At 37.5% G+C, this 72089-nt stretch overlaps 1 protein-coding gene across 1 annotated transcript; it reads left to right on the forward strand.

Moving 5' to 3' along the window:
• The first annotated feature begins 3861 nt into the window (after positions 1–3861).
• On the forward strand, positions 3862–52208 carry LOC111146991 (succinate-CoA ligase ADP-forming beta subunit). Its single transcript, XM_022502814.1, has 11 exons — positions 3862–4004; positions 9482–9662; positions 21836–21935; positions 22345–22507; positions 33787–33915; positions 36822–36960; positions 41718–41879; positions 41974–42116; positions 48397–48517; positions 49184–49272; positions 51426–52208. The coding sequence occupies exons 1-11, from the start codon at positions 3915–3917 to the stop codon at positions 51498–51500; spliced, it is 1392 nt and encodes a 463-aa protein (XP_022358522.1). The 5' UTR covers positions 3862–3914; the 3' UTR covers positions 51501–52208.
• Positions 52209–72089: the final 19881 nt, after the last annotated feature.

Below are 72089 nucleotides of genomic sequence, written 5' to 3' on the forward strand. Positions count from 1 at the left end.
TGCTGTAGCCTCCAACAGATCCCCAAAACTCTTTGGGAGTGGAATAACCTTTCATCCGGGACACAATGGCATTGGAAAGTATACAACACAGGGGCCCTCCTCAAGAAACCACCAGAGTGTCTTGCTTTCTCCCAATTTCCTCTCTCCATATTCTCTAGGAGAGAGGAAATTCCAGTTCTATTTCTGAGGCATAAACTTTCCTTGAGTCCTTCTTCGTTCTGGCTTTTGAAACTTGAAGTTCAGTCTTTTGCAGTTCTCAGCCCTCGCATTTACACCTCAGAACCTGTCCTCTGATGGTCTGCAGCATCATTCTTTCCTTTAGGTAGTGAATGGAGTGAAAAGTAAAAGGTTAATGAAAATGAGAAGATGATACGAATCTTAGTTATTTTCTTGAATTCTCCTCTTGCCATACGGAACCAATTCTTGCCATACGGAACCAATTCTTGCCATACAGAGCAAATTCTTGCCATACGGAACCAATTCTTGCCATACGGAACCAATTCTTGCCATATGGAACCAATGCTTGCCATACGGAACCAATTCAGATGCTGTGCTGGAGCAATCAGGTAAAAGCTATTGACTCTGGGCAAGTTACTTACTGTTTCCAAACCTCTGTTTTCCCTTCTGTAAAATGCAGGATTGTGAGGATTACTAAAATGTGTTTATCTCTGTCTTCTGGTACTGCCATTCTAGGGTGGTCTAGATAAATGTTCCTACTATTACTTCTGAGGCTTTAGGAGAACTAAGAGAAATCTTGTGTAAACATTGTATGTCCTCTTCCTTCACCCGTATACCCTGTATAAATCTGGTAGCTGTTTCTTTCTTTGGCACAGATTGGATGGGTAAAATGGAATAAGTTGAAAACCAGAGAATCTGAAAATGTCTCATGACAAAATAAAGGATAGAAAAAAAAATATGTAACTATCTGGCACCAAAAACTAAGTGTTCAGTAAATCGTCATTATTCACTCAGCTATCAATAGAAGTTCAGGGTAAGCAGATATATTGGAAGTTGTTTCTGCAGCACTTGGTAATTCTATTAATTCTATAGTTAACAATAGGACAATTTATTATTTTTTGAGAATTTCAAGTGTTTCATTTCTCTGTAACAAAATTTAGCAAGAGGGGCGCCTGGGTGGCTCAATGGGTTAAGCCTCTGCCTTCAGCTCAGGTCATGATCTCAGGGTCCTGGGATCAAGACCCATATTGGGCTCTCTGCCGGGCAGAGAGGCTGAGCCTGCTTCTCCCTCTCTCTTTAACTGCCTCTCTGCGTACTTGTGATCTCTATCCATCAAATAAATAAAATCTTTAAAAAAATTTAGCAAGAATAATTTGAACTACATTTCAAACTTGCCTCCTTCTTTTTGTATGACCTACAATACAACCCAAACATCTTTTCTGTACCTTAGTGAATTGTCATACTAGTTTCTAAGTTTGAATCAGTCTCCATCATTTTATCCATTGCATTTTCAATGTCATTCATGAAAGCCACTTTTTTCACCTGTGTTGGTAGGTCTGCACGCACTAACTGGCTACATATTTAGTCTCTTGAATCTAGATGGGATTAACACTGATAGGCACTGCTAACATTTCCAAGTCAGCTCTTTCTTCTAAAATTCCATTTATATTTGTTTCAAATACAGCAAAGTTATTTGTTAAGTGAGTTAAAAGATTTTTTAAAGTTTTTATTTTAATTCCAGTTAGTTAACATACAGTGTTATATTAGTTTCAGGTGTACAATATAGTGATTCAGCACTTTCATACATCACCCAGTGCTCATCACAGCAAGTACACTTCTCAATCCCCATCACCTAACCAATAGGACAGTTTAGATAAGTCTTCGCTCTAGGCAGTAAAATTTGGGGGGGTATTATTATACCTTCAATGATTTTGCTACATCAGATGTTATATCCTTTAATGATTTGAAAGGACTGTGAAAAAAATTAAAGTCTCTCCCTAGGAAATTTCTTTTCCTCTTTTTTCCTGTACACCACGCCCATCCTTAATCTCCGGGTAGAGGCAGAGAGACACAAAGTGGGGACTATAGGTCAAGCATAAGAATAGCATTATACATGAAGTACAATTCTTTTTTTCCCCCTTCCTCATATACTCTCCCCTACCCTCCACCTAATACATTCTGCCTACTAGTTTCTGAGATCCTTGTAGAAAAAAAATGATAAAAGTGTTTGTTGTGGAAAAAGTAGTTTCTTAGTAAAGAAGTTTCATTTTTTAAGGCTGATTGCCTGGTGATGAAACAAGGTTAGCAGGTAGGAGTCACATCATTTTACCTCACTGAATTCTTTTAGTGAGGTATCCAGGCATACAGAGCTCTGAACACAGTCAAGGAGTGCTGAAGGAATGCACCTCTGCCTCTTGCTTAGGTTTCCAAAGGAGCCAGTCCCACATAATCTGCATTTTCTCTTTCTCACTTCTTGACTTACTCCATATTTCTGCTGCTGCCTTCCCTATTTTTAAGCTAGGGTTGAAGAGGGTACAACAGGGGAGATGTGTAATGGTTCACCTGTGATGCAGACTTGACAGGTGTGGAGCCACTCAGGCTCCTACCGGGGGTAAAGCCTTACATCTTATTTTAGCACATTGACTTATTCTGAGTTTACCCGTGTACCCTTTAAATAACTGGCCTTGGACTCAGATGGTTTGTTGTACCTGGTTGTTCAACTGCTGTGTTTACTAGCAACTAAAAAAATGGCTTGAAAATAAGTATGTCCTATTCATATCTGATGGGATAGGTGTTTCCAACAGAAGCTGGTAGGTCCCAGACCCAGCTTTTTGGGCAGATTATCTAGATTTTATTTGACTGGCAATGATTGGCAGTGGAAGGGTAGAGCAAGAGACATTTGAACTACCAATGTCTTTTTCCCACTCTCCCTATTTCTAACTGTACATAATATCTTTTAGTGATGAAGCGAGCTTTGAGGACAGTCCCGCATAAGTGCAGTGAAATGAAAAAGTCCCAGAGAAAGTTTTGTCTTTAAGAGCTCAGAGATTTGGGGGACTGCAGAAAGCCCTTTTCCATTCCCTAAGTTGACAGGCTGCTTTAGATTCCTTTTTTTTTTCCTTTATACAGCGCTGTTCTGTGCATTGGGCCACTGTACTTGAGAAGCAGCTACCAGAGCCTGTATAATGCTGGTCAGTCCCTCCAATCTATTCCTGGGTTAACATCTTTTACACTGAAAACTCTTCGACACATTTTAAAACCACATATCCAGAGGAAAATAGGCGCCGTGTGTCCCGTGGTCAAGTCTTGATGGGGCACACGTCTCATCTCAGGGTTTTCAATGCTCAGTGTGTATGTCATTCACCTGACTAAGAAATATAGATTCCTCACTCCATCCTCAGACGGGTCTGGTGAAGGAAGTTTTTCTAAAGCTTCCTAGGCGATTCTGTGTGCCATGTGGATTGGTAACTAGTGGCTGATCGTCTTTTTTTTTTTTTTTAAGGTAGAATCGGTGTTTTATTCACTGCTGTATCAACACAGACTTTGGCACAAAGCAGACACTGAGTGCTTATTTTTTCAATGAACCCCATCTTATGGATAAGGCAACTGAGCCTCAGAGAAGTTGGGATCACACAGATGGCGAGGCTGGTCATCTTTCCAATACCACATCTTACCACTTTACTAAGTGTTCGGGTTGCTTTCTGGTCACGGGTCGCATATTGAGGCTGCGGCGGTTAGCTCTAAAGGTCAAAGTTTGCTCTGTGCCTGTCAAGCCCAACTTTGCTTGAACTGGCAATCTCTGCTAAGGGAATCCGCATTCGCAGAGTTAACCAGAAGTCCCGCCCGCCATGGGTGGGGCCACGGGTTGGAGTGCGCGTCAGGAGCAGCTGGGTCCCCGGGCGCCTCGCGCTTCTGCGCCTGCGCACGGCGCCGAGGGGACGGGGTCGGGCTCAGAAATGGCGGCCTCCATGTTCTACAGCCGGTTATTGGCTACCACCGCCCTTAGGAGCCGCGGGTCCCGGCCTGCGCTGCGGGCCGCCGCCCAGGTATTGCGGCCCAGCCCGCTATCTCTTCGAGGGTCGGCAGGAGGAAGGGCGAGGTGGGAGACGTGGCTTCTGTGGGTGAGGTGTGAGGGGATGTGATGCCCGGCTCGGGGTCACTTCGCTATAGCTGACATTGGGTGACATGGGGTTGCCCAGCCGGGCCCGCGGGCGGCTTGCCCTGGAGGACTGCCCGCTGTGGCTGTGGCTGCGAACGGGCCCATATTTGCGCCGCTCTGCTATCGTCCTCAGCCCGCGAGGAGTCGGGCCTTCGGCTGCGGCTGCCCTCTCAGTTTCTGAGGGCCGGCGGGGAGGCGGGTGAGGGGAGCCTTTCTAAGTGGAGGTGTGGGGGCCTGGGCAGTTTCTGCTGCTTTTACCTCACCCCGAGCAGTGGGCAGAGGCTTCCGCGGCCCTTCTTTGGGGAGGGGGGGAAATGCCCTTCAGATGTACTTTTATGTCCCTGGGGAGCTGTCATAGGTGGGAATGTCTTTATAGGATCAGCTTGCTGACTGGTCTGTTCTGGGAAGAGGCAGGGAAGTTTCCCACCTGTTCTGTTTGTTAAGGGTAGTAATAAGATGATGTTTACCAGCTTACCAGTTGGGGAAGTAAGACAGTTATCTTTTGGATCACTTCGTTTCTGGGTCGAGTATAGCATAATAACCACAAGTGTTTGTTTTGGTTTTTTGTTTTGGAGTGTTTACCGTGGGCCAGGTACTGAGCTGGGCATTTTACTTGTAGTTTCTTGTTACGCTTTTCAGCAGCACTATAATGGCGTCATTAATATCCTCATCATTGATGAGGAAATTGTGGCCTGGAGAGCTAGTAATTCAGGCTCCGTCACAAAGCTAAGGCGTAATTCCAGAACCGTCCGGCTCCAAAGCCTGGGTGCTTGAATCTGCTCTTCAGTTTTTTTCCGGAAGACTTGGCCTGTTCTTTCCAACGTTGATACCAAGAAACTTGTGAAAGGGCACGATTGCTTCATAAGTCAATTCCAGAGTTTTAGATTACGTTCTGAAATTAACTCCTTCGACATGACAAAAATGAATTGATTTTAATACTCTAAATCTGGAGGCAGTGAATTACATGAGTATGCTTCTCAATAGGAGAAGTGATATTTTTTGGCCTTGAACTTCCTTCTTATGAGTCTTAAAGAGTGCTGTCTTGTTTTTAGAAAATGAAGACTTGGTGAACAAATATGTTTTCATCTGTCCTTTTGGAAATTCTTTTAAAAGCTCTTGTCTCTCCATATGGAGGTGCCTAGTTTATTGTCTTACAACATCTCTTCTTTTCCACCCACACATTAAAAAATACAGCTTTAGAATTTGGAAGGCCCTTAATCTAACCCCTTGCTTTTGTAGATGAGGACGCAGAGGTGCAGGATCCTAGGAAACTTGTTCAAGGTCACACATAGAGTTTAGCAAATATTCTTAAACATTATGTTTAGTTCTCTAACCCTAGTCTAGTTTCTCTGTATCTTTTGTCCAGTGTATGTCTGATTAAATAGTTCAGGTTATGAGCAGATGAACTAATTTTAAATATTTTCTCGTCGTGAATCACATTTTTCAGTAACTACATTTTCCCCTTTTGAATTGGTGAATGATTAAATGGGTGGATGATTAAATGGGTGGTAGTATAGGGGTTTGGCCAGGAATTGGTGGCCTTTTGGCAGTAGGACTCTTCTAAGTGATAATGTGGAGAAAGACAAAGACTTAAATGTGGGAATCCTTGTGATTCTGTAGGAATATTTATTACCAGCATAATTTAAAAAACGTATTTCAAGTCATAACTTCTAGGGGTGCAAGGAAAGGATTAGCCACACTTCAGATATTACAAAACCTTTAAAGGGGTATAAAAGCAGCATTACCTTATGAGTACTATTGATTCTTTGTGAATATAGGTATTTGAAAGAAACTGTAAAAATATACTTAGAGCTTTGTGTCATTGGTTTACCCTGAACTTTTTTGGGGAAAATTTCAAACTGATAGAATGTTCCAGCAGTCATACAGTGAGCACATATATTGCTTTCATCTATATTTAACTTTTTTTTTTTTTAAGATTTTATTTATTTATTTGTCAGAGAGAGAGGAGTGAGAGCGAGCACAGGCAGACAGAGGCAGAGGGAGAAGCAGGCTCCCTGCCAAGCAAGAAGCCCAGTGTGGGACTCGATCCCAGAATGCTGGGATCATGATCTGAGCTGAAGGCAGCTGCTTAACCAACTGAGCCACCTAGGCGTCCCTATATTTAACATTTTGCCGCATTTGCTTTATCTTTAAAAAACTACATTCATGTGCATATATATATGTTTATATATGCATGTATGTATAAAATTACATTCATTTCTTTTTGCTCAGCCATTTGAGACTCGCTGGCAGATATCATGGCGCTTTATCCCTAGATATTATTTTAGCACACGCCTGTTATTTATTTTTAAGATATTTATTTGTCAGAGAGAGGGAGGGAGAGAGATCACAAGCAAGGGAAGCTGCAGGCAGAGGGAGGAGCCTGATGGAAGGCTCAGGCTCCATTCCAGGACCCTAGGATCATGACCTGAGCATGAGGCAGATGCTTAACTGACTGAGCCACCCAGGCATCCCATAGTACACGCCTTTTTTTTTTTTTTTTTAAGATTATTTATTTATTTATTTGACAGACAGAGATCACAAGTAGGCAGAGAGGCAGGCAGAGAGAGAGAGGAGGAAACAGGCTCCCTGCTGAGCAGAGAGCCTGATGTGGGACTTGATCCCAGGACTCTGGAATCATGACCTGAGCCAAAGGCAGAGGCTTTAACCCACTGAGCCACCCAGGTGCCCCTAGTACACGCCTTTTAAAGGTGAAGACATTCTCCTAAATAACCACACATAGTTATTTAGGAAATTTGTAGTTATCATACTTTGGAAATTTAGTTTTAGATTTCCCCAGTTGTTCCCAAAGTGGTGTTTTATTTTATTTTTATTTATTTATTGATTTTTTAAAAGATTTATTTATTTGAGAGAGAGAGTGCAACTGTGAGTGGGGGGTGAGGCAGGCGGAGAGGGGACGCCTACTTACAGTTGAGCTTGGAACCTGCTGGGGCCTCCATCTTACCACCATGAGCTCAGGACCTGAGCTGAAGCTAAGAGCCAGGCCCTTAACTGACTGAGCCACTCAGTAGCCCCAAGTTGTTTTATTTTCAAGCTGGGATCAGGCCTCTATAGTATTTTTTCTAGTCTGTCCAGCTAATTAGGTGCCATGTAATGACTCTGAATGCTCGTGTGTGTTGTAGGTGTTCATTTACATGCTCATTTACATTAAATGAATTCTGTGGCTGGACCAAGTCGGTTTTATTCTTTTAACATCCCTTGAGCAGTGTCTGGTATATAGGCATTCAAAAAAGGTTTGAATGTATGACTGTTTTTACCAAGCTCTGCTCGGTACTCCTCTTCCCCCCTTATTTTTATTGTTATTTTGAGGTATAATTTATATAAAGTTTACAACTTTGGGTAGCTAGATTAATTTTTACGTATGTATACATCTGTGTAGCCACCATTCAGATCAAGATATGTAATACTTTCAGCCCTCAGAAGCACCCGTGTCCTCTCCCCTTATCAGTATTCCCCAACAGAAGGTGACCACTAATTCTGACTGACTTCTATCACTAATTTTGACTGGTTTTGAACTATATTAAAAAAATATAAATATGTATTCTTGTATCTGGTTTCTTTTCCTCAAAATTATGTCTTTGAGATGAATCCATTGTTTTGTGAGCAACAGGTACTTTTAAAAAATTGCTCTGTAGGATCCTAGTATGTGAATATGCTGTATTTTTTTCTGCTGATGGGTGATTGAGTCATTTTTATTTTTTAATGAATAAGCCCACTATGGATATTCTTATGAATATGCCTTTTGGTAGACAAAGCACTCATTTCTGTTGGGTATATACCCAGGAGTGGGATTTCAGAAAGTAGATGTATAATGAACGGTTTGGGATGTTGCTGGTTTTTAATATTGAAGTGACAGTAAATCAGGGAGTTGAGTTTCTCTGCTGAAATGTTATTCAGGATTTTAGCTTACCAGGCGAAACAAACAAGTTGTTACTTGGTGTGACTGACTTTTTAGACTAGGATTCTCAAACTGTAGGGTGCTTAAGAATCAGGTGAATGACTTGTTGTGAATGCAGATTACCTGAGGCCCATTCCAGAGATTTTGTAGATTCGAATGGGCCCCAGAATCTGCATTTTTAGACAACATCCCAGGTAATTTTGATGCAGATGGTTCATGAACTTCCTTCAAGAAAGTCTGTTTAATAAAGCAATAGTTGATAGTCTAGAACTGCACATTTCTAATCCTTTTAACTGTCTGTAACATGGACTATCAGTAAATGGTTTCCAATATTTTATACTAAAAAGAAATAGACTGTATATATGATCCCTTTAAATTCAATTCTTATGCTGTTATGTGTTTCATATGAGCTGTGTTTCAGTATTCTGCATTCCTTGTTTAGAGAATGAAAATGTATGGATAATACTTAAATGTGTAATTTCAATTCATTCTTCCAGGGCTTTCATAGCACTTAATTTGTTCTACATATTGTCATATAAAGTTGATAGGATTGAGGAATTTCGATATTTGCAGGCTATGAAATGAAGAGTTTCATTGAGGAAATCAACCTGGAAAGTGGTGTCTGGATCAACACCTGTGGGAGTGAAGGAAGGAGGCTTGAATAGTGGGAGAAGTAGAACTGTGGTGCAGTTGCAGTAGGAACTTTTGCCTCCTCTGGGAGATCTGGAACTAAGATAGTCCTTCAGAATTATCCCAAATTGGGGTGAGGTGCTAGGACTTTATAACCTTACCTTAAATCCCATCAACCAGTCATTGGATGCAGGCTGAGAGTGGGAAGGTGTGACTTTGGGCAAGGAAGCGCCAGTGAGAGGACTCAGTAGAGAGCTGTCAGTAGCCAACAATCCCAGCAGCTGGGCTATGAAAGGGGAATCTGAGTAGCACACCACAGTGATCACTACAGATGAAACCAGCGTTTAGTCTTATGTGTTTGAAAGAGGAATCACTCAACTATCACTCAACTAACTACCATATATCTAGTGCCAAGCAATTTGTTAGGTGCTGGAAGAATGATGGAGAGAAGAAAATGGGAAGGATTTTCGGTTTGTTGGAAAAGATGAGGTTGGTTTTAGATCTGCTGAATTTGGCATTGAGGTAGGAATGCTCTGTAGGTCATTAGGGATATGGTAGTGGAGCTCAATAAAAAGTAGGACTAGACATGATGAGAAAATAGTTAGAACTACAAGGGTAACATTTGATATTTAGCTGGTAGGTTAGCTCTTAGGTTATAATTTAGGTACTCTGAATATTATTCTTTGATGGTTTAATATAACAGTTTTATTACAGTTAGGAAGAACCAAGTACTGTATACAAAAAAGTATTTTGAGAAAGTGTTTTTAATAAGTTCCAAATTACTGTCGTATATAATATGTCCCCAATTTCTTTAGGTTCTGGGAAGTTCTGGATTTTTTAACAACCATGGACTCCAAATACAGCAGCAGCAACAAAGGAATCTCTCACTACATGAATACATGAGTATGGAATTGTTGCAAGAAGCTGGTGTCTCCATTCCCAAAGGACATGTGGCAAAATCACCAGATGAAGCTTATGCAGTTGCCAAAAAATTAGGTACTAACTTAAGAAAAACTTAGGCCACTTTGACATGGGCACTTCTGATAAGATGTAAACTTTACTTACAGTTTATAACAGTTTATAGGTTTTGTTTTATTTTTTAAAAAATAAACTTTATTTATTTAAAAGGGAAGGTGGATCTTTATGATTGTTGACATTCTGAAATTATGAGATTATTTTGAGCTCCCATAGAGCTAGTAATTTAAGAACCAATTACATTGGCATTAGGAAGCCTTTAAAGTCCTGTCTTTAGTTGGAGTATAATTATGGGAAGAAAGATTCTAAAGCTTTAAAGACTGGTGTCTGTGATGATTCTTCAAGAAAATAGTGAAGAAAATCTTAGCTGTTTATATGGTTGTAAAGAGGTCTAATAAAACTCCCCCAGCTTTCTCTTGACAGGAAAAGTATGGAACCAGGGTGGTGGGAGGGAGAGGCGAAGCTGAGTGCTAGACTGTAAGCTCCATGAGAGCAGGGTTTCTTTGTCTTATTTTGTCCAGTGATACATCCTAAACTCTTAGAAGACTACCTGACACTTACATAATCAAGAACTATTGATATTTGTTAAATGAATTAAGTACTTGCCCATGTTTATTAGTAAAGTCTTTTATTGTTAACAGAAAACTAAATAGCTTTTGTTAATTTGAATTTTGTTAATTTATATTAATCTTATAATTAAAAAATACTGACTTTAGAAGGTATCCTTCACTTTACATTTTTAATGATTTAAAGATTTTTTTTTTTTTTTTTAAATTTGACAGACAGAGATCACAAGCAGGCAGAGAGGCAGGCAGAGAGAGAGGGGGGAAGCAAGCTCCCTGCTGAGCAGGGAGCCTGATGCGGGGCTCGATCCCAGGACCCTGGGATTATGACCTGAGCCAAAGGCAGAGCCTTTAACCCACTGAGCCACCCAGGCGCCCCTTACATTTTTAATGATTTAATATGAGGCCATAACAACGAGTAATGTAGTAGCTATACATTGCATTTTATTTTTAGCAATATTTAAAATTCCACCAATTTTACGTAGATTAGCACAATCTCTGTTGTATGTATACTTGATTAATAAGGCTTTGAATGTGCTTTGGTGAAGACTTTGCTTTTATTAGTATTTTAAGAAGACAGTGGAACATTTAAAATGTTTAAAATTTTTAAGTTTTACTCTCGTTTTGTACTTATTTGTCTCTAGAATGAGTTTTTCTTAAAAAGTGAGGGCATGTACAAGTTCAGACATATGTCATATATTTTTGAATGAGATGTTTACTTGGAAATATGATTTTTCATTGACAGTTTAATTTTTTGTTAATCAGAAAAAAGTCCTCTTTATTCAGGTTATAAGCACACTTTTTATTCGTTGAAAGCCTTGTGTAAATTGATATTAATTTGGGGGAAATTTTTGTTAATTAATGGTGACCTGTAGCTGGAACTTGTGCATGGTAAAAGATGTGCCTCGCTTTTACCTTCAAAACACTGTATGGTAGAGGCTCTTAAAGGTCAAGTGTAAAGAAAACTCGTGATTGTATTTCTGTAGTATTTCTTGCAAAGGCTACTTATTAATAATTACTCCCTTGAGATTTGATCTTATCTATATGACCTAAGCTTTAATTTGTAAAGAAGAGTCAGCTAAGTAGGAGGGAAAACTTGGAAATGCAGTTGAGAAAGTATAAGGTTTTCTTATTTTGCCCTTCTGTCCTTAAGAATGAAATTTAGACCCTTGACTTTGTTCTTTTATTTTTATTAGTCTAATCCTTCGTGTTGATGATTTTTTGTTTACCAATTCTTTCCTTTGTTGTAATGCTGAAGCTTAAAATGTTTTTCATGCCAGTGTCAGTAAGGCCTGATTTATATATAATGAAGTTGGTAAAAACTGTTGTTTTCTATTTCCGAATCACTATAATTCGCTTTTCTATTTCCGAATCACTGTAATTCGTTTTTCTGTATTTTCCATATATTTGCTCATTTAGTCAAAATTCACTGTTTGTCAAAAAAAAATCTGTGTAGGAACTTTTTCATAAAACAAGTAGGATTTATTTGGCTACCAGTTTCTTGGTTTCCTTACTCCTTATAAGCTTTAATGATGCTTGAATGATCAAAGGAAGAAAGAATAGTTAACATGCGCAGGGTATACTCTAATTATGAGTATTTCTGGGAAGGTCTCTGGGACCAGGACTTAATGTGAAGTAAGGAGCAAGTAGGCAGCTCTGATTTTGAGCCCCTTGGAACAGAAGGTATCTTGTTCATCTAGAAAGTATGTTTTTGTCAAGTAACACTGCAGATGATGATTATAGTATGGAAGTGGGATTAGTGATTAAGGAGGTCTTTTAAATTCAGAGACTCCGAAATGCTACTTTTTTATTTTTTAAATATTTTTTAATTTATTTGACAGACAGAGATCACACGTAGGCAGAGAGCTCAATGTGGGGCTTGATCCCAGGATCCTGGGATCATGACCTGAGCTGAAGGTAGAGCCTTTAACCCACTGAGCCACCCAGGTGCCCCAGAAATGCTACTTTTAAAAGATATATTTAGTAACTACTATGAAGATGTTGAGGACAGTTTTGTCTTTTGTTGGGAGTCATTAATGTCAGAAAATGTTGCTTATAGGATCTAATAAGGTATGGTATAAGGTGCCTTAGAAATACAACTGGCTCTGTCCATCTAGCTAGCAATTCCTAATTTTGATTTTGGCTACTTTGCTTCTTGAATTTTTGAACAACTCACAAAGTATTAATTCCCATTTGTTAGACCTCTTACATCACCAACTGAAACAGTGAGATATAAATGCATTACAGGTGGGCCAAACTTGCTTCCCCTCAGTTCTGTGAGTTAGCATGGGGTCTGGGGCCACTGAACCTACAACTGGTGACTCCTCCTGAAATAGCCCTGGCCTCTTTCCCCAGTATTCCCTACAAATTCTATAATTTTCTGTGTATATCGTGATGTGAAAAAAGTTGGATACACTGGCCTGGAGGCTAGTTTTGCCTGTTACGAATAATTGAAGTTAGGGATGGAAGAATGGTTGGGAAGAAATCTAGTTTCTTTTCTTTTCCTCTTTGTGTGTGTGTGTGTGTGTGTGTGTGTGTGTGTGTGTGTATGTGTGTGTGTTTTAATAGACTGGTTTTCTCATATCCATTTTTTTTTTTCTCATATCCATTTTTTAAAAGATTTATTTATCTTAAGAGAGAGAGAGATTGAGAGCATGCACAGAGGTAGGGGCAGAGGAAGAGAGAGAATCTCAAGCAGACTCCCGGCTGAGCATGGAGCCTGACACAGAGCTTGATCCCAGGACCCTGAGATAATGATCTGAGCCAAAATCAAGAATCAAAGGTGTAAACAGCTGAGCCACCGAGGCTCCCCTTCTCATATCCATTTTTATTTTATTTTTTTACTTACTTATTTATTATTTGGAAAGATTTATTTGTCAGAGAGAGTGCTCTTGTGTGCGCACAGGTTGGGGAACAGCAGGCAGAGGAAGAAGAAGTCTTCTTGCTGAGCAAGGGGCCCAATGCAGGACTATCCCAGGACCCTGGAATCAGCTTGAGCTCAAGGCAGACAGTTAACCAACTGAGCTACCCAGGCGTCCCCTCATAACCACTTTTTTAAAAAAGATTTTATTTATTTATTTATTTGAGAGAGAGAGAGAGAGCACAAGCAGGGGGGAGCGTCAGGCAGAGGGAGAAGCCGACTCCCTTCTGAGCAAGGAGCCTGATGGGGGACTTGATCCCAGGACCCTGAGATCCTGACCCGAGCTGAAGGCAGTCTTAACCAACTGAGCTACTCAGGTTCCCCCCTCATATCCATTTTTAATAAGTCTGTAGTAGACATCTCATTGATTTCATGATTCTGTATTGCCAAGAATAGTATCTTTTAGGCTTTGGAAGTTTCTCCCATTTTTGTTCTAATTTTCAGAGGAACTATTAAAAGCTGTGCTTCATAGAATTTTAAAAGGGGGAAACCGTAATACATAGTTCAGCTACAAATACATCTTAGTTTCTCTGTTACCCTAAATAGAATTGCAACTGAATTGATTTTCCATGTTTGAAATTAGACACAATGTAATCATTTTGTTTTTTGAAAATTGCTCAACCTAGTGAAATTTATGTTCCCAGACTAGTCTTGTCTTTTTTGCATATTTTGTTGATCCTTAGAGTAGACTTTAATTGCCAAATTCTAAATTTCATGAATAATAGTACTTATATCTGCTACATATTTTTTAATTGCTTAAAACATAAACTTATTCTTATGTCTTACGAGGTTAGAAGTTTGAAATGGGTCTTAAGTCCCATCTTTTTCTTTTTTTCTTTAATTTTGACTGCCTTCATCCATTTTTCCTATCCCCTATCCCCTCCCTCTGGCAGCTACCAATCTGTTCTCTGTATCTATGAGCTTAGTTGTTTTGTTTTGTTTTCCAATTCATTTATAAGATTCCATTCATATGGAATATGTCTTTCTCTGGCTTTCTTAGCCATCAGATCCACATCCATGTTGTTGCAAATGGCAAAGTGTTACTCTTTTTTTGTGGCTGAATACACACACACACACACACACACACACCATGTGCATATACCATAATTTCTTTACCCATTCATCCATCAAGGGATGTTGTTTCCATATCTTGGTTATTGTAAATAGTGCTGCAGTGAACATGGGGTACATGTATTTTTTCAAGTTAGTGTTTTCTTCAGATAAATATCCAGAAGTGAAATTGCTGTATCATATAGTAGTTCTATTTTTAATTTTTTTGAGGAACCTCTTTACTGTTTTCCACAAGGCTGCACCAATTTATATTCCCATCAACAGTGCATGAATGTTCCCTTTGCTTCAGATCCTCATCAACACTTGTTATTCCTTGTCTTTTTTCTATAATAGCCATTGTAGCAGGTATGAGATATATCTTTTTCTGGTTTTGATTTGGATTTCCCTGATATATAGTGATTTTGAGCATCTTTTTTATATGTCTGCTGGCCATTTGTAGGTCTTTGGAAAAATGTCTTCACATCTTCTGCCTGTTGTTTAATCACTTTTTTCCCCTATAATTGAGTTGTTTGAGTTCTCTATATGTTTTGGATATTGTCAGAGTTATGATTATGGTATGATTTGCAAATATTTTCTCTCAGTAGGTTGCTGTTTTATTTTGTTGATGATTTCCTTTGGTATGCAGATGTGTTTTAATTTGACATATCCCACTTATTTTTGCTTTTGTTGCTTTTACTTTCGGTGTCAGATTGGAAACATCATCACCAAGACCTAATGTCAGAGAGCTTGCCACGTCTATTTTCTTCGAATTTTATGGGGTATTTTTAGGTCTTACGTTCAAGTCTTTAATGCACTTCAAGTTAATTTTTCTGTATGGTGTAAGATGGTGGTTGACTTTCATGCTTTTGCATATGGCTGTCTAGTTTTCCCAACATCATTTCTTTTAGTTATTTATTTAAAAACTTTTTAAGATTTATTTATTTTTAGACAGAAAGCGAGCAAGTGTGGGGGTGAGGGAGAGAGGAAGGGAGAATTCCAAGTAGACTCCCTGCTGAGTGCGGAGCCTAACACAGGGCTTGATCCCAGGACCCTGAGATTATGACCTGAGCCAAAATCAAGGGTCGGACGCTTAACCAACTGAGCCATCCAGGCGCCCCTTCCCAACACCATTTATTGAAGAGACTATCTTTTTTACATTTTATATTCTTGGCTCCTTTTTGATAAATTAATTGACCATGTATATATGGATTTATTTCTGGGCTCTCTACTTTGTTTTGTTATGTCAGAAGTATACTGTTTTGATTATTGTAGCTTTGTAATATAGTTTGAAATCCAGGAGTGTGGTATCTCCAGCTTTTTTTCTGTTTTTGCAAGATTGCATTGGCTGCTTGGGGTTGTTTTTTTGGTTCCATACTAATTTTAGGATTGTTTGTTCTATTTTGTGAAAAATGCCATTGGAATTGTGATAGGGATTGAATTGAATCTGTGGATTGCTATGGGTAGTATGGACATTTTAACTGTATTATTTCGATTTTTCAGTATGGAATATCTTTCCATTTATTTTTGTCTTCTTCAATTTCTTTAATCAATGCCTACAGTTCAGTACACAGGTCTTTTACCTCCTTGGTTAAATTTATCCATAGGTATTTTATTCTTTTGCTGCAGTTGTAGATGAGACTTTTTAAAAAAAAATTCTCTGATAGTTCATGATTAATGTATAGAAATGCAATTGACTTTTGTTTATTGACTTTGTGTCCTGCAGTATTAGTGAATTCATTTATTCTAATGGTTTTTTGATGGGATCTTTAAGGTTTTCTATATATAATATCATGTCATATGCAAATAGTGAACAGTTTTACTTCTTCCTTTCCAGTTTGGATGCCTTTTATTTCTTTTTCTTGCCTAATTGCTATAGCTAGGACTCCCAGCTCTGTGTTAAAGTGGCAGGAGTGGACCTCCTTCTCCTGTTGCTGATCTTAGAGGCAAAGCTGTCAACTTTTCACTGTTGAGTTGGATATTTAGCTGTGGGCTTGCCATATATGGCCTTTATTATGTTGAAGTATGTTCCTTCTATACTGCCTTGTTGAGGTTTTTACATAAATGGATGTTGAATTTTGCCAAATGCTTTTTTTTTTTTGCATCTGTTGAGATGATCATATATTTTTTACCCTTCATTTTATTAGTAAAGTGTATCACAGTGAATGATTTGTAGATGTTAAATCAGTCTTCATCCCTGGAATAAATCCCAGTTGATGATGGTTATGGTTCTTTTAATGTATTGTTGTATTCAGTTTGCTAATATTTTGTCGACGATTTTTACGTCTATGTTCATCAGGGATATTGGTCTGTAGTTTTCTTTGCTTCTGGCATCCTTGTCTGGTTTTGGTATCAGTAATTCTGGCTTTGTAAAACAAATTGCAGATGTTCCTACCTCTTTTATTTTTTGGAAGAGTTTGAGAAGGATTGATATTCATTTTTTAATGTTGATAGTATTCACCAGTGAGCCATCTGGATCTGGACCTTCATTTGTTGGGAGGATTTTTACTACTGATTCAATCTCCTTACTGGTAATCTGTTAAGATTTTATGTTTCTTCATAACCCAGTCTTGGTAGGTTGTATGTTTCAGGGAATTTATTTCTTCTTGGTTGTCCAATTTGTTGTCGTGTAATTGATCATAATAGTCTCTTATCCTTTGTATTTCTGAGTGTTCAGTTGTAATATCTCATCTTTTTGTGTCTGGTTTTATGAATCCACTCTTTTTTTGTTGTTGTTGGTGAGTCTAGCTAAAGGTTTGTCATATTGTTCATCTTTTTGAAGAAGCAGCTCTTAACTTTCATTGATCTTTTCCATTGTCTGTTTAATCTCTATTTTATTTATGTTCTAACCTTGGTTATTTCCTTCCTTCTACTAACTTTGGGCTTCATCTGTTCTTCTTTCTTAGTTCCTTGAGGTGCAGAGTTAATTTGTTTGAGATGTTTCTTGTTTCTTGAGATAGGCTTTTATTACTGTGAATTCTTAGACTGCTTTTGCTGATTCCATAAATTTTGTATATTTCCATTTTGTTTGTCTCAGTGTATTTTTTAATTTCTTTTTTGATTTTTTCCTTGACCCATTGACAGCATGCAGTTTAGTCTTCATGTATTTGTGAATTTTCCAGGTTTCTTTCTTTAATTGATTTCTGGTTTCATACCATCGTGGTTGGAAAAAACGCTTGATGGGATTTCAGTCCTCTTAAATTTATTAAGACTTGTTCTGTGGTTTACCATGTGATCTCTCCTGGAGTATGTTCCATGTACACTTGAGAAGAATATGTATTGTTGCTTTTGGATGCAACATTGTATATATATATTAAGACCATGGTTGAATATGTTGTTTAAGGCCTGTGTTTGCTTATTGATTTCTGTCTGGGTGATCTATTGATTGATGTATGTGGGTATTGAAATCCCCTACTATTAATTGTATTGCTTGTCTCTTTCCCCCTTTATGTCTGTTAACATTTGCTTTATATATTTAGGAGCTCTTAGGTGCATAAATATTTACCAGTGATACGTCCCATTGTTGGATTGACCCTTTTATCATTATGGAACACCCTTCTTTGTCTCTTGTTATAGTCTTTGTTACAAAGTTGATTTTGTCTGATATAAGTATAGCTACCCCAGCTTTCTTTTGGTTTCCATTTGCATGCAATATCTTTGTTCATCCTTTCACTTTCAGTCTGTTTGTGTCCTTATATCTAAAGTGAGTCTCTTACAGTCAGCATAGATTAGTCTGTTTTTTTATTTACTCAGCCGTTCTGTGTCTTAGTCCTAATGTATAGGATTCTAGTATAATTAAGGTGGAATTTTTGTCTGACTGAATAAACATATGCAAAGGTTGCCAATTAATGAATAACAGCCTGGAGGGAGATTCTAAAGGCATAAAATAGGACTTTGCCTTCTTTTTTTTCTCCTCAGTGCTTTATTAATGACTATATATATGAAGAATGTTTAAGACATTTATGACTAACTAAAGCTAGGAGGGGTATGACTATATTTTAAAGACAACCTTGGAATCCATTAAAGGTCTTGTCTGACTACAGCAAAGGGCCAAATCTAGTAAGACTGTAAGCTCTCTAAGGGCAGGTAGGTCTCTCTTGCTCTTTGGTAGATCTATGGCTCCAGCAAGTAACTGGTATATAGATGTAATTGTTGAATGAATTAATGGAATTGAATAAAATCTTTGTTTCAATCAGTTGTCCTCAGATTTCTCTTGTAATCCCTCTTGTCTTGATGAAACTGTATTCATTAAATTTTTTTTGGTGTTTCTTTTGTTGTAAAGGGCTTTTTTAGAAGGAACTTTTGAGGAATCTTCTCTGCCCTTAAGGAATTTATATTCCTAAAGAAAGGAAATTGACACTTTGTGGAGGAAGAGACTTCTTGTCTTGTAAAATGTATTTTGAAAAAGTAGAGCTTTATTACTCTAATAGGTCAGTTTTTTAAGTTCTCAGTTTAATGTTAGGAATGTTTGAATTTAGCCCAGCAAATCACCAGTTTATTGCCCATTTTTATGTTATATCTACACTGTTGGGATTACATTTATTCTCTTTGGATATAAATGAATATTTCTAAAGTACTGGAAAAGCCAGGTAACCAGAAACAGGTAAAATGACTAGTGGCTGCTCCTTTTAGTTTGGGCATGAACTCTGTAATTTGCCGTTGTCCCAGAGGCTACCTGTTTTCTTTCCAATAAGAAAATTGTTCATTTTAAGGACATTTTTTAAGTTTTCTCTATTCTTCATCTAATATTAGTTGTTTTTACCTGGGAATGGTGGGGACTGTGGCAGATAGAAAAGGGTCTGTCTTGTGTAAACCAGGCATTTCTAATCAGCTTTAGTTGCAGGTCCCAGTATTTCCAGTTCTGAGTTTTTAAAAGAGCAGTGGAAAATCAAGGTATGCAACAATTCTTTCCATTTTTAAATGTTCTTTTATTCAACATTCAGAAAATATATGCTAGGAACGCTCCCAGGAGCTTGAGAACATCCGTGAACACAACGAAGATTCTGCCCTTTTGGAGTCTATATTCTAGTGGGGGAGCAAAACAATAAATGGTAAACATGAGAAAATTATATATTATGTTTGAAGGTGATGAATTCTATGGAAAATAAATAAGCAGGGTAAAGAGGCTTGGTTCCTGGTGGGCAGGTTGTACTATTAAATAAAATGATCAGGGTAAGTCTAATGGATAATGAGATGTAAGAAGAAAAACTTGAAAGGAATGTGGACCTTTCTCAAGTGGTTACAGGTGTCTTCTGGTATCTGAAAGTAGAGCATTCTTGTGAAACCTTTTGTAGGCCAAAATGGCATAAAGTGAAAGAAGTTAGCATTAATTATGAGGAAAAAATTTCAGGCGTTCTCAGACCCAGTAAATGACCCTTCCTAGGCTAAAGCACAGATGCTCACAGGCACAGTTCAAAGCTTTGGTGCTGGATGCTGAGTATAGTTCCTGGGTAAAGAGCTTGGCCACTTTTGTGGTTTGGGGTACATGCTACCTCTGTAATGGCTCTCTGCAAAATCAACACTGATATTTTTGCAGAAGTAAAGATCACTTTCAGATTTCTTTTGGTTAGTGAAAACAGGTAACTGATGTAGGTCTTCTGTAAAAGTGAAGTGGTGTAATGCCAACTTTTGAAAAGCAGAGGATTCCTGTACCTGATGAAGAGTATTCCGGGCGGAGGGAGCATTAGAGCCAATTCCCGAAGGCGTAAGTATGCCTGGGAACAGTGGAGACTAGTGTAGCTGGAGTGGAGTGAACGATGAGGAGGTGATAGGGGATACAAATAGTAATGGTACTGGGGGATTATATAGATCCTTGTAGGTCATTGTAAGGAGTGTGACTTTCACTTTGAGTAAAATGGGCATTCACTGTAAGGTTTTTTTTTTTTAAAGATTTTATTTATTTATTTGACAGAGAGAGAGAGATCACAAGTAGGCAGAGAGGCAGACAGAGAGAGGGGGAAGCAGGCTCCCCGCCGAGCAGAGAGCCCAACGCGGGGCTCCATCCCAGGACCCCGGGATCATGACCCGAGCTGAAGGCAGAGGCTTTAACCCACTGAGCCACCCAGGCGCCCCCACTGTAAGGTTTTAAATAGAGGAGCGATGTGCTCTCTTCGCTGCTTTGAGAATACTGTCAGGACGGGGGTAATCTAGGTGAGATAGAATGGTGATTGGGACTAGGGTTCAAACTAGGTGATGAGGAGTGGTCAAGATTCTGGATAAATTTTAAAGATGGGTATGGGGTGTAAGAAAGATGGCTTTTTATTTATTTTTTTATTTTTTTAAAGATTTTATTTATTTATTTGTCAGAGAGAGAGAGGGAGAGAGAGCAAGCACACGCAGACAGAATGGCAGTCAGAGGGAGAAGCAGGCTCCCTGATGAGCAAGGAGCCCGATGCGGGACTCGATCCCAGGATGCCAGGATCATGACCTGAGCCGAAGGCAGCTGCTTAACCAACTGAGCCACCCAGGCGTCCCGAAAGATGGCTTTTTAAAAAAACATCCTTAACTGACTTAAGGGCCATCTTCTAATTTCTAAATGTAGACTCATTTACATCATAAATTTTCTAAACATTCTTTTTAAATAATTGTTTAGGTGTAAACTTTAGGTCCGTTCTTACTGGTTTTATCAGAAATTGTGTTTGTTATCTCTTTGATTTTGTTGGTTTATCTGATTAGGTGAGAGTCCCCACATTCTGCATGGTGTGTGCATGGATTGGTAGTTACATACGAGGGACTGCTTTGGGATTGTGACCAATTAGAATAAGGTTATTATTTTGCCATAATGTAATATAAGTGTTGCACTGCTAGTATAGGCACAATGCTGTGAGAGGCAAAATGAGGAGATTCTGAAATTCTCCATGTCTGGGGAGACAGAGAATGCCCCTCGAAGAGGAGTAACCTTAGACCATGAATGATGAGGGGTACCCAGGTTAACCAGCTGGTTTGCTGCTTTCCTTCAGCACATTAGAAAGAGGAAGATAGAAGAGAGATCAGTCTACCTGTTAAAGAAGAAAAATTCAGGGTATTTATTTTAAAAATTTCATTTAAAATTTTTTTAAAGTATTATAAAAAATAAAAAATTTAAGACTTATAAATGTAACATCCCTGAATCTTCTGCTAAATATAGTTTAACTTCTGATAATACTCCTCATAACAGTGTAGCTCAAGAATGTGTATTAACAAGTCTTTCTGTTACTGGAACAATGTAAGTTGGTACCAGTACTGGCAGTTTTCCCTTAAGTTATAATGTATATTCTGCTCAGAGTAGCATTTTTAACTCAAATTTTCACAGGATAGCAATTTTACATGTGAACAGAAAGGGAAGGAAATGTTGGGAAGTCATTTGAATCTTAATTTTTATACTTTTAATATCTTCCAAAGCATTAGATATTCAGTGTTAAGGAAAAGTAAAAAATTATTTTCAGTCTACTTTAAGAAATGGTATCATATGAGTGGCTAATTTTTTAGCTTGTGGATCTTTAGATGGTGAATGTTTTAATGTTCTAATCTAGAAAAATTATATATGTGGACTACATTTTTTTGACATTGTGGGTAAATGAGTCTTTACTGCATTTAATAACATCATTTAATATATATGCTTAATAACAGTAACATCTTGCATGCTATTCCATGCTGCTTATCTAATGGAAGTGTTTTTCTTCTAGGTTCAAAAGACGTTGTGATAAAGGCACAGGTTTTAGCTGGTGGTAGAGGAAAAGGAACATTTGAGAGTGGCCTCAAAGGAGGAGTGAAGATAGTTTTCTCGTAAGTCCTGCTTTTTAAAGAAAAATCATCACTATTAAAGAAAAAATATATTTTAAAAATTATCCCTATTACTGAATTGATGAAAATACTGAAATTTAAATATTAAATGAGTGGGGTTCCTGGGTATTCTGTCAGTTGAGTGTCCTACTCTTGATTTTGACTCAGGTCATGATCTCAGGGTCTTAAGATTGACCCATGTCGGGCTCCGCACTAAGCACAGAGTCTGTTTGAGTTTCTCTTCCTCTGCCTCTCCCCCTGTTGGTGTATTCTCTCTCTCTCTCTGTCTCTCAAATAAATAAATCTTTAAAAAAAATTAAAACATTAAGTGAGATAAAATTTTGGTTGTCATATGTTTTTGTTTTTCTCAGTTGGAGGAGAAAAAAAATTTGAGTTCTTTTTCTTTTTTCAGTCCAGAAGAAGCAAAAGCTGTTTCCTCACAAATGATTGGGAAAAAGTTGTTTACCAAGCAAACAGGAGAAAAAGGCAGAATATGTAATCAAGTATTGGTTTGTGAGAGAAGATATCCCCGGAGAGAATACTACTTTGCAATAACAATGGAAAGGTCATTTCAAGTGAGTAATTGTAGACATGATACCTTCAGGATGATTTTACTACATTCAATTTCAAAGGTTGATTATTTCTGTTTGTATGGGAAGGATTAAAAAGGTATGATCCATAATCTTATTTGTATATGTCATGAGCACAATATTTTTGTGTCATTTAAAAAAAAACCCCTGCATGGTTAATGATATAAAATTTATTATGTAATATTGTGGTAAAAAAAGCTGTAGGCAAAACCTTGCTGAAATAGAATCCACAGGACTTCTAAATTGTTAATTTACTAAAAGTAGCTTAAATCCTTTGGATTCATCTCTAGATTCCATAGACTGAGAAAATAATTTCTTTTTCTTTTTCTTTTTTTAAAGAATTTATTTATTTATTTGAGGGAGAGAGAGAGAGCATGACAGGGGAGGTCAGAGGGAGAAGCAGACTCCCCATGGAGCTGGGAGCCCGATGCGGGACTTGATCCCGGAACTTCCGGGATCATGACCTGAGCCAAAGGCAGTCGCTTAACCAACTGAATCACCCAGGTGCCCGAGAAAATAATTTCTAGCAGAGTAAAATCTTTTAACAAAGATAGTTTCTGAACCCATTAAAAGAATGTGTTTCCATGGCTTCATCTTCTTCCTTTTCAACCTCTTGGTGTTTTGTTTTTGTTTTTTGTTTTGTTTTGTTTCTTAATGGTTTGGGGTTTATTTCACTAGGCATTTTGGTGTTTGGCAAGTTGAAGGATGACTGACATTCAATAGCAAACCATATGATTCTAAGGAGCATAACGGTACCTTTGCTTTTCTCTCTTTAGGGAACCTAAAATGCTAGCACTTAAGGTGTCAGGTGAGGAGGAAGTCCTTTCATAGACCTCTTGGGATTGAGAGAACGTTGATAATCATTTTATACTATAACTATCTGGCTTTTTGAATGCATTGGCTAGATTTAATGGGCCGAATCTTTGTAGTAGCTACTTTGTCTTTTGAAGCAACTTGAGTATGTATTTGGAAGCCCTAGAAAGGATTTGATGTACATTACACAATTACACAATTAGTAATACAACAAAAATTTTAAGAGTAATGAAAATAGGTTTCTTACATAAGACAGCTTTTTAAAAATAGCTATTTTCAAAAAAAAAATAGCTATTTTCTATACTGTGATTTTTTTTCCTACAGTTAATTAAATCTAGTAATGTTTGAGTAATATTGTAAAGTGTCTTTTGTAACTTAATTTTTGCAAGAAAGTATTTCTTAAGATATAACACTAGATGGTAGTAAAAACCCACTCAGGATATACAGGATAAAAGACATAGTTTTATTTGTAAGTGATGTCTTTACCAATATAGGTTTCTCTATGTGGTAGAATTTAGTTTTGTAAGTTACTTTAGAAGTCTCATGACAATAACCTTATATATTACACACTTTTACAAATTCACTTATTTTCACTGTATTTTCTTTTCTTTTTTTTTTTTTTTTGAGAAGGAGCGCGCTTTATTGGAGACATGTATTTTCTTTTCTATTGATGTTGTCTATCAACATGTTTCATTTTGTAAGTTATGTTTTTACTTTTTGTTTTAGAGTTATGAGTCCTATAATATTAAACATTCAGAGTACCTCATTTTGATTGGAGTAAATATGGCAAACTGAATATGTGTTATTAAAGATACAACTATAACACACTGAAAATATTTTATTAAAAATATAATGACCACTGAGAGAAGAGTCATAACCAAATGCATTAGGGAAAAGGATCAAATTTGAGTTCATTTTAAGGACTTGAATTTTTAGAGAACTCTCTGAGTCTTGTGTGGGAAAAATGTTTTTATTTCACACTGCATAGTTGTAATAACTGAGACTTAAAATTTGATAGTACCAGTGGGGTGCCTGGGTGGTTCAGTCAATTAAGTGTCTAACTTTGACTCAGGTCATGGGATTGAACCCTGTGTTGGGCTCTGTGCTCAGCCAGGAGTCTGCTTTCCCTGCCCTTTCTCTTTCTTCTCCTCCCCCAACTTGTGCTCTCTTTCTCTCTTTCCCTAGCTCCCTCTTTCCCTCCCTCTCATATAAATAAATAAAATCTTTAAAAAAAATTAGAAAAATAAAAATTTGATAGTACCAATAAAACCATTTGGCCAAGTGTTCTTTAATGTTATTGCATTAAACCAATGTAGTGTTGGTTGATGTTAACCTTTTGGGATATTGGCAAGCATTTTGGGAACTCCAAGAAAAAAATCAGTCTATTTAAAAAGAAACGAACATTTTTTATTGAATTAAAGTTCTGTTTATAGAAGTCAGCTGATCATTAAAAATTGTTTTTGTTCCTTATCTCTTTTTAGGAGTATATCATAGGCTCTATTGGTCTTAGTATGTGTTATATCAGGAAGCTTGGGTAGATATTTACCATAGGGATGGTATGTCGAAAAAATCAATTTAAGTACCTACTCTGTATTGGCACTTTTTCAAAATTATATTTCTTAACATTTTCCCAGTACCTATTGGGTACTTTTGGGCTGAACAAATCTAATATAGCAAATTACATTTGCTATTTTAATTTTTTTTTCTAGTAAAACATTGTAATCTGCTATAAATGAATGGTGTATTTAACCATATAGAGTTTTTTACTTTGCCTGGAATAGATAACAAATGCTTCAAGAATTTCAAATTTTATTTTCCATACTTTTATTGTTTTGGGTTTTTTTTTTTTTTTTTTAAGATTTATTTGAGAGAGTGAGGGGACCAGGGACAGAAGGAGAGGGAGAAAGTCTTTTTCTTTTTCTTTTTTTTTTTAATTAAGATTTTATTTATTTATTTGACAGGCAGAGATCACAAGTAGGCAGAGAGGCAGGCAGAGAGAACGAAGCAGGCTTGCTGCTGTGCAGAGAGCCCGATGCGGTGCTCGATCCCAGGACCCTGGGATCATGACCTGAGCCGTAGGCAGAGGCTTTAACCCATTGAGCCACCCAGGTGCCCAAGGGAGAGAAAGTCTTAAGCAGTCTCTGTGCTGAGTGTGGAGCCCATCGTGGGGCTTGATCTCCTGACCCTGAGATCACGACCTGAGCTGAAACCAAGAGCTGGACGCTTAACAAACTGTGCCACCCAGGCACCCCACTTTTATTATTCTCAAAAGACATTTTTATTAAGTGGCTTATTTGTCATATTTAAAATTCAGATCTGTATTAAGGCAAAATTTTTTGTAGGACCAAAGAAAAGAAGAATTTAGGTTAAGAAGGAGAAAATAGCATTATTAATTTATTTGAATTTACAACTATTTGCTAGAACTTAAGTAGTTCTGAAAGTTTATTACTAAAATTTAAACTTAAAACCAGTTGTTTAAACAGAGACAGCATGCATTCAGCAGTCATGACCAAATGCAAAACTATAGTCATTGTTTTAATTGATATATATTTACCTATGTCAGCTTTCTTCTGATCAGCTGCCTATAATTTTGGGGTTTCTTTCTAATCGGTTAGGGAATTAATACACAGAGAGTCTGTTCACTTTCTTTTCTATACTGTTATTTCATATTTTTTTTTTTTTGTCTTTTTTCCCAACTTACAGCTAACTCTTGGAGACTTAATCATTACTTCAGTGAGAATTTAGTATCTTTTCCCCTTTAATAGTGCTGCCTTCTTTGTGGCTCTTAATTGTTCTTATCAATAGATATTTTTAAAAAGGTAAAACTAAAATAAAATGTCCAGGGGTGCCTGGGTGGCTCAAATGGTTAAACATCTGCCTTTGGCTCAGGTCATGATCCCAGGGTCCTGGGATTGAGCCCTGTATTGGGCTCCCTGCTTAGCAGGAGTCTGCTTCTCCCTCTCCCTCTGCTTTTCTCTCTCTCTCAAATAAATAAATAAAATCTTAAATAAAATAAAATAAAAATGTTAAAATATTTTAAAATATTTAAAAATGTTAAAATATTTTGTTGGTTTCTACCTCATTTGTTGTATAAAATTATATTTTGGGGTTATCTGTACATTAATTTACCTATATTCTACTTCAATAGCATGATATTAGTCATACATGGTCTTCTTAAATCTGTATCCCCCCCCCCTTTTAGTTCTTTGTAAAAGCTTATAATTATGAACTGCCTTTCTAGAAAGGAAGTGAAAAATACCTTTTCATTTGAAATTTATAGGGGAACTAAAAATTAGACTATAATTTTGAGCATTTCTCTTTAGGGTAGCTTTCTTTTTTTCTCTTCTTGAGTCTCAGGAGGCACAATGAATTCTTTCATTAAAAATTTTGTCTGTGTTGGGGGCGCCTGGGTGGCTCAGTGGGTTAAGCCGCTGCCTTCGGCTCGGGTCATGATCTCAGAGTCCTGGGATCGAGCCCCACATCGGGATCTCTGCTCAGCAGGGAGCCTGCTTCCCTCTCTCTCTCTCTCTGCCTGCCTCTCTGTCTACTTGTAATCTCTCTCTGTCAAATAAATAAATAAAATCTTGAAAAAAAAAAAAAAATTTTGTCTGTGTGTATTATAGTGAATTCTGATACCATGTACCTAGAATTGGGCCAAACCTTACAGGTTAAGGGTATGGCCTCCACATGCCTGTGCTCACTCACTTCAGACACCAGCCTCAAGTTTGGGGTTCCCTAGGTAACCTGTATGCTTAATAGCTGGTTACAAATTTGGGGTTTCTAGTACCCCTTCAGGTTTCATAATTTGCTAGAGTGAATCACAGAACTTAGGAAATATTATACTTATGATTATAGTTTTACTACAGCCAAAGGACACAAATCAGAACCAGCCAACCAAATGAAAACGCACAGGGCAAGGTCTGGGAGAGTTCCAAGCATAAAGTTTCCATTGTCCTCAGGTACCTGTCATTCTTCTGGAATATTGATATATGACAGTGCACAGAAGGAAAATATTGCCAACCATAGGACCTCATCAAGTTTCTGGTCTAGAGTTGTGTTTTCTTTTTTTAAAATTGTGGTCAAATATATATATTAAAATTACTGTCTTAATCATTTTTAAGTATACAGTACAGTAGTGTTAACTTTATATTGTTGTGCAGCAAATCTCTAGAACTTTTTCATCTTGCAAAACTGGAACTATATCCGTTGAACAGTTCCCCTTCTGCTGCTTTTTTTTAGTGCCTGGCAATCCCATTTTACTTTCTGTTTTTAAGAGTTTGATTGTTTTAGATGTAGTTACACCTCATGTACGTGGAATCATGCAGTATTTGTCTTTTTTGTGACTGGTTCATTTTACTTAGCATAATGGTCTTCAAAGTTCATGCTTAGCATGTGTCAGGATTTCCTTTTTTTAAAGACTGAATATATTCCATTGTATGTATATATGATTTTTCTTATTTTATTTTTCATCTGTTGATGAACATTCAGGTTTCTTCCTCTTGGCTATTTTGAATGATGTTGCAGTTAATGTGGGTGTGCAGATACCTGTTTGGGATATTGTTTTCAGTTCTTTTGGATATACCTAGAAGTGGGATTGCTGGATTATATGATAATACGGTATTTAATTTTTTGAGCAACCTTACACTGTTTTCCACAGTAGCTCCATTATTTTACATTTCTACCAACAGGGTTCAAGAGTTCCAATTTCTCTACATCCACCAATGCCTTTTTTTTTTTTTTTTTTTTAAACAGACGTTATCCTTTATGGGTGTGAGGTAATACCTCACTGTGGTTTTGATTTACATTTCTCTAATGATTAATGATAATGAGCACCCATTCTTTTACTTGTTGGCTCTTGTTATTGACTGAAGTTTATCTCCCATCCCAATTCTTATGTTGAAGCTCTATCCCCTAATGTGATATGTTTGGAGGTGATTCCTTTGGAATTTAGGTTTAGATAAGGTGCTGTTGATACGGTGAAGTGGGGTGCCGCTACAACAAATACATAAAAACACTAAAGTGGCTTTGGAACTCAGTAAAGCGTAGAACCTGGAAGAGTTTTGAGGTATGTGGTAGAAAAAGCTGGGATTATCATGAAGGGACTGTTAAAAGTGATTCTGGTGAGAGCTCAAAGAAAAGAGCTATAGAGAAAACCTCCATTTTATTAGAAAATATATAAATATTCACAAATAGAATATTAGTAGAAATATCCATATGGATAGTAAAGGCCATTTTTTTGAGGTCTCAGCCTGAAATAAAGATGATGGAAGAAAGGTGATCCTTGTTACAAAGTGGCAAAGAACTTGACTGAATTGTGTTTATGTTCTAGTGTTTTGTGGAAGGTAGAACTGGGAGGGATAAATGTTTAGCTGAGGAGATTATAAAGCAAAGTATTGAGGAAGCAGGTTGGTTCCTTCTGACTGCTTATTGGTAAAATGTGAGAAAAGAGAAATGAATTGAAGAAGGAATTGTTCAGCTAAGCAAAAAGAATCAGAGTTTAAAAAGATTTGGAAAATTCTCAGTCTGCCTATACTGCAAAAAGTGAGAAAGCTATTAGGAAAAGAATATGGAGGATGTGGCTGAATAACCATTTGATAAGGAGGTTAGTATGGGTGTGAACCATGAACTGTGAGAAATAAATGTCTGTTGTTTAAACCACCGAATTTACTGCATTTTGTTACACTATCCTAAGCTGATGAAGATCTACATCTTCTTTGGAGAAATGTCTGTTCAAGTCCTTTGCCCATTTTTAAATTGGGCAAAGGAAATTATTGCCAAAGAAATATTGCTAAGAAATTATTGCCAAATCCAAGGTCATGAAGTTTTCCCCTTATGTTTTCTTCTAGAAGTTTTGCAGTTTCAGCTCTTATTTAGGTCTTTAATCCATCTTGAGTTAATTTTTTGCATATGGTGTAAAATAAGGGTCCACCTTCATTATTTTGCATGTGGATATTGTTTCCCCAACACCATTTTCTGAAGAGACTATCCTTTCTTCATTGTATAGCCTGGCACATTTGTCAGAGATCATTTGATCATATGCATGGAGATTTATTCCTGGATTTTCTATTCCGTTATATTGGTCTCGATGTCCTATATTTATGCCAGAACCATACTGTTTTGATTTCTATAGCTTTATAATATGTTTGAAATCAGGAAGTATGATGCTCCTAGCTTTGTTTTGCTTTGTCAGGATTATTTTGGCTCTTCATGGTCCTGTGAGAGTCCATATGAATTTTAAGTTTTTTTTTTCTATTTTTGCAGAAAATGGATGATGGACACAAGATTGTACTGGGAAAATGTGCCAATAAGGAATGCATTTAATCTGTAGATTGCCTTCAGTAGTATTGAACATTTAAACAATATTAAGTCTTCCAATCCATGAACACAGGATGTCTTTCTGTTTGTGTCCAGTTCAGTTTCATTTAGCACTGCTTTATCATTTTCTGTGTACAAGTCTTTTATCTTTCTGGTCAAGCTTATCTTAAGTGTTTTATTCTTTTTGATGCTATTGTAAATGGGATCATTTTCTTAATTTCCTTTTCAGATTGTTCATTGTTAGTATATAGAAATGCAAGACATATTTGTGTGTTGATTTTTGTATCCTGTAACTTTGCTGAATTCATTTAGTAGTTCTTAGTTTTTTGTGGGTTCTTCAGGGTATCTATATACATGATCATGTTATCTGTGAACAGAGGTAGTTTTACTTCTTCCTTCCCTATGTGGATGCCTTTTATTTCTTTTACTTGCTTGATTGTTCTGGCTAGGACTTTCAAATGCTATGTTGAAGAAAGTACCAAGAGTGGGCATCTTTGACTTTTTTCCTGACCTTAGAAGGCAGCTTTCAGTTGTTTGCCATTGAGTGTATGTTGGTTGTGGGTTAGCTTATTATGTTGAGGTAATTCTTTCTATTCCTAGTTGAATGTTTTTATAAAAAGATACTGAATTTTTTTCAAATGCTTTTTCTGCATCAAAAACTTGGTTCTCTTAGTGTGGTGAATTACTTTGATTTTTGAATGTTGAACCAACCATCCTTGCATTCCAGGAATAAATCCCATTTATTTATTTATTTATTTTTTCAAAAGATTTTATTTATTTATTTGACAGAGATCACAAGTAGACAGAGAGGCAGGCAGAGAGAGAGAGGGAAGCAGGCTCCCCGCCGAGCAGAGATTCCCGATGTGGGACTCGATCCCAGGACCCTGAGATCATGACCTGAGCCGAAGGCAGTGGCTTAACCCACTGAGCCACCCAGGCGCCCTAAATCCCATTTATTCTTGATGTATAAACCTTTTAGTGTGTTACTGAAATTGGTTGCTAGTGTTCTGTTGAGAGTTTTTGCATCAATATTCATCAACGATATCGATTAGTAGTTTTCTTGTAGTATCTTTGTCCGATCAATGCTGATCTCTCTTGAGTTTGGAAGTGTTCCCCTCTCCTCAGTTTTTTGGAAAAGTTTGAAGATTGCTGTTAGTTCTTTAAATATTTGGTGGAATTCTTCAGTAATGCCCTTTGGTCATGGGCTTTTCTTTGTTGTGAGGTTTTTTAATTACTGATTTAATCTCCTTGTAATATGTCTATTCAGGTTTTTTTTTTTCCTTTAGGACTCATTTTTGGTTGATTTGTTTCTAGGAATTTTTCCATTTCTTCTAGGTTATCCAGTTGGTTGGCATGTAATTATTAACAGTAGACTTGAATGATCCTTTTTATTTCTGTGGTATCCATTTGTAATATCTTCTCTTCATTTCTAATTTCCATTGTTTTAGTTTTTTCTTATTTTTAATTAGTTTACCTAAGGGTTTGTAAATTTTGTTGATCTTTTTAACAAATCAACTCTTAGTTTTATTAATTTTTTCTATTTTCTATTTTATTTATTTATTCTCTAATCTTAATTATTTCCTTCTTTGTGCTAACTTTGAGTTTAGGTTCTTTTTCTAGTTCCTTGAGTTGTAAAAAAAAAAATCCCTGAGCTGGATGCTTTTTCCCAACTTCTGGGAGCTATGTTGACTTCTTTCTGCAGTATTACAAGTTCTGTGGTGCAGTATTACAAGTTCCACAGCATCCTAAGATGGGGAGCTCTCTTTTGTTCTCGGTTGTGTCGTGTTTCCCCCACCACCAATAAGAGTCTGCTTTTCCCAGTCAGTCTTCCAAGTCAGGTGAGACAGAAACCATTTATTCATGATGTATAATCCTTTTAGTGTGTTACTGAAATTGGTTGCTAGTGTTCTGTTGAGAGTTTTTGCATCAATATTCATCAACAATATTGATTAGTAGTTTTCATAGCCCCCTGAAAAGCAGGAATGTTAGATATGCATTCAACTTTCCCCTTTTCTCCCCAAGGAAGAAATGGCATTGGGCTATTTCTCTTGATCTTTAGTTGTGTCAACCTAGGGGAGGGGGCTGACTTGGATGAAATGAAATGACTTTTCTTACCTGTTTCATTGCATTTCAACTTGAGGTACTACAATTTCCTAATTGGTTTCTGGTATTCTCATAAAGAGATTTCTTCTCATAGAAGGGAATAAAAATTCAGATCATATATTTTTTTTTTTTTTAAGATTTTATTTATTTATTTGACAGAGAGAGATCACAAGTAGACGGAGAGGCAGGCAGAGAGAGAGGAGAGAGAGGGAAGCAGGCTCCCTGCTGAGCCGAGCCCGATGCGGGACTCGATCCCAGGACCCTGAGATCATGACCTGAGCCGAAGGCAGTGGCTTAACCCACTGAGCCACCCAGGCGCCCCCAGATCATATATTGTTAAGTTAGTGTTTCTGTGGGAGAATGAGGTCTAGGGCTTCCTAATCTACCATCTTTCTGATGCTGATGTCCATAGTTTTAGGGGGGTGCTTTATTAAGTAGGCATGATTGATTAAATCATTGGCTGCTTGGTTGTACTTAATATCCAGGCCCCTTTTCCTCCCAAAAGGGTGTGCAGATACCATGTGGCTCAAAGCTCCAAAACCTCTAATCACAGTGTTTGTCTTTCTGTCCTAGCCTGTGGCCTACCTGAGTCATCTCCCTTGTCACCATGAGTCACTTCATTAGCATAAACTGTGAGATGTAGTGGAAGGTTTAAAGGTTGTCCAGACACTGGGGACAAAGGCCAGCCAAACTATTATACATGCATATTGAATTCTAATCCCATAATATAAAATTTAAAGGGTATGAAGATATACAAGGAAATATAAATCTCCCATCCACCCATTTCTCAGCCACCCAGTTTTTCTCCATGGAGACTGGTACTATTTTTTAAGTCATTTTTCACCTAACTAACAGTTAATTCTCTTAAAAAGTAATAGGTTATTTCTTTCCCTCTGGCTATTGCCTTATTTTGAGGATTTGAAGGACTCTTTTGTTCTCCAGACAGTAATGAATACAATACTATTCCTTTATGTCTTAAGATGATTTTGTTACTGAAGCACACTAATTGCTGGGATAGAAAAGTGAAAATAGTCTTCTGTTTTTGTTTTTGCCTTTTTCCCATGAAAATCCCCTTGTCCCCCCCCCCCCCCCCCATTAAGAATACTGTGTTCACTGTTAAAAAAAGGTTGGGAGGGGTATGGAATAGTGACACAAAATAATAAAAGTCTTATCATTTAATGGTTTCCCATCTTTTTTTCAGTTTATGTGATTAGTGAGTGGGGGCACTTTTAGACATACTTTATGTTAAAATAAACCCAAACAATTGAGAATAGAATCTAGAGTTTTACTTAATTTTTTCCCATGAAACACTACTGAGATCGTTTTCCTATATCATTAAATAATCTTCAGTAATACGATTTTATCACTTCCTTGTTTTTGCATGTTAAGGTTATTTCCAGTTTTGTGTGTGAATTAACAAATCTATTAGATTATTTTGCTCCCAAGGTTTTTCTTGACTGGGTTTTAGAGGACTTAAAAGTTAATTTAATTATTTAGTATTTGTATCTTACCTTCTTATATTGTCCATGATAATAGCCAGAATTATTCTTTCAAGGTAGGTAACTTTCTTTTTTATTAACTTGCAGTACGTCTAGAGCTTATAAAATCTTTAATTCATTAGACTTTCCTTTTTAAATATCGGTATCTTTTTTATGATTTTTAAAAAATGTCCTTTAAATAATATTTTAATTGCCCTTCAGTTCTTAAGAAATAATGCACAGATTATATTTTATATATATGTATTTATATTAACTTACTTGGTGTAAGTTTTGTGTATATTTTTAATATTTTTCCTTCACAGGTGAGCTCTTATCTTCCTTTACTTTTTTTTACTTCTTTGCCTTCATTTCAAATGAATACTTATAAAGGGGCACTGTGCAGGAAGTATAAGGAGAAATTCTCTGGGAAATTTAAAAATAGGAGTGGGGACTGATAAATGTGTAAGTCTGGTAGTGTGCATAAATAGGTTTTTAACATTTAATGAAGGGTCCATAATAAAATCTAGATGTTTTGTCTGTTTCCCCTCCTGGTAGGGTCCTGTATTAATAGGAAGTTCTCAAGGTGGTGTCAACATTGAAGATGTTGCTGCTGAGACTCCTGAGGCCATATTTAAAGAACCTATTGATATTGTAGAAGGTATCAAGAAGGAACAAGCTGTCCGGGTATGTTGTATTCTGAAAAATTTCTATCTAGCGTTATTGGATAATTGTAATACTTTAAAGAAAAAAAGAAAGAAAGAGAATTAACTTTGAGTAAGTGAAGTGATTGATGAAGCTTTTAAAAATTTTGAATATTTTGTTTGAAATTGAAACTTTTAGAAGTATCTACAATATTTCCTTTATTTCCATATTTTATTTTAATATTTTATTATTTTATAAATATTTTTTTACTTTTTAAATATTTTTTACTTAAATATTTTTTTACTAAATATTTTATTTTATTACTTATCTTTAAATATTTTATTTTTTTATAAATATTTTATTACTTACCTTTAAAAGGTAAGAATTCTTTTAAAATAGGCACTATACCATTGTTATACCTAGTAAAATTAATAAAATTCCTTAATATCATTACTTAACTTACCCAGTCATTCACATCCCCTTGTCTCAAGTTTTTCATTTTTTTTCTTTTATAATTTGTTTGAATTGGGATCCATATAAGATCTTCCATTGAGTTTTTGGTTATTGTCTCATAGGTCTTTTTCTAATTTATAGGTTTTCTTTCCCTTACTCTCTTGGCTTCTTTCATTTGTTGAAGACACTGGGGTGATTATTGTTTATCACAGTCTGGATTTTACATTCCCATGGTAGCATTTGATATGTTTCAACCTCCCCTTTATTTCCTGTAAAATTGTATGGAATAGTACGGACACTGTCTTATGTATCCCTATGATAGGTCAGTGATTTTATTTTGGGGGGGGTTTATGGATGCTTTTGAGAACCTTATGAAAGGTATGACTTTTAGTGTCTGCACATACAGAATAAATTTTGCCCACAATATAACTAGTATTCTGTATTGTCCTTTTTGTATGCTTCTTCCCTCTACCCCTCCATCAATTCTCCCCATCCCCTGCCAAAAAAAAAAAAAAAAAAAAAGCCCAACCATGAAGTTTAATACCATGGCCTGTGAGAGTTGCTTGGTAAGGTTGGTAATGCTCCTATTGATTTAAATTGTTTAGTTTGGATATGAAAAATAAGTGCCATCTTAAAAAAAAGTCTGAATATTAAAGTTTGAATGAAATTACCATCTATTAGTGGGAAACTATGTATAAAATAAGTTTATGATACTGAAGTATAGGACAGGAATTTTTGACTGGCACAAAGGTTTAAAGGAGTTAGAGAAATTACCTTGATAATGTCATTTAGACAAAAGAATGGTATAAATCTTTAAATGGGACAGAGAGATTCATTAGGTAGTTATGTGAGAGTGATGACTAGATGGCTAAATTTAGATGAGAAAGAATACTTGATTTACAAGAATAGTTGAAGGCATAGTCTATTAAGATTATAGCTCTTTGAGTGATGAATAGAAATAGTACCTAGCACAGCATTTGGTAAATTAATGTCATTCTAGGTTGATCAGATTCTGTCATAATTCTCAGTTGTTTAGCTCTAAAATGTTGGATTATGACCTAGTGAAAATCTTTCTTAATGAAATAAAATTTCATTATTTCTCATTTATTTCTTACTATTCTTTATTTGAAATAAGTCTTTTTTTTTTTTTTAAGATTTTACTTACTTATTTGTCAGAGAGAGAGAGAGCACAAGCAGGGGGAGCAGCAGGCAGAGGGAGAAGCAGGCTTCCTGCTAAACCAGCAGCCGAATATGGGACTCTATCCCAGGACTCTGGGATCATTACCTGAGCTGAAGACAGATGCTTAACCAGCTGAGTCACCCAGGCATTACTGAAATAAGTCTTAATAGAAAATGACATTTCTTAGCTTGATTATCTGCTTTATTGGCATTTGATTTTTTACAGAAACCATATTCACCCTTAAAGAATTTAAGATTTTCTGTAATTAAAATTCAAATGTATTGCAGCCTTGGATAGCAGTTGGAAAAAAGGTGAATGTCCTCCATAGTGTTTTTGAGCAGTGGCAGCAGTTAGAATAAACATACAGACATGTAGCTTCCATACCAGTGGTTCAGAATTGCTTATGGAACTTCAAAAGTTACGGATGGCTTGGTCCATTATAGAACTTGTGAACTGGAACTTCTCAGTTATGACCTTGGGATATGTGTTTTTTTTTTTTTTTAAAGATTTTCCATTTATTTGACAGACCACAAGTAGGCAGAGAGGTAGGCAGACAGAAATGGGGAAGCAGGCTCCCCGCTGAGCAGAGAACCCAACGCGGGGCTTGATCCCAGGACTCTGAGATCGTGATCTGAGCTGAAGGCAAAGGCTTAACCCTCTGAGCCACCCAGGTGCCCTGGGATATATATTTTTAAAAAAGCTCTTCAGGTATATCTAGTTAGGGATTTCTGCTCAGGACTATAAACTCTTCTATTAGATTCAAAGCTAAAGTAGCTGTATCTTTTGGGCTTCACTTGTATTAGGTGCTGAGTAGATTTTTGAATGAATGCAGTTGCACTGATTTTGTGTCCTCATTGCTTGGTAGATATTCTTCATAAATTACCTAAGAGGTAAGATCAGATGATTTAATATTTTTGCTATCATTTGGACTATTGGGATTGTCAGTCCACATTTTATATGTCGTTTTAATAAAATATAAGCCTCTTCTTTCAGTTTAGGTTTACCATAAGGCTTAGAGGCAGTATGGAGGCTATGGAATAAACACTGGAACTGGAATCTAGGCAAATGGCAAGTCACTTGACCTTTCTAAATTTCTTTCTCATTTGTAAAATGGGCATACTACTTGCCTTGTGAGAATTTTGAATAAAAAGTTTTGTTTAACAATTTAGTAGTAGTAGCTGCTATTTCAGTCATTCATGTTTGGGGACTACAAATATTCATGCTTATCATTTTAATGATGAATTATAAGGTTTTTTTATTTACAAGAATTTAATGTTATTGGATATATTATAATAAAGAGACAAATGAATTTCAGCTTGCACAGAAGATGGGATTTCCACCTAATATTGTGGATTCTGCGGCAGAAAATATGATCAAGCTTTACAACCTTTTCCTGAAATATGATGCAACTATGGTAGAAATAAATCCCATGGTAGAGGATTCAGATGGATCTGGTAAGGTATCTTTTTTTTTTAATCAAGCATTAATGATATATTTATTTACCAATGATATGTTTCACTAGGGAAGTTTAACTCATAATGGAGTGAAGGCATTCCTATGTAGAAACTTACTTTAAAATAAATAGAATGAATGAGAACAAATATTAAAGATACCTATTAAAATAAACACACGGGGAGGGTGTTAAAGTTACACTGTACCTTACGGGGGCTATTAGCCACATGTGGCAATTAAAATTAATTAAAATGATATGTGATTAAAATATTCCCCAGTCAAACTAGTCACATTTCAGCTGTTCAGTAGCTGCATGTGCTTACCACATTAGATAGCACGCATATAGAACATTGCCATCATTGCAGAAAGTTCTTTTGGGCAGTGCTGATTAGAGTATCCGGTGTGGTAGTGAGTAAATGGCTGTAGGTATGGAAATTAGCCATCTTAGTCTCTCACAAGTTTCAGACTTTAGAGTCATCATGGATCTTTATTATACAGAGGGTAGACTTTGATACTTGAGTCCTTTTAATATTTTTATCCACTGGAGAAGTAAGATTAGCTTGTCACTTTGATACCTTTTCTTTTGCATGTGTTAAAGATTCTGAATTATCACAATTTCCATGTATAGTTGTTTTATTGTTATAAAAATTATAAAGTTATATATATGTTATATATAAGTTATAAAAATATAAGTTGCATTATTGTAGCTTAAGTTTTTCTTGATTATTTGTTTTTATTTAAATTCAATTAGCCAACATATAGTACATCATTAGTTTCAGATGTAGTGTTCAATAATTCATCAGTTGCGTATGATACCCAGTGCTCATCATATTATGTGCCCTTCCTTTTTTTTTTAATATTTTTATTTATTTATTTGACAGAGATCACAAGTAGGCAGAGAGGCAGGTAGAGAGAGGAAGAAGCAGGCTCCCTGTGGAGCAGAGAGCCCGATGTGGGGTTCGATCCCAGGACCCTGGGATCATGACCTGAGCGGAAGGCAGAGGCTTTAACCACTGAGCCACCCAGGCACCCCTTAAGTGCCCTTCTTAATGCCCATCACCCAGTTACCCCATTCCTCCCTTTTCTTGATCATGTATATGAACAGCCTTTATTATTGTAATTTATTAGATTTGTTTCAAGTCACTTTGGACATTTTAATCTCTTAAGCATTTGTAGATCATCTTTCACTTTTATACTTCTAGTTACATTCTTTATTATAGAAATTGATTTTTGGTTGGTCATTTATATGAGTAAATTCTCTTTTGATCATACGGGTAGTTTATAAAGCTAAAAAATTAAGTTTTTTAGAAAGTAAAGGCACATTTTAAAAATGAATGTTCAGTGAAGGAGAATTATTTGTATAAAACAGGTATTTCTTTTTTTTTCCTCATGGAAACATTCTAACCGTTGAAAGCAAGATTCCTCAATTATTTTCAGCAGTGGAATTCTGCAGCCATATTCTCTTGTTAAGAGAATGTCTTTGTTCTCTTAAAAACCATTTTTTCCCTTTGTATTTAGTTTCTTTTCTTTGTATGTATTTTTATATATTTCGAAGGAGGTGTTTTGTTGTTTGTTTGTTTGTTTTTCCTTTTCTGGTTAAGGGCATTGTATATTTACTTTAGAAAATTTGCACCAATAAAAAATTTATATAGCCTCATTACCTAACACTATTTTAATATTTCAGTAGCTCATTTCAGTCTGTTCGGTAATCGGGATCATGTTGTCTATTCAGTTTGTATCTTTTCTTTTTTAAACTTAAAGCTATATAATAGAATATTGGGCGCCTGCGTGGCTCAGTGGGTTAAGCCACTGCCTTTGGCTCAGGTCATGATCTCAGGGTCCTGGGATGGAGCCCCGCATCAGGCTTTCTGCTTGGTAGGGAGCCTGCTTCCTCCTCTTTCTCTGCCTGCCTCTCGGCCTACTTATGATCTCTCTCTGTCAAATAAATAAAATCTTAAAAAAAAACCAAAACTATGTAATAGAATATTTTGATGTTAAATATTTTTCAGTTTTTAAAGGCTTGTATATTATTTGTATATAAATCTTTGCAGTCTTCATTATCTTTCGTATGGATTCTTAGAAGGGGAATTTTTGGGTCAAAGAGGAATAATATTTTCACATATGTTTGACTATTGGGTCAGGATAATAACATTTTGAGATGTATTTTGCCAGATTGTCATCTGGAAAAGGTCTAACATACAGAGTGTCCATTTCATTGCCTACTTGTGACAGAAGTAAGTTTTATATTGGGTTTAAACTCTGTCAAACTAATAATCAGGAAATGTCTTAATTTATTTTTCAGTTCTTTGGTTACTTGTGATGTTGAGAATTTTTCATGTTTATTGGGCATACATTTTCCTTGGTAGACTGCAGATTTTATGTTGATGTCCCTTGGTAACTGTGTTAGTTTCCTGTGGCTTCTGTAACAAATTACTACAAACTAGGTGGCTTAAAACAACAGGTACTTAATCTCTCAGAGTTTTAGAAACCAGAAGTCCAAAATCAATGTCATATGAATTCAAGGTGCTCCCTCTAGAGGCTCCAGAAAGCCTCCATTCCTTACCTTTTGTAACTTCTTGTGTCATTCTGTTGATTGTGGCCACCTCATTCTAGTCTCTGCCTCTTGAGTCACATTGCCTCTTCCTCTTCAGTGTGTATCTAACCTCCCTCTGCCTCTCTCCTATAAAGATACTTGTGATGTAATTTAGGGCCTTTCAAGATAATCCGGGATAATCTTCTAAGACCCTTATTTTAATCACATCTGTAAAAATTTTAACATGTAAGGTAACATTCACATGTATTAGGACCTATTTATCTTTGGGTGGCATTATTCAGCCTATTACAGTACTCAAAAGAAACATGGATAATTTTTCTTATTAATTTGATGAGGTCTTTATTTTTTGAAAATTTATTTACATGATTTGAAGAATATTTTTACTGGGCATAGAAATCTAGCTTGATATATCTTTTTTCATCACTTCAAATATTTTCTCCTGCCCCATTCTCCTTCCTTTCTCTTCCCAGTATCACATGTTGGATAACTTCTTATGTATAGCAGGTCACTTTTTTTTTTCTTTTTTTTTTCCAGATTGGGTAACTTCTGTTTATCTGTCTTCAGGTTCATTGATCCATCTCCAATAAATACATTGTTAAGTACATCCAGAGAACTTTCCATTTTAGGTATTGAACTTTTTAGTTCTAGATTTTTCCACTAGGCTTCTTTTGATAGTTTTATTTTCTGTTGAGGTACCTCTCTGGCCCTTTATTATGGTCATATTTCCCTTTAAGTCCTTAAATGTATTTAAAAGAGCTTTCAGAGTCCTCTGATTCCAAATTTGGGTTGTGTTGGGTTTGGTTCTTCTTGACTGCTTTTTCTTTTTATCGGTGTGTTCATATTTTCCTGTTTTACCTTCACAGATCTAGTCGTATACTGGATATTTTGGGAGATGTGGTGTAGAGACAGAATTCTTTTATCTTCCTCTGAAAGAGTGTCGAGTGTTGGTTTATTGTTGTTATTAGTGTTAACTTAGCTGGATTTCAAACTTTGTCTCTTGTTTGGGGTAGCCTTGTAGGCTTAAGCGGCTCAGTCTTTCAGCCTTTTATCAGGGATAGCAAGGAGAATGTTGTAGTTATATTGGAGTGAGGAAGGAATAAAGCACTGAAAGATGAAGTTGGCAACTGTAACCTTTATATTAGCCATTTTGGTAGAGTGCTGGAGGTAAAACCTGATTCGAGTGGATTTAAGGGAGGATGATGGGAGTTTAGGCAAAGTAGTTGGCAGATGTAAATATTTTCAGTTTTGTGGCCCACTTATGGTTTTCATTCCTGCTGCTTTTCTTCATATCTTGTTTGTCTTCCTTTTCCCCTTCTTTCTTAACAACCCATTCGAAATATGTAAAAATGTGAAATCTATTCTTAGCTCACAGGTAATACAAAATAGGCATAGTCTCAGTCAGGCCCCTGAGCCATACTGGTTTTTTGCTGACCCTTGGTTTATATAGACAAGTCTGTCAAGGACTTTTGCTGTATATGAAGAGAAGAGTAAGAGGGAAGAGGTGGCAAATTATTTTTTTCTTCTTTTTATGGTGGGAGAAATAACAGCGTTTTTGCAGATCATTGGCATTTAGCCAATAGCAAAAAGGGGGCAGTTTATAATGCAAGAAGGATAGAATTGCTAGAACAATGTCCTTCCGTAGGTAAGAGACAGTGGGGTCCAAGGCACATGAGAAGGGGGATAGCTAGGTGCTTGGCTGATTTGTTTTTGGTAACTTTAAAACAAATTTTAAGTGTTTTTGAAGTTTTTGTGTTTTTTTTCCCTTTTATCCGTTACCATCTGGCTAGGATGGATGTATAACTAGTAACTTTGATAGAGCAATTTTAATTCCCAAATACTCTTTTTTTTTTTTTTTAAGATTTTATTCATTTATTTGACAGAGGGAGATCACAAGTAGGCAGAGAGGCAGGCAGAGAGAGAGGAGGAAGCAGGCTCCCTGCTGAGCAGAGAGCCCGGTGCTGTGCTTGATCCCAGGACTCTGGGATCATAACCTGAGCCGAAGGCAGAGGCTTTAACCCACTGAGCCACCCAGGCGCCCCCCAAATATTCTTTTTTAATAAACAGTTTGAATACATTGTGAACATAAATTGAAATATTTTCAATACAAAACCTTTTTCTCCTAAACTAAGAACATTTCACTATTGGATGGTTTATTGTGTTTCTTTTGAAATTCAGATCATTTTCTTTTTTTTTTTTCCTTCATAGTGCTGTGCATGGATGCAAAGATCAATTTTGATTCTAATTCAGCTTATCGCCAGAAGAAAATCTTTGACTTACAGGACTGGACCCAGGAAGATGAAAGGGAGAAAGGTGCAGCTAAGGCAGATCTCAACTACATTGGCCTTGATGGAAATATAGGCTGTCTAGGTACCATGTGTTGTTATGTTAAAGGTGGGTTGGCTGAACTTAATTTATTTTCTTTGTGTTTGTTGTTTATACAAGTCATTTTCCCTCTTGACAGTAAATGGTGCTGGTTTGGCGATGGCCACAATGGATATAATAAAACTTCACGGAGGGACTCCAGCGAACTTTCTTGATGTTGGTGGTGGTGCCACAGTCCATCAAGTAACAGAAGCATTTAAGCTTATCACTTCAGATAAAAAGGTAAGGGCTGGGCTTATGTTTTAGAATTTGAATGACAAGAAGTAACTTGATTAATTAGTAGATGTGGTCATTACAGTAGTAGAGCATTAAATTTCAAAAGACCTAACTAGCTTAGAAGAATTGCTGAAATCAATGCAATAAAAGTTGACTAGAAAAAAAGGTAGTTTTCCTGCTGTAATTTAGAAAACAAGATGAAGATATATTAGATGGTATTAGGTAATACTCTGAATAGTAGTGATCTAGTATGGGAGCCATTCCTATAAAAAACTGCTAGAGATGGTGGTTGACCACAAAAGCCCAGAGATCTGGAAAATCTATAAAGCTACAAAGAAGAAAATTAAAATTACCTTTAATTCTATCCAGAGATTATTTTTGTTACTATTTACTTACCATTTTTTTAATTTGTTAATGCTTGTATATTTCACACACACACACACACACACACACACACACTCACACTCCCTTTCTCTGTTTCTGTTTGCATATATATATATATTTAGAGAAATAGTTTATTAAGATATAATTCACATGCCATCTAGTTCACCCATTCGTAAATATATGTCAAAACAATAGTTTGAGTTTTTTGGCTAGCATATCTTTTTCCCCCTTATTTATTTATTTATTTATTTATTTATTTATTTATTTTTATTAACATGTAATGTATTATCTTTTTCCTATTTATTTATTTATTTATTTATATTAACATATAATGTATTATTTGCCCCAGGGGTACAGGTCTGTGAATCATCAGGCTTACACATTTCACAGCACTCACCATAGCACATACCCTCCCCGATGTCCATAACCCAGCCATCCTATCCCTACCCCTCCTCACCCCCAGCAACCCTTAGTTTGTTTTGTGAGATTAAGGGTACCTTATGGTTTGTTTCCCTTCCAGTCCCATCTTATTTCATTTTTTCCTTTCCTACCCCCCATAACCCCCTGCCCTGCCTCTCAGATGCCTCATATCAAAGAGATCCTATGATAATTGTCTTTCACTGATTGACTTATTTCACTCAGCATAATACCCTCTATTTTCATCCATGTCATTGCAAATGCAAGATTTCATTTCTTTTGATGGCTGCATAGTATTTCATTGTATATGTGTGTGTGTAAACACACACACACACACACACACACACACACACACACACATACCACATCTTCTTTATCCATTCATCTGTTGATGGACATCTAGGTTCTTTCCATAATTTGGCTATCGTGGACATTGCTGCTATAAACATTCAGGTTCACGTGCCCCTTCAGATCATTGCCTTTGTATCTTTAGGGTGAATACCCACTGTGTGATTGCTGGGTCGTAGGGTAGCTCTATTTTCAACTTTGTGAGGAACCTTCATACTGTCTTCCAGAGTGGCTGCACCAGCTTGCATTCCCACCAACAATATAGGAGAGTTCCCCCTTCTCCACATCCTTGCCAACATCTGTCGATTCCTGATTTGTTAATTTTAGCCATTCTTACTGGTGTGAGGTGGTATTCTCACTGCGGTTTTGATTTGTATTTCCCTAATGCCGAGTAATGTGGAACACTTTTTCATATGTTTTTTGGCCATCTGCATGTCTTCTTTGCAGAAATGTCTGTTCCTGTCTTCTTTGGCTAGCATACCTTGAACCACTTTTTACATAAGGTGTTCTTCTAAAACACTCATTTTAATGTTTGTATTAATCTTTCATATGTAGATAGGCCATAAATTAGAACTATGATTTTATAAGTGATTATCAGAATACAAGGGATGTGAAGCATAATGATCCAAAAGATACACAATATTATTAATCATTTTTTAAAGAGGTAGATCTACTGTGTGGCCGTTGTGAGTTTTGTAAGACATGGAAAAATAAGATAGTGGCTTCTGTGGAACTAGTTTTACTGAATTCAGTACCGAGAATTCCTCATTGGTGAGCAGTATTTCTTTTCTTTATTTCTTTTTTTTTTTTTTAAGATTTTATTTATTTATTTGACAGAGAGAGATCACAAGTAGGCAGAGAGGCATGCACAGAGAGAGGGAGGAAGAGAGCTGAGCAGAGAGCCTAACGTGGGGCTCGATCCCAGGACCCCAAGATCATGACCCGAGCCGAAGGCAGAGGCTTTAACCCACTGAGCCACCCAAGTGCCCCGGTGAGGAGTATTTCTTACTCACTGTTGCCTCTTCCTGTGGCTGGCATAGTGCTCAGTGCATAGAGGTCATTAATAAATATTTATTATTGATGCTGCTGACAATGTATCTTTTTACTTATGGTGTTAGACTCTAAAGTAATTAATTACTTTGTTTTTAAAAAATCTTTTTTACCACTCTTTGAGCCTCTGGAATTATTTGCCATATTTTGTTTTACAAAAAGCATTGAACTGAAATGAGAAATAACAGTGCATTTATTTTCCTTGTTTAATAACTGTTCAAAAAATAAATCTTATTGGAACTGTATTTCTATAGCTTCTTTTGGTAAACTCTAAAAGCAGAGCGTTATTTAATTATTTAACTGTTGAGTACTTACTACGGTGAGCTAGAATTTTAACTATTCTTCTAAGTAGAGCTTTTAGGGTCTACGTACAAGAATAGAGAAAAGCGTAAGAATTCCAGTGTTGTGGACTGACAGGAAGGGCATTGGAGTGGGAAACAGGCCAGGAACCCAGGGACACAATGTGGATAGCATTGAAATAGCTGTATACTTATTATGTCTCTTTGTGTTGGACAATGCATGGTTACTTTGCTTAAGGCATTTTTATAGTCTGACTGGGGTGATAAACTGAATGTAGTATTGTGGAAGAATAGAAGTCAGAGCTGGTAACTAGTAGGCGAATCATGATTCCTTGAACTGTCTTGAGAAATTGAATGAGTTAGGCAAGAAGAAGAAAATATCCAAAGATATGTAGAGTCCAAAGATGCCTGGGTGGCACAGTCAGTTAAGTGTCTGCCTTCGGCTCAGGTCATGATCCAAGGTTCTGGGATCAAGACCCTCATCAGGCTCCTTGCTCGGCTGGGACCCTACTTCTCCCTCTGCCTGCTGCTCCCCCTGCTTGTGCGCGCTCCCTTTTTTTCTCTCTGACGAATAAATAAAATCTTAAAAAAAAAAAGGTATATAGAATCCAAAAAAGACCATTTGTGTTTATGGAATGGTAAGGTGTTTATGTGTAAGAATACAGCATTTTTGGAATGAATGATTAAAGTCGGCAAATTGAGACTGCATTGTAGAGATCTCTGTATCTGTATCTAGTTAGGAAGTTTGGATTTTAACTCCCTTACACAGGGATATATATATAAAAATATATCCCTTACCTTTTTGTTTGTTTATTTATTTATTTATTTTACCTTTTTTTTTTTAAGAAGGTAACTGTGGTAGTAGAGGATGAAATGGAGTGGAAGGAGGCACTCGCAGGAGAGAGAGTTAAGTTGTTATATACCTGCTTGTGCAAAACTATGAAGAGGTCCCTGACAGAAGTAGTGTCAGTAAGAATAAAGCAAAGAAACCTAATTTAGAGGCATTTCTGAGACAGAATCATTAAATTCATCTTTTCCTTTTTTGTTGGGAAGCCACAGAGAAGGGTTGGTTAGGTTAACATTAAGGACTTCTGTTTGGGGAGAATCATTCGGTGGCGAGCATTTTGTGTAGTCAGAGGCAAAGTGGAGAAATAGGTGTTTCTGACTGGGTTGAACTTGTCTTGTGATGTCTCTAGCGGGTGATTATAATGATACTGTATAATATAATAATGTTACTATACTTCTTACAGTGGTTGGTTATATATTAAGAAAGTCCTCAGTACTTTGAAAAAAGTTGAAGTGTTAGGAAGTTGGTAAGATGACCCAGGGTGAGAGGCTGAAACCAAGAGTGGGAGCCCCTGCCACCGCTGGAGCTGAAGGACTGAATAGAGAAGGAAGACCCAATAAAATAGAGAAAGAGATAAGGAGAGATCTCCTGGAGATCAGGAGAGAGCAATGACATCTAAGGCCAAGGTGGAGAGGTTTGAGAAGTAAAGTGCAGCAGTGTCCATCTATAGGAATGATCAGGTAGAGTAAGGACTGAATTAGTGATTGGGAACCCTAGCAAGAACAATAGGGAAGAAGGGCAAGAGACCAGGTTGTAATAGGTTAACTCTGATTGGGAATTGAGGGAGTAGAGACTTCCGGCAGAGATTAACCTTTCAGGGTATTTTTTTCTTTCTTTCTTTTATTCTTTTTCTTTTCTTTCTTTCTTTCTCTCTCTCTCTCTCTCTTTTTTTTTTTTTTTTTTTAAGATTTTATATATTAGAACAAGCAAGCATGAGTTGGGGGAGAGGGAGAAGCAAACCCCCTGCTGAGTGTGGAGCCCACCCTATAGGGCTCTATTCCAGGACCCTGAGATCATGAGCTGAGCCAAAGTCAGAGGCTTTACTGACTGAGCCATAGAGGCAACCCTCAGCGGGGTACAGAAGGACATAGTGTTAGCAGTTGAATGGAGGTGGTGTTGAGGAGAACTTTAGTGTGTATGTTTGCTTTCTTGTTTGTTTAGAAGACCAAGAATATGAGCTGTTTCTAGCTAAGGAGAGAAGAGATTTGAGGATAAAGAAGAAAGTGAGTTTAGCTAATGGAATGAAGACCTGGAGGAGATAAAACACACTAATGAGATAGTGAGATTAACTTTAGAGAGGGGGTTAACTCCTTCCTCAAGGTGTCACTGGAGAAAGGAAGATCACATCTAACAATTCGAGAGCTTGAAGGTGGGATAGGAGGCTTATGAAGAAAGTGAGAGGTATGAGGCAGACCACTAAAGAAAGGAAAGGATCGTTAAGGAAGAGTCATTATTGTACTGCTCTTTAGGTTATGCTGATGTTTCGGGTTATTGTTGTTTTAACTTTTTAGGTTTTCCTTGAAGTTGCAATGAGTAAACTGATTGACTAGAATCATCCAAGAGTGCATTATTTGAAGGGATGGCAGAGGCAGACTGGTCTTGAGAGGAATGGGTATGGGGAAGTTAAGCATGCAGGTGACAGCGTCACTGGATCACTGAGCCACAGGATCCAGGCTCTGTAGTGTAGAAAACCAGAGCTGCTGAGAATCTGGGAGATTAGATCAAGGTTGAGAGACTAGAAGCTTTTAAGAGGAAAAGACGGTTTGATGGAGCTGGAGGTGAGAGGCAAAAGGAGAGGAGGTTGAGCAGAGAGTGGGATTTATACACTCAATATTCTAGAAACGTTCATTCTGGTCAAGTCAAGGATTTAGCCTTGGTGATCATTAGTTGGAGAACCGGAGGTAAAAGTGACATGGTAGAGACACTTTAAGGCACGAGTGTTAGGTGATGCCTGTGGTATGTAGAAGCTACCCAGAATGAGGTGGGAGGGAGGATAGGAGGGTGAGTCCAAGGTCACTGTGAATTCTAGTCTATTTCTTCATTTCTTAAAGGTCTAGAAATAATACTGGTAAAAATAAGGAATGCATAGTGTAGTTAAGTGTGTTTCAATCTTTTTAATGTCCTGTCGTTCACAGAAAATGGTATTTCAGTGGGGTATAGAAGATAGATGGAGAAGGTTGCTTATAGACAGAGGCTACTGGCCCAGAGGCGCAGAGGTGCTAGCTGTCCCAGAATCTTCCTAACTGCTCTATGGGTAGAGGGGAACAATATCTTGGTATGTCTGTAACCCATTTGTATTTCGCTAGTTGGAAGCTCTGGTGTAGGTAAATGAACTAAGACTCTTTTTTAAAAAATAGAAAAAGATTTCTTGGGGGGAAATGATAGAAGAACAGTGATTCAGACTATCAGTGATGATGTAAGAATGTTGATCCAAACAGGCCTTGAGATTTGGATGTGAGGTGTAGCTAGGAGTGGGTACTCAGGAGAAGCTGAGTGATTTTGAGGTTCTGTTGTGTGTGAGAATTTGGTTGAGTTGGTGGGGATAAATGAAGAAGGAATGATAGGTGGTAAATATTAAATTGGAGATCTTGCATGTAATGTTATCTTATATCATGATCTGGGGCAGTCATGTTGGCGAATGGCTGTTTAATAGAAAACGAGTAAATGGAATCAGGGAATCTTGTTCATATGGGTTAGGAGAGAAGATGCTGTATAAGCCAGGTGTTGAAATCACCCATGTTGGGGAGAGTAAGTTCTGGTACGTGGTGGACTGCATAAACTTCAGTGGTGGGAGCTGCAGAGAATGTGATGGTCTGGTTGAAAAATATTACCATGAAATTAATTGGTATCGTAAGGCACAGACACTAGTATTTTCTTGAGAAGGAAGGACCCATACTCCTTGCTTTTAAATTTTAATCTACAAAAACCATTTTATTCACAGGTACTGGCTATTCTGGTCAACATTTTTGGAGGAATCATGCGGTGTGATGTTATTGCACAGGGTATAGTTATGGCAGTAAAGGATTTGGAAATTAAAATACCTATTGTGGTACGGTTACAAGGTGAGTGTAAAAGACCTTGCGGTTGTCCCATGAACTCTTGATTGTTTAAAAGTTCCTAATTCCAAGGAGTTCATTTAAAATAGAGTTTTCAAATAGCTTTATCTTTTAAATGAAAATGTTAATATATAATAGAAAATTGAAAAAAAATTTTTTTAAGGTTTATTTATTTATTTATTTGACAGCGCTCACAAGTAGGCAGAGAGGCAGGCAGAGAGAGAGGAGGAAGCAGGCCCCTTGCTGAGCAGAGAGACCAATGCGGGGCTCTATCCCAGGACCCTGGGATCATGACCTGAGCCGAAGGCAGAGTCTTAACCCACTGAGCCACCCAGGCGCCCCTATAATAGGAAATTTTTAAGATGTGGGTTTAGAAAATATTTCTCATATTGGGGGAAAATTGCTTATAGTTTTGGTTGGTATAATTTAGTATGTTATTTATTTGTTGTGCTTTGTTTTAAATTCTGACTTGCCTAAGTTACCATGGACATGGTAAGGCAAGATATTTCCTAAGGTAGCTCCAGAATCTTACAGTATTTTCTTTGGTTTTAGAAGCATTTATTTTAGATGATGAAAGTACTCCTATGTTGAAATTTCATATTGTGACCTGCATTTTAAATGAGTTTAAGCATGTATTTAAAACATCTTTATATTTGTATAAATCATTTCCAGGTACAAGAGTTGATGATGCTAAAGCACTGATAGCAGACAGTGGACTTAAAATTCTTGCTTGTGATGACTTGGATGAAGCTGCTAAAATGGTAAACACGCTACGTTACATATCTAAGGGTAAATTTGCAAAGTGTATAAGATGGGATGATAGGTATAATCAGTTCAGTGCTCCTAATACTTAGCAGAAACACTCATTGTTGGCAGTATTAGCTGGCTCATTTTAGAGTCTAAGTTAATTTCATTTATTTATTTTTATTTTTAATTTTTTAAACGATTTTATTTATTTGAGAGAGAGAGAGAGAGCATGAGGTGGGGGGCAGCAGAGGGACAAGCAGACTCCCTGCTGAGCGGGGAGCCCAGTGTGGGGCTCAGTTCCATGACCCTGAGATCAGGACCTGAACCAAAGTCAGGCACTTAACCTACTGAACCACCCAGGCGCCCCCTCATTTATTTTTAAAGGAATTTTTGTTTTATATAAATAATACGTGGTTCCAAAGTTGAAACTAAACCAAGGTATATTCAGAGAATCTAGCTTTTATACTTTTAAACTTTTTATACTTTTATAATATATCCTGTTTCCTTCTTCCCCACACATAACCAGTTTTTTAAAGAAGTTTTTAGTTCATCCTTTCACTTTTCAAAAATAATAGACAAGTAATGTGTGTGTGTGTGTGTGTGTGTGTGTGTGTGTATACACACGTACATATACACATATATCTGTATCTCCACTTTCTCACATTGTATGATGATAACATACTTTATGTCATTTCTTCTACTTAGTAATCTTCTTGGAACACACTCCATAGTAGACATAGAGGTGTTTTTAAATGAGAACTTTTGGTTCTTCAATCTGTTGTTTATGGTCGTTTCATGGAATCCTCTGGGCTGTCTGGTTTAATCAGCAGTAGACTTTTGAGATTTGCTGAGTTAATGTGATATCATTTCATAAAAATAATAAAGGTCTCGTGTCATTCTTTGGGACATACTTTGGGAAAGTACACACTAGTAAATAAAAATCAGCTGCACTTTAGTGACAGATTTATACTTAATCCTGACTTTATTTTTTAATTTATTTTATTTTTTTTAAGATTTTATTTGTTTATTTGACAGGGAGAGAGAGGGGGAGAATGGGGCCGAGGGGGAGCAGCAGAGGGAGAGGGAGAAGAAAGCTCTCTCCTGAGCAGGGAGCCGGATGCGGGACTCTTATCCCAGGATCCTGGGACCATGACCTAAGCCGAAGGCAGACACTTAACTGACTGAACCACCCAGGTGCCCCTCAATCCTGGGTTTAAAGATTAAGATTTTGAGCAAGGGAATAGTAGAGCACAAGTGTTCCAGAAAACTTTGTGGACATGGGAAAAAAGGAGAAGAATCCATCAAATCTTGATCAAGTAGACCATGAAAGACAAAAGTGAACAGCTGACGATGAGGTTATGGAAGTATGACAATGTTAGTAATTACGATGGTGATGAGAGAAGCAACTGCTGCCGCTTAGGCACTGAGCCCGCAGTGCTAAGCTCTTTCTTGGGGTGTTATCTCATTATGTGTGATGATACAGTTTCTCTTTTTGTAGATATGGAAACAGGCCGAATAAATTAACTTATTCATCAGGATCACATGTCATAAACATCAGAATGGGATTTGGACCCAGGGGGCCTAACTTTGAAACCTCTTCTTAACTACTCACCTGGGGAGGACAGAAGCTGAATTTGTGTTTTATTTTAGACATGTTTAATTTTAATCTTTTGTATGGTACCCGCTGGCTATCCTCACACAGATTATAGACACAACATTGGAATTCAGCTTGGCTCAAATATGACATACTAACTTCTAGACTCAAGCTCCTATCCTGATACTGCAAGTTAGGATTATATACATATTATTAAACAGACTTTGGATTAGATGTGCTTTGCACTGTATGGTGTCCAGTTAAGACAATCACCGTTTCTGTCTTTAAAATAGATAAAATTCAGGCACTAAAAAAGGGTAGGTACACACACACACACACACACATACAGAAAGTATTGAGCTGAGGTGTGAGTTATGAAGAGTCTCAGATTTGACGATCCTTCAAGAGTGGCAAATGCTTGTAAGAGTGTGAAGTGATTTATAAAATGTCAGAATAGCCCAGATGTTTTAAGTGAGAAAGATTGAATGTGCATTAATTTCATATTTACTGGTAGTTCTGATTTTATGGTTTCATGGAAATAGGAAACAAAGATGCTTTGTTTTTTCCTTCCAGGTTGTAAAGCTCTCTGAAATAGTGACCTTAGCCAAGCAAGCCCAGGTGGATGTAAAATTTCAGTTGCCAATCTGATTGGAGAATCCAGTGGATGGCTGAAGGTGTTAAATGTGCGATAATCGTTAAAAATACTGTGTTCTGTATTATTATTGTTCCTTTTCTCTTTAGTGTACGGAGATTGTAATTGCCAGCTAGACACAAAAACTTTTAAAAGCATTTGATCTGCATTTAATTCTACTGTTCAGAGTGGGCCGTTTGTATAAAGAATGTATAATGCAGTGATCTAGTTTCTTTTGTTGCAGCTTTCTTTTTCACTTCTTAGAATGTCACTCGCAATATGCCAGTTTATTGTTAGATTCAACATTCTTCATTGATGAGAGTCCTATGAATAAAATAAATGTGAAGATAAAGCTTTATTCTTTAGTGTTAGAAATATATTATATCTGATAACTAGTCTCATTAGCAGAGCAATGTGTTAAAACATGTTTTATATTAGAAGTGTTTATCTTCAACACCAAATACCTATCTAAATATATCAATTACTATTTATAAAAAGAGCTTTCAAACACTCCCCAAAATACTCTTTTAAGTATGTCAGTGAAATAACTTGTTATTTGAACATTGTTTTAAGCATTATAAAACACTGATTACTCTAAAATCTTCATGATCCTGTGGTATTGATAAGAACGGGTAGGTTTGTATCAAATAAAGGTATATTCAGTAAGGACTTGGCAGACACAATTAACAATGTCAATTTAAGTTAATAAAAATCTCCCAATGTGACTTGGATTAATGTTTTTTCTTTTTTCTTTTCATTTCTTTTCTCAGTAAACATAGTAGAAGGTGATGTGTTCATGATTACACTAAATATCTTCAAGAACTGATTTGTAGATCACGTACTGGGGTATGACATTACGTATTATGGAACTACCTACAAATAATTCCCTTGAATTTTGATGTTTATGTGTGTACCTTCTGGTACCTTCTTTAAAACAGTCATGTTTTCTTTTGTGTCCCTCTGTGTGTGTATATGTATGTGTGTATTAATCTTTTGTTCACTACTCAGAACAGTTGATATTTAACTATTAACAGTGTTAATACCATGGAAGGAAATAACCAGCCAAGTGGTAGGCTCTGTAACCGTACTGATAAATATGAGAACTTGTTACCTATTTTGATGTACTTAACTTGTGATCAGATATATATACTATGATAGGTTGCATAGCATAGTGATTATGAGCACAGAATTTGAAAGTGGTCTCTGTAGTTGAATCTTGGTTCCACTACTTACTATCTATATGAGTTTGGACAAGTTTTTAAATTTCAGTGTATCTGTTTCCTTAGCTCCTTTCTCATCTTGACTAGAATTATTGGGTAGGGAGAGGGAGATAGAGAAGGACAGCCGGGGACAGAGTGGGTTGGGGAAAGGAAGAGACATTCTATAAAGAGAATATATAAAATATATATTTAAACCAACTATACATATATCATTATCTAACTATCAGTCTGCCCTTCCTGCTCATGTATTAAAATACTAAACTGGAGCCATTAAACTATTGAAAATTATGTTAAAATTATAATTAAAAGTCCAAGCCTTTGGCTTTTCATTAAAAAAAAATTCCCAAAAATTGCCAGCCAATGACAAACTCAGAAAAGATTGGCATTTTGTATCAGTTGGGGTGTAGTCAGGAATTTAAAACAATACTTGGTATTATAGGGAGGATATGATATAGGCTATCGGTAATACTAGTGTTTCAGTTACCTATTCTTGCATAATAGATTACCCTAAAACTAAGTGATTTTCAAACATTTATTTTCTCATAGTTACTATGGGTCAGAAATCTGGAAGCAGTTAGGTAGGCGCTGGTTTTGGTGCCACAGTCATTTGCAGGCTTGACTAGGGCCAGAGGACCTACTTCCAAGATGACTCTCTCACATGGCTGTTGTCCAAAGGCCTCAGTTTCTGTCCATGTGGGCCTGTCGACAGGGCTGCTTGAGTATTCTTGTGACACGTCATTTGGCTTCCCCCAGAGTCAGGGATCCAAGGGAATGAGGGAGGAGCGACATTGCCTTTTGTGTTCTCATTTCATTGTCACTTCTGCCACGTTCTTTGTTAGACATGACTCATTGAGTCCAGGCTTACTTATTTTTATTAACATATAATATATTATTTGCCCCAGTTGTACAGGTCTGAATCATCAGGCTTGCACATTTCACAGCACTCACCATAGCACATACCCTCCCCAATGTCCATAACCCAGCCACCCTATTCCCCCACCGCCCCCAGCAATCCTTAGTGTGTTTTGTGAGATTAAAAGTCTCCCTCCCAATCCCATCTTGTTTCATTTTTTTCCTTCCCTATCCCCCCACAACCCCCTGCCCTGCCTCTCAAATTCCTCATATCAGAGAGATCATATGATAATTGTCTTTCTCTGATTGACTTATTTCACTTAGCATAATACCCTTTAGTTCCATCTATGTCATTGAAAATGGCAAGATTTCAGTTTTTTTTGATGGCTGCATAATATCCCTTTGAATATATATACCACAACCTCTTTATCCACTCATATTTTGATGGGCATCTGGGCTCTTTCCATAGTTTGGTTATTGTGGACATTGTCAGTTCCATTCTTGAAGGGAGAAGTATCAGTTTGTTGACATATTTTAAAACATCACAACTCATGTTTGGAAACAAAGAGCATACTGGATGCTGAGTTAACTCAGAGATTAGTAACTGCTAAGACTGAGGTAGTAGGGAGAATCTGGGAGGTGGGAAGACTTCAAATGCTTGCAGCCTTGAGGAGGAGAGTGCCTTGGCTTCTTCAGTGGTGGGCCCAGGAAAACTACAAGAACATTTATCAGGGAAGGTAAGGAAAGAATGTTTCAAGGTTAAAGTGATCAATGGTGTCAAATATAGCTAAGAAGTCAAGAAACATAAGGACCAAAAAGTATTTGGTGGAATTGAAATAAGGCATAACAACTTGGTAAGCGTGATGGTGTAGCTGTGGACAGGAAGTAGAAATTCTGTGGAGAATGGAGAATGGAAACAATGGCCTGGTAGCCACTTACACACCCTCCTACTACAGCCCACAAACACACTTTCACCCTTGAATATTCTTTTTACGGTCTTGATAATTCTGTCCCTACAGCCCTGCCTGCTTCCTGTGGGGGAAAAAAAACAACCCCCCCCCCCAAAAAAAAACCCTATTTAACTACTTAACATCTGAATTCTCTCTGTTACAGTTGAGTAAATCCATCTGAACAACTCTTCTTTCTGCATAGAATATAACCAATTTTGACTATGATAACAGCTTGCAGAACCCAGGACACCAAGTCTGATAGGTAATCATACTTTGCACCAGATGGGATTTTAGAAAACCACACGTTAGGGGGGAAAACATGTAAAAACAAAAACAGAGAGGGAGTGAAAAAAAGAAAAAATAAAGAAGAAAAGAAAGAAGGAAGGAAAGCACGAACGAAGGCAGGCAGGCAGGTTGTACGACTCCAGTAACCCCAGCAGGACACTGAAGCATTCAATATTTTTAAAATATTTTGGTGAGTTGTTTCTGTCTGGCAAATAATTCTATTTAAAGAAATTTTAAGGTAACGGGCATAAATATTAGCAGGTGTGCTACAATTACAGTCACGTTCTTTTGTCCTGTTGAAACGTCAGGAGGTGAGATAGGACCTGTGGAAAAATCAATTTTCAGATTTGTGTGATTTATTGTGCGGTGGTAAAAAATCGAAATAAGATTTAGAGGTTTGCACTATAAAATGAGGAAAGGCAAAAGGTTGGTAAATCAGTTTTTGTCTAAAGTGTGATTTAAAATGAAGAGGTGAAAGTGAAAGGATAAAATAATAATTTTTTAAAAGTTGGTGTCCAAAGTGACAGCCAGAGAGAGGACTGGAGGGAGGGAGGGCTGTGGTGACCCAGAAGGACTTGAGATAATTAAGCTACAGTGTCCTCGGGTGCCAGGGTTTTGCCCCCTGTCTGAATGTTCTCAGCATTGAAGCAATGGCGGTCTTTGTTCTCTTTTTCAAAAATCTAGCTCTGTCAGCTTCTTTTTCCATTTTGAGGAAATTTGAGCATCTTTGTTATTCATGACTTGCCTCACAAGGAGATTAGACTGTGAACAACTTTTATTTCTTCACAAGTAACCAGCTTCTATTTTTCATTTCTTCCAATCTTGTGTGTACATTGTTTTCCTGTACGTTGCCTCCTCTTCATGGTTAGTGGGGTGGGAGCCCCACCATACATGCCACCCCTACTTGACTTCCTTCTCAGGATACTCTCACTGGCTGTGCGGTCAGCAGCAAACTTCATCCGTGAGCAGCCATCCTGGGACATGAAAATGGATGGGCTGGCCCTACCAGGATCCATTTTGTTACTTCCCAGAGGAGTTTGGTTTGCCCTCCACGTCACCTCTGTCATTTCCATCATTACTGTTTTCATGCCTTTGGCTTTAGCCTTAAGGTTCCCGACATGAACAAGCAGATTATGTGAACACTCTTGGACTTCGCCTTACCCTGTTAGGCGGGATAATGGCCCCTTCACAGATACCCACACCTACTACTCCCTGGAAACAATGCATATGTCACATTACATGTCAAAAAGACTTTGCAGATGTGATAAGGCTATGGAGATCTTAAAATAGGAAGATTATTCTGGATTTTCCCCATAGGCCTGTTTTGATCTGCTTGGGCTTCTGTAACAAAATACTGTAGACTGGGTGGCTTATAAGAAACAGAAATTTATTTCACACAGTTCTGGAGGCTGGGAAGTCTTAAGATCTCAAGGCACTGGCGAAAGCCTGCTTCCTGGTTGACAGGCGCTGTGTCCTCACCTGGTAGAAGAGCTAGGGAGCTCCCTGGGGTCTCTTATAAGAGCACTAATCCCATTCGTGAGGGCTCTACCCTCTAGATTTGAGCATCTCCCAAAGGCTCCACTTCCTACTATTATCCACATTGGGCATCAGGTTTCAGTGTACGAATTTTGGAAGGACACTTTGGAAGGACAAATAGTGTTATAGCAAGGCCCAGTCTAATCACATGAATCCTTAAAAGCAGAGAACATTCTCCAAGTGGAGGCAAGAGAAAGGTGGCCAGAGGGGAAGCTGAGAGATTACAACATGAGGAGAATTCAATATACTATTGCTGCTTCTTCTGAGATGCAGAAGTCCATGGGGAAGAACCACAGAGAGGCCTTTAACTGAGGGCAGCCCTCAGCAGACAGGCAGCGAGGAAATGGAGATCTCAGTCTTACAGCCAAAAGGAACTGGGTGTTGCTAACAATTGGATGCATTTGGATTGGCTTCCTTCCAGAGCCTCCTTATGACAGCAAAGCCGGCTGATGCCTTGATTTTGGTTTCACTTGACTCTGAGCAGAGAAACCAGTCAGGCCTATCTGGACTTCTGATCCACAGAACTGTGAGATAATGAATTTGTATTGTTCTAGGCTGCTGAGTTGGTGGTAATTTGTTATGGCGGCAATAGGAAACTTGATATACTAATATATCCACACTACTGTTTATTAGTTACGAAAGCCAACTCATCTCAAACTGAAGTGAAGGGCCATTTTGTAAAGATTAGAAATTTAAAATTTTGTAATCTGTCATGGACTAATCCTTTTATAAAATACAACCAAAACAATGACAAGAAATAGCTTTTTTAAAAAAGTGTACAAAATATGAGCTCCAATTCTTTTGTTTTTATTCAACAGCATGAAGTTTCAAATTGCTATAAAAGTTTCTAAATGCTTACTCTTAAATATCTGCTTATCTCTTGCAGATTTGTGAACTATTTGTGGATCGGATCAGCATCAGTCCACAGATCACATTTTGAGGAGGACTGAGAAAAGCTCCATCACATCCAATTATGAGAATGTGAATATAAAAATTGGAAGTAGGGTATAAACAAACATCCAGCGTTGAGAGGCTCAGCATTGAATAGTTTCTAGTCAATAAGATGGTACTTAGAGCTTTGTAAATTTGTGAACCAGTTGCCATCAGTCAACAAAGCCACAGACCGGTGTGTGTCCCGGAGTCCTGTCAGTGCTAATACAGAAAATCAGTTGAGCAAATTGGGGTATGCAGGAAGAGGGCCAGGCATGGCCTGAGCTTCATGTCTGGTTTGTATGTTGCTAATTTTACACACTGACATCATCAGTGTCTTTGGTAGGAGGTGACTGATCACTAGGTTGAGACCTTGCAGTCCTGCCGTTCAGGATGACAAGTTTCCAGGGTGATGAGATGGACATTTCATAATAAGGGAACTCTAGACAAACCTTGAATGGTTCAGGATTATTCCTATGGTGAGTTCTAAAAGCAGAAAAGCATCTTTTTCTTCTGTTTCTGACATATGTGTTTGATGAAACTAGCCTTTAGAAAAAGAGGCCTTTGTTTCAGTGAAAATGATACATACTCACTGTAAAAATAAAAATCTCATTGATACAGGAAGTACCAAGACAAGGAAGATTCATTTGCAGCCCCACAACCCAGAGATAACAACTGTTAACAGTTTGCTAATATTCTTCCAGTCTTCTGTATGCATGAGCATATATGCGCAGATCTATGAATATCCCTTTAGGTAAGTGGGGTCGAACTCTAGATACTGTGCTATTCTTCAGTAAACACTTAGGCATTCTTCTATCGTGTCCAGTATAGGTGTACATCATTTTTAATGACTGCACACGCAAGAGAATGTATGCACCATTGTTTTACATACCCAGTCTTACACTATTGACATTTGTTGGCTACATTTTTAACATTCTAAATAAAAGAGGTAAATGCCCAGGTGCATAAATTGTCCTTCGGATAAGCACCTTGAAGTGGATTAGCTGTGTCAAAGCATAACTACACTTAACATTTTCATGGCAGTCGCTGAGCAGCTGCTTTGCAGCAAGTCTGTCCTGGTTAGTTTCCCACTCACAGTGTCTGACAGTTTTCTATGCCTTTGAGAACAGTGCATTGATAATTGCAGTGGGCCAAAGACATGTCTTCCCTGTTTAACGCTGATGAGGTTTTATCTGTTTATTAGTCATTTGCACAGGAGCACATGTGTGTAGCTTACATTTCCATGTTCTTTGACTATTTTTCTATTGACTTCATTCTAATTGATACTTAAGAAGTTTTTGCATATTTGAGATTAGCCATTTGTCTATTATACATTACATATTTTATCTTACATGATTTCTAAAAATCATGGTAAGAACATTTAACATGAGATCTAGCCTCTTAACAAATTTTAAATTGCACATACAGTATTGTTTACTATAAGCATAGTGTTGTACAGCAGATGTCTAGAACTTACCCATCTTGCATAACTGACACTTTATACCCATTGAGTAGCAACTCTTTATTTTCCCCTCCCCCAGCCCCTGGTAACCACCATTCTAATCTCTGTTTCTAGGACATTGACTATTTTTTTTTAAAGATTTTGTTTGTTTGACAGAATGAGAGAGAGAGGAAGCACAAGCAGGGAGAGTGCAGGCAGTGGGAGAGGGAGCCATAGGCTTTCCACAGAGCAGGGAGCCCAACACAGGGCTGGATCCCAGGACTCTGGGATCATGACCTGAGCCAAAGGCAGACACTTAACCAACTGAGCCACTGAGACATCCTGTTTATATGAGACATCTAATATTTTAGATGTCTCATATAAATGGAATCATACAGTATTTATCCTTTATAAATGTAATTTTTAATATAATCAAGTGTACCCATATTTATAGTTTCTGGTTTTCATGATATACTTTGAAAGGCTTAATTTTGGTGTTAGTTCGAGCTTGAGTTATGAATGCAGAGCATGTGATCACTGGTTGACCTCTGACCTAGAGCCAGGCAATCAGAAGCTCCTCACCTACTCCCCATCCTTGAAATGCACCTTCTGCCCGCCGGTCCTTCCCACGGCCAGAGCCATTTTCAAGGACGCCGCCTTGAGAGCGCAGCGTGTAGTCGAGACTATCTGGACAACATACTGGGTCCGAAACCAGTGCAGGCCTCTAGGTCAACTTGCAAGATCCTGGCGGGCGGGTGTGGACACCTGCTTGTCTCTCAGCTGCCCAAGATGAGCCTCGGAAGTAAGTTCTCTTGCTTATTGAGGGTCCGGGGTGGCCTGCCCCCTTCTTCCGGCTCTCCTTGTCCCTCTGTGTTTGGGAGTGAATTTGCGAACTAACATTTACTCTGGGAGGGATACTGAAGAGTATAGCCAGAGGAGCAGTTTGAACAAATTGGTCATGGCTTTCTTATAAAGTGTGATTCAGCTGACAAGGACCATTTTTTCAGCTTGTGAGAGCCTTTTCATTATGAGCCAACGTTTTAGAAACCATAGACTTAACTTGCCCAGGTTCTCATGTGTGTGGTATCCTAAGTCCATGAAGTCAGTGTGAAACATTCTGCCTGTGGAGACGGTTGAACAGATAGGGCGCTGTATGTGACTCCTCTCTTGGCAGACCCAGCATTCCTGACCTCTGATGCTTGTTATGGCGCCTTTCCTTGGGGTTCACCCCTGTGGTTAAATTCTCCCCTCGAGGCCTGTGCTGGTGTACTTGACTGTACACTGAGATCAGTTGCTTGGCTGAGTATTAATGCTACCACAGACACATGTTATTTTTATGGTATACAGCATTTGGCCTAGTGCCCATCTTATAGAAATATCATTGTTGATGACACAGTGTAGTGAGAAGATTTAAAAATTGACTTCCCGTTAAACGGTGCCAGGTGACTTAACTTCTAGCTGTGTCACTCAGCCTGCCTACTTGGGCAGAGTTTAGCAAGCCAGTCCTTTAGGGGACCTGTAAAAGAAATCCCGTTTAAAGGAAGTCCATTATTGTGAAATTTCCTCATTGAAAGAAAGGTTGATTGAAATCCAGGTTATTTCTGAGATGAGCAAGTTCTATTAAAAAAAAAAATCAAAAGGATCCATTGTTCCTCAAGTCAACATAACTAAAAAAATTCAGTATTGTAAGGAGAAATGGGCTGCCCCGTGTCAGAAATCCCGTGAGGTTAATGGCAGTTAAACATAGGCCCGGCAATTACCATTGCAGGGGCGAAGGGCAGGCTGCCCCAGAATGTGCTGCCTTGGCATATTATTTTAAATAAAAGTTACTTGAGAAACAGCCAGTGCAAAGACAGACCTTTCTTTGTCCCTCCAAAGCGAAAACTCATTTCCCATGTGAAAGGGACCCTCCCTGAACTAAGAAGTAAAAAGATGCCCTTATCGTGGGAGATAGGAACTTTAAAGCCAAGAAAACTATAGAAATAAACCTTGTTACTTTTTTTTTTTCAACTAATCTACTACCTCAGCCCAAATCCTGCTCAGAATTCCTTACTGATTACACCTCCCAAGTATCCGTTTTCTTTATCCTGTCAATTCCTCACAAATTTATTTTCTCTTTGTATGAAAACTAGTTATTTCTTTAGGACTCAATTTCCTTATTAGAAACATCCTTGATATCACTATTGCATTTACTGTTATTTTATGTAGATTAAATTGCTTCATTTCTTAAATTGTTCAGTCTAAATGGGAATACTTAACAATAAGTAACTGAAAGGATTGTTAAGGTCTCTTTTAACTGAAAGATTCTGTGACTCCAGAATTCTTCACCCACACAATTATTTCAGGGATCTACTTCCAGTATTCATTCGGTTCACTCCACAAATATTAATCAAGGTTCATTCAACAAAGATTAATCGAGCACCTCCTATGTGCCATATAATGTCCTGGGGTACCCTGGTCTATACAGTGATAAAGAAGAGGCACGATCCCTCATGGTATTCACAAGATAGCCGGGGAGCGGGACATGCAATAAAATCAAACTAAGCTATGATATTAGGGAGGGCACGGATTGCATGGAGCACTGGGTGTGGTGCAAAAACAATGAATACTGTTACGCTGAAAAGAAATAAAAAATTAAAAAAAAATAAGCATAGAATGGATGTGAACCTAATGAGAAGAGAGAGGACAGTTTAGTGGTTGTCAGATATAAATTTCAGTTCAACTGAATGCAGCAGATGGTTTTTGAGTACGTACTTTGTACCAGACATTGTGCTGAGTATTAGAGAAATGGGCAGGAGAGCGTTACCGAATGCCGAGCCATTTGGAATTGTACCTGCATAGCATCCACACCCCTCTCCTCAATCCCATTTGATTTTGTTGGTTGACTTGTGTAGGCTTGACTATTTTATCTGCTTTTCGTCCTATATTTTAAGTGTAATGATGAGATAGGTCTTGCTGGTAGCCATTTGAGGATATGGAGCTGCCTTTCTGGGTTTGTGAAATTGACCTGAAGAAAATCTTTACATGATTATGGCTTTTGAAATTCCCAGCTGAACTGCTGAACTGACTTAAACTCAGCAGAGTTGAGAATTATTATTGAACATCTATCAAAAAATTGTAGTCTTTGAGTCAAAGTGATCACAGCATACGCTCATTCCTTTATTCAACACATCTGAGTTTCTTCTGTGTGTCAGGCACTGTTCTGGGCACTGGTGGGGGCAAGAGTGAACAAAGCAATATGAGTCCCTGCCCACTTATGTTCCCTTCAACTTAAGTATTTTCACCAGCTGGGAGATCACTCCCTTCCTGGGAGCCATCCCATTTTCAAATAGTCCTCAATACTTGAAAGATCTCTATTGTACTGATCTGAAATCTGTTTCCCTATAGCTTTTATCTGCTAGTGTGAGGGTCTATCTCTGAGCTGCTCTGGATCTATTTAAACCCTCTTTCACGTGGCTGTCCTTCAAATATTTGAGAAATGCTCATGTTCCTTTTAAGCTCCCCATTTTGTTATTTGGTGTAGAAATATGCAGAGTGTGAAAATGTGTAGAAATATGCAGAGATACATGAGAATGTGGACGTGACTTAACAATATAAATCAGGGGTGCCTGGGTGGCTCAGTGGGTTAAAGCCTCTGCCTTCGGCTCAGGTCATGATCCCAGGGTCCTGGGATCGAGCCCCGCATCGGGCTCTCTGCTCCGCAGGGAGCCTGCTTCCTCCCCTCTCTCTCTCTGCCTGCCTCTCTGCCTACTTGTGATCTCTCTCTCTCTGTCAAATAAATAAAATCTTAAACAAAACAAAACAAAACAAACGATATAAATCAGTGGCATCATGATCTTGCTTGTTGTATTTGTTCTTTAGTTCCCTGAATCCCTGAAATACAGGTATGGTATCCATCCCTCCACCCATGGTTGAAATGAAAACTCAACCGTTGCTCAGTGTATAGTTTCCAGAATACTCTCCTGTGCATAGTCATTTGGGGCTCACTGCAATATCGGTGGCAAGTGTTATCCCCATTTAGCAGATGAGGACAACAGAGATTCTAAGAAGGCTGAGTGGCTTAATAAGGTGTCAGAGTACTGTTCCATGAACTGGGTCTTCAGATATCAAAATCTGTGTTTTTCATACCACTACATAGCTCCTCTCTTCCTTGCTGGCTTTAAAGTCGAAGTGATGCTAGGCTTTAGAATATTCCATCATTTGAAAGTAGTTTCGGGAAGAACCCTAAATTCAGTTAAGAAATATTCCCCACCTGATTATTAGGAGGACTGGAGCAGGGGCAGCTTCTGCGTACGCATGCCCCCTTTCTACTCTTCCCTTCTGGTGGCTTACCTTTCCCCTCTATTCTTTAACTTTCTTTTTGCTCTTCTCTTGCATGGATGAACAGGCATGAATCTTCCAGACTGGAAAGGTCTGTGACTTCAGAGCTAAAGCATCCTCTGACCCTGGCAGAAACTGAGAGCAGATTCTAAGTGTGTCTGAATCTGCAGGGGCCAGGGGGGATGATAAACACATTCCTCAAGCCTCCAAATTGAAATGTATTTGTTCCAGCAATAGATTTTATGCCCAAAGTTAGGAGGCGGTGAGAAAAACTCACACAAAGGAAAATATGATACTTGGTAACCTACAGCAAAGCTGGAGTATTAGTTAAGGACACGGATACCAAATGTATAATTGGATAGTGCTTTTATAATCACATTCCCAAAAAGCTGCTAACACTGCATAGGAGTAGGAAGAACACCAGACCTTGTGAGAAGGAACGAGGCATGAACCCCTTAGAGGTGGCAAAATTAAATGAGCATCTCACGCATTAATTTGCAAGGGTAAGAGATCTTTTCTGTCTTTTGCTAAAAGTGACTCCGGCAGCTCACTCCTGCTGTACATTTAATCAACAAAGAACACAAGTCTGGGTAGTAAATAACTTACAGAGACTATGATTTGTGTTTAAAATCTGCTTTAATATTCCTGTAATCTATCACAATAGGTCAACAGAGCTCACTATACTGCTTTTTCCATTTCTCTGCCAAGAATGTTGTAATTAAGCAGCCAATAATCAGCTGCTTTTTCTCCCATGAAAATCTCAGTCACCCTGAAAGACAGTACCAGCGGTTTGTTTTCAGAAAGTCAAACCAGCTAGTTCATTATGGTGAGAGGTCCCTCCCTTATCTTCTGCTGCGCCACAAAAGGGCATTTGCGAGGATTGTTCCTTTTCCTGAGAGGTAGCATCTACTCCCCACTGAATTTCATATTTCAGATTTATTTATACTCTTCTTCCCACAGAAGGATTTCGGTGGCCTACAGCAAAAGAGGTGCAATTCAGTTTAGTTGAACCAACGTTCGTCAAGTGCTAGATTTTTTTAGTGGGACCTGAGGATACAAATATGACTAAGGTCTCTGCCATTTTTAAGAGCTTAGAGGGGAAAATTGCTACTCTTACTAGGACGTAGTTGTCACAGTGATGAGGCTCTGCTTAGGGAACTGCAGAGAAGTGATGGTATGGTGAGGTTGCCAGTGCCTCCCTGCCCTGGGGGACCTCAGGGAAGGTGTAGGCTTAGATGAAAGCTTTAGATTTTAAAGGCCTAATGACACAATTGACATCAAGTGACTATGAAAAGCACAAGTAGCCCAACAAAATGTGCATCTTCAAGGTGACAACAGAAAGGAATGATTGGTGAGCATTTCGCAGAACCCTTTTATGAATCCATATCAATATTTGCATGTCTCTCCTCACAATGAGGATCCTCTATTTCAACAATATGAACATATTTACTCTTTTGCTGAGTCTAATAATACATCCCAAATCATTCCCCTGTTGTTTTGCCCTTACCATTAAGCAAAGCTACTAGAAAGAGTTTAGGATTTATTTGCACTTCTTTTTCCTTACCTGGTATCCTAACCTACCCCCTACTGAGGGGTTATAGACAAATACTTTATTAGATTGTGTTCATAATCACCTGCATTCCTTGTTTATTTTTTCCCCTTCAGTGTGGCTATAATTTTCATTTGAGATACAATTAGATTCATTTGTTTCAGTTTGCTTTCAATTTTTGGGTTTTTTTCTTCCCATTATTGATTCAGTGTTTTTTTTTGAAGAGATCAATATGCTTTCAAAAATAAAAACTTTCCCAAAAATTTATGCCTGGAAGCATGACTCTTATATTTCTCATCTGCACCTTGCAGGTAACCAATTTCATTATTTATTGGCTTACTAGTTCTGGCTTTTTGCTGATATTAATAGTGAGGGAAAATATGCATTTTTCTTATTTAAAAAATACACAGAAGGTGGCATACTACACATGTGGGGTTTTTTGCATTTTGCTTTTTAAAAAAAAATTTAAATTCCAGTTAGTTAACATACAGTGTACTATTAGTTTCAAGTGAACCCTATAGTGCTTCAGCAGTTCTACCCAATAGCTGGTGCTCATCACAGCAAGCACACTCCTTAATTCACATCACCTACTTTTCCATCCTCCGAACCCACCTCTCCTCTGATAACCATGCTTGTTAACACTCTCTAGTTAAGAGTCTGTTTCTTGGTTTACCTCTTTTCTCTTTTCTTCTTTCCTTTGCTCATTTCTTAAATTCCACATACAAGTGAAATCATTATGGTATTTGTCTTTCTCTGACTGACTTATTTTGCTTAGCATAATACTCTAGCTCCATCCATGTTGTTGTAAATGGTAAGATTTCATTCTTTTTTATGGCTGAGTAATATTTCATTGTGTATGTATACATATATCTATAGACCACATCTTCTTTCTCCATTCATCAGTTGATGGACACTTGGACTAATTCCATATTTTGGTTATGAAAAAAATGTTAGTATAAGCATTGGGGTGCATGTATCCCTCTGAATTGGTATTTTTGTATTCTTTGGGTAAATACCTAGTAGTGTAATTGCCAGATGGGAGGGTAGCTCTGTTTTGAACTTTTTGAGGAAACTCCATACTGTTTTTCAGAGTGGCTGTACCAGTTTGCATTCCCACAAGCAGCCTAAGAGGGCTCCCCTTTCTCTGCATCCTTGCCAACCACTGTTTCTTGTGTTGTTAATTTTGGCTGTTCTGACAGGTGTGAGGTGATATCTCATTGTAGTTTTGATTTGCATCTCTCTGATGATGAGTGATGTTGAATATTTTCATGTGTCCTTTAGCCATCTGGAAGTCTTCTTTGGAGATATGTCTGTATATGTCTTCTACCCATTTCTTGATTGAGTTATTTGATTTTTGGGGTGTTGAGTCTGAAAAGTTCTTTATAGATTTTAGAAACTAGCTCTTTATCTGATATGTCCTTTGCAAATATCTTCTCATCTGCTTGGTTTATTTTATGTAGTTGTATCTACTTCCAGTCTATTCCCTTGATTTGTTTATTTGTGTGCCAATAATACATTAATTATAGAAGCTCTGTAGCATGTTTTAATGTCTGGTTTAAAGTCCTCAGAACTTTTCCTGTCCCTGTTTTCTTAAGCATTCTTGTGTGCTGCTTTTTCCATGTGAATTTTAGGATTGTCTTTATCTGACATTTAATGTTCAATTCTCCTTATTCTTGAAGGTGTTCTAGGACTCATTGTTAGAAGCTATCTCTAAGAATGTCCCTTCTAACGCCCCATAAATAACCGCAGTTGTTTATGTTATACACCACAGCTTGTGGGCATGTGGGAGCAGTAAAATGGTAATTCTTAACCTTGGCTATACGTTAGAGTCATCTGAAAAGCTTTTAAGAATTACTGGTGTCAGTACCCTCCATTAAATTAGAATTCCTGAGATTTAGGTCTTGGCATTCATATTTGCCTTTTTTTAATCTTTAATTTTTTAAATTTTTTATTAAAATTCAATTCAGGGCAGCTGGGTGGCTCAGTGGGTTAAGCCTTTGCCTTTGGCTCAGGTCATGATCTCAGGGTCCTGGGATCGAGTCCCACATCGGGCTCTCTGCTCAGTAGGGAGCCTGCTTCCCCAACTTCTCTCTCTCTGCCTGCCTCTCTGCCTACTTGTGATCTCTCTCTGTCAAATAAATAAATAAAATCTTAAAATTCAATTTAGTTAACATAGCCTATATCACAACTTTTAGGGGTAGAATTTAGGGATTCATCAGTTGTATATAACACCCAGTGCTCATTACATCAAGTGCCCTCCTTAATGCCCACCACCCAATTACTCCTACCTCCACCCACCTCCCCTCCGGCAATCCTTAGTTGATTTCCTATAGTTAAGAGTCCCTTACTGTTAGCCTCCCTCTCCATTTTTATCTTATTTTATAGTTTTCTTTTATTTCTACTATGTTCATCTGGTTTGCTTCTTAAATTCCACATGATTAAATTCCATGTGGTATTTGTCTTTCTCTGATTTATTTTGCTTAGCATAATACCCTCTAGTTCCATCCACATCATCGCAAGTGGCAATATGTCATTCTTTTAGATGGATGAATAATATTCCATTTTATATATTTATATATATAGATACATATATACCTACACACACACACACACACACACACACACACACACACACACACATATGCGTACATACATATGCTATATCTTTATCTATTCATCAGTTGGTGGACATTTGGGCTCTTTCCATATTTTAGCTATTGTGGACATTGCTGCTATAAACATTGGGCTGTATGTACCCCTTCCAATCAGGATTTTTACATCCTTTGGATAAATACCTGGGAGTACAATTGCTGGGTCCTATGGTAGTTCTATTTTTAACTTTCTGAAGAACCTCCATACTGTTTTCCAGAGTGGCCGTACCAGTTTGCATTCCCACCAACAGTGTATTTAGGCTCTGCTTTCTCCATATACTTGCCAACATCTGTTGTTTCTGGACTTGTTCATTTTAGCCATTCTGACTGGTGTGAGGTGGTATCTCATCGTGGTTTTGATTTGTATTGCCATGATGATGAGTGATATTGAGCAATTTTTTGCTGCATCTCTTGGCCATTTGTATGTCTTCTTTGGAGAAATATTTGTTCATGCCTTTTCTCCATTTTTTGACTGGATTTTTTGTTTTTTTTTTGGGGGGGGAGATGTTGATAAGTTCTTTATAGATTTTGGATACTATCCCTTTATCTAATATGTCATTTGCAAATATCTTCTCCTATTCCATAGGTTTTCTTTTAGTTTTGTAGATTGTGTCCTTTGCTGTACAAAACCTTTTTATCCTGATGGAAGTCCCAGTAATTCATTATTACTTTTGTTTCTCTTGCCTTTGGAGGTGTCTCCAAAGCAAGAAGTTGCTGTGACTGAGGTCAAAGACGTTGCTGCCTGTGTTCTTCTCTAGGATTTTGATGGATTCCTGTCTCACATTCAGGTCTTTCATCTATTTTGAGTTCATTTTTTGGTATGGTACAAGAAAGTGGTTCAGTTTTATTTTTCTGCATAGGGCTGTCCAATTTTCCCAACACCATTTGTTGAAGAGACTGTCCCCCACCCCCCCATTAGATATTCTTTCCTGCTGTGTTGAAGATTACTTGACCATAGACTTGAGGGTCCATTTCTGGGATCTCTATTCTGTTCCATTGTTCTGTGTGTTTTTGTGCCAGTACCATACTGTCTTGATGATTACAGCTTTGTAATATAGTTTGAAGTCTGGAATTATGATGCCTACAGTTTTGATTGTTGTTTTCAACATTCTTTTGATTATTAGGGGTCTTCCGTTGTTCCATACAAATTTTAGGATTGTTTGTTCCAGCTCTGTGAAAAATGCTGATGGTATTTTGATAGGGATTGCATTGAATGTGTAGACTACTTTGGGTAGCATGGACATTTCAACAGTATTTATTCTTCCAAAAATCCATGAGCATGCAATGTTTTTCCATTTCTTTGTGTCTTCCTCAATTTCTTTCATTAGTGTTCAATAGTTTTCAGAGTACAGCTCTTTCACCTCTTTAATTAAGTTTATTCCTAGGTATCCTATAGTTTTTGGTGCAATTTTTTTTTGGTAAAGATTTTATTTTTTTATTTGACAGAGAGAGAGAGAGAGAGAGATCACAAGTAGAAGAGAGGCAGGCCGGGGGGTGGGTGGGGGGTGGGGGGAAGCAGGCTCCCCGAAGAGCAGAGAGCCTGATGCAGGGCTCAATCCCAGGACCCTGAGATCATAACTCAAGTTGAAGGCCGAGGCTTAACCCACTGAGCCACCCAGGCACCCCTTTTTGTGCAATTGTAAATGGGATTGATTCCTATATATTTCTGCTGCTTCATTGTTAGTGTATAGAAATGCAACTGACTTCTGTATATTGATTTTATATACTGCCACTTTGTTGAATTCCTGTATCAGTTCTAGCAATTTCTTGGTGGAGTCATTTGGATTTTCTACATAGAGCATCATATTGTCTGTGAGGAGTGAAAGATTGACTTCTTTGCTGATTTGGATGCTTTTATTCCTTCTTTACTTCCCTCCCTCCCTCCCTTCTCTTCCTTCTCTTCCTTGTCTTTCCTGTCCTATCTAATCCTATCCTATCCTATCCATCGCTGAGGCTAGGACTTCTAATACTATTTGACTACTTGAACAACAGTGGTGAAAGTGGACATCCCTGCTGTGTTCCTCACTTTAGGGGAAAAGTTCTCAGTTTTTTCCCATTGAGGATGATATTCAATGTGGGTCTTTCACATGTGGCTTTTATGATGTTGAGGTATGTTCTCTCTCTTCCTACATGATGGCAGGTTTTTGTCAAGAAAGGATGCTGTATTTTGTCAAATGCTTTTTCTGCATCTATTGAGAGGATCATATCATTTTTATCCTTTCTTTTATTAATGTAGTGTGTCGCATTGATTGATTTGTGAATATGAATGACCCCTGCTGCCCAGGAATAATTCCACTGGGTCATGGTGACTAATCCTTTTAATGTACTTTTGGATCCTATTAGCTAGTATGTTGTTGAGAATTTTTGTATCCACGTTCATTGGGATATTGGTCTGTAATTCTCCTTTTTGATGGTGTCTTTGGTTTTGGGATCAAGGTGATGCTGACCTCATAGGACAAGTTTGGAAATTTTCCTTCCATTTCTGTTTTTTGAAACAGCTTCAGAAGAATCAATATTAATTCTTTAAATGTTTGGGAAGCCATCTGGCCCTGGACTCTTGTTTGTTGGGAGATTTTTGATTACTGATTCAATTTCTTTGCTGGTTAAGGGTCTGTTCAGCTTTTCTATTTATTCCTCATTCAGTTTTGGTACTTTATGTTTCTAGGAATGTATACATTTCCTCCAGATTGCCTTATTTGTTGGCATATAATTGCTCATAAATTCCCTTATAATTATTTGCATTTCTTTGTTGTTGGTTATGATCTCTCCTCTTTCATTCATGATTTTATTTATTTGGGTATTTTATCTTTTCTTTTTGGTAAGTCTGGCTAGGAGTTATCAATCTTATTCTTTCAATGAATGAGCTCTTAGTTTTGTTGACCTGTTCCACTAGTTTTTAAAATTTCTGTATCATTAGAGTATAAATCAATCTTTATTATTTCTCTTCCCTGCTGAATTTAGCCGTTATTTGCTGTTCTTTTTCCAGCTCCTTTAGGTGTAATGTTGCATTGTGTATTTGGGACTTTTCTTGCATCTTGAGGACAGCCTGTATTGCTATATACTTCCTTCCTATAATGACTTTTACTGCATCTGAAAGGTTTTGGACTGTCATGTTTTCATTTTCATCTTCCATACATTTTTTTAAAAGCTTTTTTTTTTAAAGACTTTATTTGTCAGAGAGAGAGGGAGAGAGAGCGAGCAAGCACAGGCAGACAGAGTGGTAGGCAGAGGCAGAGGGAGAAGTAGGCTCCCTGCTGAGCAAGGAGCCTGATGGACACGATCCTGGGACCCTCGGATCATGACCTGAGCCAAAGGCAGCCATTCAACCTACTGAGCCATCCAGGCATCCCTTTTTAAAAGATTTTATTTGAGAGAGATGGAGTGAGGGAGAGAGCACAAGCAGGGGGAGCATCAGAGGGAGAAGGAGAAGTAGGTTCCCCACCGAGCAGCCTGATGTGGGACATGATCCCAGGACCCTGGGATCATAACCTGAGTTGAAGGCAGATGCTTAACTGGCTGAGCCACCCAGATGCCCTTTGAGTCCATGTCTTTTTTTTTTTTTTAATTCTTTAGTTTCCTGGTTGAACCATTCATTCTTCAATAGGATATTCTTTAACCTCCATGTATTTGTGGTCCTTCCAAATTTTATCTTGTGGTTGATTTCAAGTTTCATAGCATTGTGTTTTAGAAATATGCATGGTATGATCTCAGTCTTTTTATCCTGGTTGAGACCAGATTTGTGACCCAGTATGTGAGCTGCTCTAGAGAATGTTCTATGTGTACTTAAGAAGAATATGTAGTCTACTGCTTTAGGATGAAATGCTCTGAATATACCTGTTAAGTCCATCTGGTTTAGGTGTCATTCAAAGCACTTGTTTTCCTGTTATCTTCTGCTTAGGTGATCTGTCCGTTGCTGTGAGTGGGCTGTTGAAGTCCCCTACTATTACTGTATTAGTATCAATGAGTTTCTTTAATTTTATTATTATTTGGTTTATGCATTTGGCTGCTTTCAAGTTAGGGGCATAAATTTTTATAATTGTCAGATCATATCATCATCTTTCTTTTTTTCAATTACAGGTGGAAGCCAATAGTTATTTATTAATTTATTTAAAGATTTTATTTACTTGAGAGTGAGAGAGTGAAAGAGAGAGAGTGATCATGAGCAGTGGGGAAGGGTAGAAGGAGAAGCAGACTCCCCACTGATCAGGGAGCCCAATGTGGGACTTCATCCCAGGACCCTGGGATCATGACCTGAGCCAAAAGCAGATGTTTAACCGACTGAGCCACCCAGGTGCCCACATATTCTTATTGGATAAACCCCTTTATTATGATATAGAGTCCTTTTTTATTACAGTCTCTGGTTTAAAATCTGGTTAGTCTGATGTAAGGATGTCTACTCAGCTTTCTTTTGATGTCCATTGGCACAATAAGTCATTCTCCACTCCCTCACTTTCAATCTGGTGGTGTTTTTGTGTCTGAAATGATTCTCTTATAAGCAGTATATTGACGAGTCTTGTTTTATTTATCTAGTCTGATACTCTTTGTTTTTTGATTGGAGCATTTTGTCCATTTACATTTAGAATAACTATTGAAAGATATTAATTTACTGCCATTGTATTACCTGTAAAGTTGCTGTTCCTGTATATTGTTTCTGTACCTTTCTGGTCTTTGTTACTTGTGGGTTTGCTCTCCACTCAAAGGATCCTCTGTACTATTTCTTGCAGGGCTTGTTTAGTGTTCACAAATTCATTTAGTTTTTGTTTGTCCTGGAAACTCTTTATCTCTCCTATTCTGAATGGCAGTCTTGCTGGATAAAGTATTCTTGGCTGCATATTTTTCCTATTTAACATATTGAAGATATCATGTCAGTCC

This window comes from Enhydra lutris, unplaced genomic scaffold (genome assembly GCF_002288905.1).
Source record: "Enhydra lutris kenyoni isolate GAN:26980312 unplaced genomic scaffold, ASM228890v2 scaffoldscaffold15, whole genome shotgun sequence".
In the NCBI taxonomy this organism is placed as follows: Eukaryota; Metazoa; Chordata; class Mammalia; order Carnivora; family Mustelidae; genus Enhydra; species Enhydra lutris.

Bases quoted from the DNA above. Each gene is read 5' to 3' on its own strand.
- LOC111146991 (XM_022502814.1), top strand. From the start codon at position 3,915: ATGGCGGCCTCCATGTTCTACAGCCGGTTATTGGCTACCACCGCCCTT. The intron at 21,936-22,344 runs GTAAGTCCTGCT...TTCTTTTTTCAG, and splicing joins GGAGTGAAGATAGTTTTCTC to TCCAGAAGAAGCAAAAGCTG. The intron at 33,916-36,821 runs GTATGTTGTATT...AATGAATTTCAG, and splicing joins AGAAGGAACAAGCTGTCCGG to CTTGCACAGAAGATGGGATT.